A 72089-nucleotide genomic window follows, 5' to 3' on the forward strand; every position below is an offset into this window, starting at 1 on the left:
TCTTACAACCCTTGCAAACAACCCCAAAATTAAAAAATCACAAAAAATACTTTGGTATGATATAAAAAGATGTTAAGTATAGAGTTAGTAATATTTTATATTTTTCTTATAATAATTATCAAATTTTTAACCCCCTTTCAACCCTTGAAAACTACCCCTTGATAAAAAAAAATTGTTAAAATTTTTTTTTAATACAATGAAAAGTATTTAAATATTATTCCACACTCTCGAAAATGATTATCATAATTCTTAAGCTTTTCTACCCCCTTAAAACTACCCCTAAATTAAAGCAGTAAATATATATATGATTACATATTACTTAAAAATAATTTAATTTAGAGTAAAAATTGCCATTTATTGGATAAAATATTTACAAATTATACAAAATTTACTCAAATGTGTTATGTATACAATAAGAAAGTTGGTATGTATTCATGCCTACGTTTCCAAAGTATATGAGCCATATTATGTATATATATATACATATTACAATAGTTTTTGGGTCTCTATTATACTGCGTACTTTCACATTGCTCCAAATATTCACAGTCCGAAATTTTCAGTTACTAAGTAGAAAAAAATAAGATAAGTTTTTTGACCATTACTCCTTCAATTTTCATGCTATCAACAATTTATAAAAAACCATTGTAAAGGTAATTAAGAGAGCTACAACATCCTTTATTGCAATATATAGTAAAAAACCTTTTTCTCAAACGGTGAAGGGTTAAAGGGCTTAAGAGAGGCTGTGATTGCGCTGCCACGCGCTCTTTAAACAATCATATTTCCGTCAATTTTTGTTTTACAGAAAAAATAAAAAAATCCAAATTGTTTGTCAAAAAATATACCTACATTTTTATACCTACACTTTTATTCGTATATGTCGTCAATTTTTGAGATATTATGAAAAAAGGTGGTTTTATAAAAATTTTGAAATTTTTTTTTAATTGTGACTTTTTTTTAAAAATATGTGTCCTGATGCAGCCAAACTGATACAATCTATTAAAATCTTCATAATAAAGTTTATTCTAGGCGAAATACGATTAATTTTAATTTTGGTGGAAATGGCACTTATGAAACCCATTGATTTAAAAGAAAAAAACATTAGATGCTCCTCTTTATTTGCAATAGAGCTGACTTATTTTTACGTGCAAAAGACTTTTAATAGTGCTCATTTTAAAGCTTATTTCAAGCACTATAAAACTCTTTTTTATTAGAATGCCTAAAATGCATCTGCTCGCCGCTAGATGGCATTGACCACATCGATTAAATTTCAGACAAAATAAAAAACGGCTTTGATTTTTAATATCTAGCTTAATATTGCACTTAGAATACTTTATAAAAACTAAATTGTTCATTGTTTTACCTGCTACAATTGTGTTCTTTATAAAATTTTCGATAAAACGTATATTTTTGGAGATATTTGCAAAAAACCGATGAAAAACGTGAAACAATTGCTAATTTTTCAATTGCCAATAACTTGAAAAGTATTGGATTTTTTGAAAAACGTTATAGATGATTTTTTGCTTAAAATTAAGCCTTCTAATCGATATCCGAGGTTATTTTGAAAAAAATAAATTCACTCCCGAGAAGGGGTGGCAACCACCCCAGGGTGGTCGCGGAGTTCAAATCATTTTCACTTTTGAAGTTAAGGGTAAGATGAACCTAATTCCAAAATTTTATGCAATTCGGTTCACAGTAAAAAAATTCGGACCAACAATGCTTCAATGACTGCACTAGTATGGCTATTAAATAACGGGACTGATGCTGCAGTGGAACGAGTGCGCATGCGCCAACCAACAATGACCAACAGCTGTGTAGTTTGAGATTTCCTCTTCAGAATGCAGTTAGTCTCGTTTCTGTAAAGTATTGAAAACTGTTCGAAGGGCTATAAGTTTTTCTCTTTCATTCAAAAGTTGTTTAAATTAAAAAATTTTATTTTGGGAAAGTTTCGTACCGGTTTCATTAAATTAATACCCGGTTATACTAAAATAAGTAATGAGTTACCAATATATACTCAGAATTTTAACGAATCCTAGTTCCTATCTCGTACTTACAATTAGCCTATTAGTGATTAAATTCTATGAAACGGTAAAAATTTAATTTACTAGAACCTATCCAGTTAATAAGCTTAAGTTAATGAGCCATATTATTTATAGCCATACCTCGTATATTGGTTATACTGATAACTTACTTACATTAAAACATAAAACCAATATTTAATACTTTTTTTGTGATGTTTCTGAAGAAAATATCCTTGGTATCGAAATACCTCACGAAAAACTAAAAGTATTAAATATTAGTTTTATGTTTTAATTTAAGTAAAGACTATACTATAGTTCCCCAGCGTTGTACCTGATGTAATAGAGTAAGGGACTAACTGTACTCCATGAATCTCCCTTAGGGCAAGTTATCTTCCTAGCCCTAAGCCCATTAGTGTAGTAACATCATAGTCTTCACAATTTACGTGGAATACCACAGCACACTTGTTTTTATATACTGTAATTTAAAAGTACTTTTAACATAATCTTGTAAAATATAAATTATGCTTCGACTATATGATTTTAAAAGTAATAGTAAAAGTAATATTCAAAATCCCAACTTTGCTCAAAAACGATATTAGACTTTTCGGGATCATAATAACGAAACTTCAACTAACACACATTTATTTTACGTGGAAATACCTATAATATGCAATCGACCTATTACACACACACACACACACACACACACACACACACACACACACCACACACACACACACACACACACACACACACACACACACACACATTGTTTTGTTATGTTATTAACTCCACTTATAGGGTTTTATATATATATATATATATATATATATATATATATATATATATATATATATATATATATATTAATGTAATGAAAGTTACTAAAACCCTTTTTAAAAATACTTTTATTACATACACGTGTTTCGGTTTTTAACCATCATCAGTGTACATTAACCTCTATATAAATAAATAAATAAATAATAAACAATTAGATATACACATGTGGACCTTTTAAACATTTGTTAAATTTAACTGACACAGTTGTGATATTCTTATTAGTAATCTGTATTTAATATTTTAAGATTTTCAAAAGTTGGATTTGTCTTATTTTTCAGATTACTATTTAAAATGTTATGAGGTTCTTTATTATAATTTAGGTAGATATATATGTACAAAAACTAGATTGATACTTAGTTATAGTAGTACATCTTCAATAGCTGGTAAAAACCAACTGCTACTAGACTATGTAACAGTAATAATATTAGGTCAGGAGGAAGTGTTTTACCGAGGGAATGTCTTCGTACTATAATGGTAACTAGGGATGATGACTAGGGATACCGAACGTTCCTTAATATCGTAAATATAAATAAATAAGAAACAGGACCGGGAATTCATATAGTTAAAAGTATTGAAAACTGTTCGAAGGGCTATAAGTTTTTCTTTGTCATTCAAAAGTTGTTTAAATTATAAAGTTTTATTTTGGGAAAGTTTCATCCCGGTTTCATTAAATTAATACCCGGTTATACTAAAATAAGTAATGAGTTACCAAATATACTCAGAATTTTAACGAATTCTAGTTCCTATCTCGTACTGACAATTATTAGTGATTAAATTTTATGAAATGGTAAAACATTAATTGACTAGAACCTATCCAGTTAATAAGCTTAAGTTAATGAGATGCACAACGCTCGATAAAGTTTGATGTTACAAAATACTTTACGCAGCAATACCTTAGCAAATAATATGTTGGTAGATAGTTTTTCAAAGGAAATATGGATTATTTCAAATTTAAAACTTTGTTGTAACTTGAGTGAGGCTGTCGTTTTGGATGGAAAGAAAAGGTCCGCACGCTTGTTTATATACTATTTGATTTCACACACAATATAAGAAACAAAAAGAGTATGTCATTCTCATAATTTATTATTATTATATTATTATTATAATCATATTATTCACAGTAGTATACTTAAAAATACAAAATTCGAAAAATGTTAAGACAACACGATTCATATGACACCGTAAAGTATTTTCCTTACTCTCCAATATCTCTTGGGAATGTTGGGTTTGTGATATTGATAAACTTGTGTATCCACAGTCTCTGAGGCGTAGTTAGCCTAAGTGTGTTTAGTATCTGGGGATACATGCTAATGTGAAGAGAAGTCTCTACGGAGAATATCAATATATTCTTGTATTGTAATCCCTATAATACATTGGGTATTTGTATGTTAAGGTTGATTGAGGTATAGTTCAATGAAAAGTTTTAAATACAATTATGGTTAAAGGAATTTAGTAAAATAATATTTTATTCAGGTCATATACTATGTTTAAGGCAGCACAAACTTTACAGTGTATAAAATAAGTGTAACCATAGTTTTCAGTGAACTTAAAATATATCGAAAAAATGTTCCGTAGGCTCATTTAACATCTCAAAAATAATTCGTAATGCAAAAAATATACTTTTTGAAGATTTATAAATTCCTGGGTTAAATTATTAAAAGGGATTGCTATAAATAATGTACGATAACAACTGGAAACAAATGTTGCGCTTCGTACAAAAGAATTATTTATACAGTGCCAAGAAAATACAGAGAGAATTCACAGACAATTGTTGAAGCCTGATTCAACAAAGACGTTGAATTTCGTAATGAGCAAATAAAGCACAAAGTGTACACTAGCCCTATGTAACCATGGTAGTGAGATCTGTGTAGACATTTCCAAGATGGTTAAGAAAATTATTCTGCTGTAATAGCAAAGTATAGAAATGTATTTTTAATGTTAGAAAACGTAATGTCTGAAATATTAAGGTAGTTTATTTGGTCTACTCGTAAAGTATCCTTATGATAATATGCATATTTGTACATAGAAACGGTACATATTTTTAAAAAGGCCTTGAAAAAAGAAGGTGTTTATTCGTCCAGACAAATGAAAATTTTCCATGTACAGATATACAAGCATATAGTAGCCACACCTTTTGTTGTGGAACAGGCTTTGTCGAGGTTCAAGCAAAATTTCAACTCATACCTCACTTTGTAATAAAATTGCTTGCGAATAGTAAAAGCCAAAGTGTACAAACACAAAGTAAACAATAATATATAATATTCGCGTATTTTTATTACAGTAAAAAAAAGTTTTAAAGTTAAAGATACAGCAAAAAATAAACCCTATAATAATGAATGAAATATTGGTTGTACAATAGGCATGCACTTCTTTTCAATGAAATAAATTACACCAAGGCTGAATTTGAAGGTTTGTTGTATGTGTGAAAGAATAGCTTTTTAAAAATATTGATTTACTGACGTTTGCGATGCAATAGAAAACTGTGAAATTATATATGATTTGATTTAGAGTAAGATGTACATTTTTTTTTGTGCGAATGTTGACTTCAGCTCCATTCACTTTCCGATCAGTGCAGTGTCTGAAATCTGACGCTGTCACAGGCTTGACTCTTGGAATTTGGACTTGACTACAAAATCAAATACCATTTAGATGAATCGGTATTCTAATTGTCTCACCGGGTGCACAATGTTTCTCAAGCTGACCTGAAGTTTGGCGTGGGTTATATAATTATTCAAGATTGATTCTTAGGATCCACTTAGGATCTTAGGAACGTTGAGCGCGTCACGTAGAAAAACCAGGTGCTGTTTGTTTGGTATACAAGAACCTAAATTTTATCGATTTTTAGTTTGGAAAAGATATTTGATGTAAGATTCACAACTATTAAAATAATTTCGCTAAATACAGAAGCAGTAGAAGATATTTGTTGTCTCTTCTCGTAGGAGTACATGCATTTAGAGCCGACAATTTATGCCAGGTTTTAATTTGTATCAAATAAAATCGTTTCAAGATAAAATTTGAAATTTTTCAGCACGTACTTGAGATATAGCTTCAGACATCTTTTTAATTTTTTATTCACTAATGTCTTAAAATTAGACATTTTAAATAAAACTTACTTTAAGAATATGACACGTTTTCGAAGTTTCGCTAAGCAGTAACTGACTTTCAAAAAATATAATTACTGGAACATTGGGAAATTTAATGCTGCATTGTAGACACTGAAAATATACTTTAAAATATGTGTTGAATCATCGTTACCAAAAAACAAAAAGAAGTGCAAAAGGGAGAGACGCTGGAAAAAGCAAATTTAGGCGTAGCGTTGGTACCCGTGCTGATATTCCCAGTATTGCCAACATCACTGTAGTTGTATCTCACAGAACGCTGCTGCTTAGCTGGAAGAGTGCAGCGCCTGCAATTATGGTTTTAAACCACATTCACAGTTGACTTCTATGTGTTGTGTTGACATTAAAATCACGGCGTTTTCAAACGATGATCTGTCTGTCGTCTTGCTACTTAAATTGTCATTATGTTTTTTTTCTATTTCTAAAATTCACTATCACAATATTGATGTTGTTAACGTTATATAATGACGTTGTTTTTTACTTTTTAAATAGTGAGTATATAATCTTTATAGTATATAATATAATAAGAAACTGATTATTTGTTTGAGAACTTATTGTTATTTTCTAACTGTAGTTTTAGTTTTTTTATGATTTAGTTTTAGTTTGCTTAACACCACAGAATAAAATTCTTCCTGCCACCGTACAATGTTTAATGAGAAACGATAAAGTTGAAATAACAAATTTACCATAAATCATGAAGTGAATATAAATTTCCATTTATTACCATATATGTAGATTATATAATAAAATGGCTACGTGTTGCATGATTTTTACATACGCTCCTTGTACAAGACACGTATTGAGACAAAGTAAACAGTACAGGGTGTTATATAAAAGGAGTCTTAAATCAATACAGAGAAGACTTTCCACACAATGGTATAAAAACTTTAATAAATTTAAAGAATTGCCATACATTATTACAAATTTCGGAGACCATATATTTATATAAAAGCGATTTTACGCGTAATTGATCCTGTTGCCTAACAAAAAATGTGCTCTTTAATCTTATAAAACCAACATAAATGAAGACGGCTCTATGAAGTTTGAGTGTTTCGTGGATTTGCAAACTCTCGGCAACTTTAGTAAAACGTGAGTTTTGCTAGTGTACTGTGAAGACCTCCCTTTGAGATGTAACATTTATCGATGGTATAAGAGTTTGGAGATAATGTTAATTTGTTAAATATAAACAGGTTAGCCAAATAGGTATTGGGCGATAAATTTTGTGACACAACATTTAAAATAACAATGCAGTGATCAAAAATGTAGGTTCTGCAATGTACGTTTCAACACAATACCTAAGAAAACATGCTAGACGCTAATTATGGTTTAAGAACAACGAACTCACGCTCATATTGTTACCCTGTATTGCCAACCAAACCAACAAAATGTCAGATAATTTTGGATATGTGATATTGTAAGTCGGAACTGATGTTTATGACCCACTTACGCAATAGGAACACAATACTCGTTCAACAGGTAAACAGGTAGGTCCCCTTCAATTCATAATTTATGTGTATTCTGGACGATTTAATTGGAGACTGTTAATAATGCTACTTGAAATGTTTGATCTATTTTACTTTTAATATGTCCTTGTCTTTTGTACTATGAATTACATGGCTATGGTTAATATAAAAATATATTTAAACTCGTAGCAATACGTTGTTTTCTGATATTGATTTAATTTCTCACATGCTTTTCTAGTGTGCGCTGCGGTTTGCTAATCTTATCTTGCCTACTATCTGCAGTATAAATCGCCACAATGACGACATATGGGGTGCAAAGGTGGACCTCATGTTGCTGCAGGCACGACGTATGTAGTGGTGTTGTTGCCCGTATCATGCCTACTATCTGCAGTATAAATCGCCACCCTGACGTCATATGGGGTGCAAGGGTGTAACGCATGTTGCTGCAGGCACGATGAGGCGGACCACACGTATGTAGTGACGTTGTTGCCCGTATCCTGCCTACTATCTGCAGTATAAATCGCCACCATGACGTCATAGGGGGTGCAGTGGTGTACCGCGTGTTACTGTCACTGATACCGGGGTAGATTTATACACAATAAACTTCTGCACCACCAAACAGCAACTGGGTTTTTGTGTAACATATTCGTCGCTCGGAACCTTATGAACATGTTACATGTAATAAAAAATATATATATATTCTTACTTATTATTATATGCTTAAGAAATCATCAAATTAAAAGTTATTTGTTATAAAAATTTTTTATTTTAGTATGTAGTATTGATGTTTCTTTATTTACTTATATCTTACAGAAAACAATTTTTATTTAAACATAATTTATGAAAATGTCAATGAAAATTAAGTTTTATATTACTTTTTTATGATTAAAGACATAAATCTAGTACACTCATGCTAGTACTGTAAACATTTTATATTCAGCTGTTTTTATTATTGTACCTGATTAAAAAGGGGGCATGTCTTGCCTACTTTGAATGCTTATTTTTTTATTATTATTATTTAATAATTTCAAGTGGTGAGATCATAGAATTGTTTTCTTTTTTTTAATTCAGAGAAGTAATTTTAAAAGTGCTATAAACTTAACGTTAAATAATTTTCTGGACTCAAAATTGATTGCACAACTTTAAAGAAAGATTAAAGAAGTTATATACCCCATGATATAAATTTGTTCTAATTAATCTTGCAATACAATTGTAAAACATTGCATTTTAATTGCATAAACGTTGTACTTGTATCTTAATATTTTTATATTTATTTAGACGCCGTAGTAAATATTCTGACTCTCAATAATTAAAAATGTGGCTAATTTGATACATAAACAAAGTATGAACAAAATTATATTTAAATAAAGTATATTACATATTTATTCATTGGCTCACGTGTGTTTGAATAAGCGTATTCCTATATATTATGACTTTTCCAAAGTCCTAATAAATATTAGAATTTAGTATGCGTACAAAGTTTCATACATACCAAGTTTACACAAACATTATTTCATCCTTAATAGTTTTTTTTAATCTGAATATGCAATCTGTTTGAAATGTAAAACCCAATATCAGAAAACTTATGTTACCCTTGCACAGGAATTTCGGCTTTTGCAAGCAAATCAGAGAAAAGAGTTTGCATTTTTAGAAATTAATGAACGTACTAACTATATCATACAACAATAACGGTGTTTTAAAAACGCAACATTGTGTAACTGTTAGGCACAACAGACAATCTGATAACAGTTATGAATTACTCTTGCTAGGAAATGTTCCAATATGCGACTGAAGTCAGAGTAATGGGGTCATTCATAATCTGGTCACATCGTGGAACCAGCCGTATGGAGCCAAATAACCCGGGAATGTTTTCGATAAACTACCTGCACATGAATCACCTGATTGTTTAAAGCCAAATTGTAAGTATTCATTGATGTAACAATTTTTGTACTTCTTATATTTTACTGATACGTTGTCCTGATAAATGTTCAAGACTCTGTGTCACTTCGCTATCCTAGGAAAGAAGGTGGAGCTAGCAAGAAAATAGCAAATAGCAGACATACAGAAATGAGTTTTTTTTCAGTCACAAGCAAATAAAAACTGTATGTATAACAGTCTGCTTGCTCGAAATAAATATTAGGACATTGTTTTACAACTTAAAAAAACTTTTTATCTTTACTGAGGTGAATGTTCTTAGCTATATAAAGGTGAATATCCATTGTATTTGTTTAACCACCATATCTCACGAATAAACAAATGTATGCAAATTGCATAACTCGAAGTGCGTTCAAAATACACTAAAAGCTGTTGAGAGTACACAGCAGTCCAACAATTAGTGACCCCAATTATCGCAATTAATGGTAGTTAGCTTTGTTTCTAGATCAAATAAGTTCCACCCATTTTGAACAATAAATTTAAAGCTTTCCTTTCGCAGTATCGAATAATAGTATTGTTTATTACTACAATACTAGTAAGTCAGCCTTCTGATGAATATGCTTGAGCTAAATATTCGTGAGCCCATTACATAAATTAACATAAATTTACGTAAAAACACTCCATGAGTATATATCATTCACCGGAAAAGTGAAATATCCGGGTTCGAGTCCCGGCGGAGCAAGTACTACATATGAAATATTCAGTAGAATATGTTTTAAATAAACTATACAAACATGTGACAATAGCTAGGGTAGAGAAATTTACAAGGTGATTAAAAACCACCAATGGTCGGGCTGATCAGAATCCAAATTATTGATATCGTGTAACTATCCTTCGGTTTCAAGTTATATAAGTTTTTTAATCTATATATTAGTTCGTTCTCGATATATCGTGGGGACAAGCAGAGATTAGTGAAATCTTTTCGGAATGATAAAAAAATCTAAATATTTTTTCTTGAAGAAAATCTTAGCTAATGCTCAGCTAATTATCACCTATATATAATATACAAATTATTTTACTGTATGTTTATTCTTTTTATATACGTCTTTCTCTATAGTGTTATATACTATTTAGACGTATCAGAAGACAAACAAGGTTAACTTACCACTCTGTAATTAACAGTATCACCATTATTGCTTTTTAAACCAATAACCATTAAATAATCATCATAGACATTACGAATGTCCATAAACGAAATGAATCCAATGATCTAAAGTCGATAAGCCTAAAATGTGATCAAGTTAATTACATCCCTCTCTCTTCGACAACAACAATAAAGGGAGTGGATGAATAGCGCTATTCAATTATGGCGTCTTAAGAATTAGCAAGATTATAATCTTTTGTCGGCCGAGACAGTAAAATAACTCCAACGTTTCCTCTTGATCAGAGTTAATTATCAACTTAGGTATCGCTATTCAAAATGGTCCCTAATTTTTTCCCCTTGAACGATATATGTAATATAATAAAGTTGTATTGTATTGTGTATCTAGTATAAATGTATATAATTAAAATTTATTTTTAAAATAGTTTACAATATTGTAAAAGCTACCCAAAAATGGATCCTAATAAGAACATTTTTCAAATCCAGTAAAAAAGACTTCAAATTTAAATTATGCTTTGATTTTTTTAAAATAGAATGTTTGATACTAAATTTATTTTTGTTACCACGGAATATATTACATTTTCAGCTTAGTAGATACATTGGTTATCACAGGAATTAGTCCATCAATATCATTGTTGAAACTGAGGCAAATGAGAAATGGTAAGGCAAGGCATTCATCGGGAGTGATCCTGTATCCAAAACACCCACCCCTGTAAGTCATCCTACCTCCCTAGGAGGGGTATGGGGGGACGATTTTCGAGCTACCTGGCCCTTCAAATTTCCCAGGTACTGATAATCATCTTATTGCAGTTTAGGAAAATAAATTTTACATCTACCTTAGAATATTGTTTTGATTGTTATTAGACTCCTACATGTCATAATCCTACTACTACTTTTTTGTATTAACATATAAATAGTGCAAAATTGAAAACATAGCTCCAGCTCTATATTTTACACCCTCTAAGGCCAGACGGTGCAAAATATTGTGCCAAACGTTATAGATATTTCCATTACATAAATATTAAAAATTTATTTGCTTAAATTATACTTCTATATTTTACAATAAGAAAACATAAAACCTTTGTTTCAGTGAGTTTTCAAACGTCCTCCTCAAATGAAAGAACATTACCAAAATTTCACTGTTGCCATTAATGTAAAATACAAATATTATGCAAGATACGTCGCATTTGAAATCCTCTCGGAAGATTATGTCATATTTATATGACATTTCCACAGACTTTGTCGTCTAAACCGTCATACTTTAATTACATGGATCTATAGACACCATAAATAACATGACTAAATGTGAGAAAGTGTATAAATCAGTTAGTGATAAAATAACTTAATTGTTTCATGACAGTTAACTGTATTGTTATTGAAATATAAGTTTATTTTTTAATTTCATGCATTATAATATTTTTTATTTAGCTGTTTGATTGCATACAACGGTAACTTTTAAACTATAGGTTTTTTTTAATGGTTTCTTAAAAATTTCAGTAAAATGACTAAAATTTGATAAATATGCTGAATTTTCTGCTTTATAGGAGCAAAATATTGCTGTTTATAAAATTTTTAGTTTCTAACATTTTATTCAAAATTTTTATTTTGATGTTACTGGTATAGTGATTTAGAAATATAAAATTCTTGAGAATTAAGCGTTGGGTGTTTTGTTACAAAAGATAATTTATACATATTTTCAAATAAACGTGTTTAATTTGTAGGTAATATATTCTTGAAGGAAACAGGATTTTCCGGACATTTGCCATCATACCGTGATACGTTTCGAAATCTGCAATCTGATCTCTTCTTCAGGTAAATAACTAACTTAACACAGAATTAAAAACTAGGTTAAAAACAAATCATACTAGAGCGTTGTGACACGCGTAAAACCACCACGTGTGTAAACTTCAATAACTCTTAAACATGCACTTAATAAAAAACAAAACACAACACTAATAACTAAAACTGAACAACAGAATACAGATCACAATATATCTGCATTCGCCGACCAACCACCTACGACAGTCGTGGATTGAACTTGTATTGTTTTGTGTTTAGATATATTTATAAAAATAGCAACGTCACCCCAAAAACACTTGAAACACTGAAAAACTTATATAAAGTTAATATTTGAATAATGAACATTCGCGCTCAGTAAGTACCCATCAATGCTATGGAAGTCAGTTTCAAAGTATAAAAAGGTGATATAAGAAGACAAAGATAATGTGGAAGCAGTTTTCGAGATGTAGGAGGCCGTTATCTTGGCGCTAAGAGATCCCCGGGGGCCTGTTGTTGACACGTCAAAGCGCTGTAAAATGGAAGAGTGTGTCGTTAGTGACAAGTCGTCGTAATTTTCCTTAATCCAAAAATCCATTAAAGTTTATTTTAAACATAATACCCCAGTAACCCAACACCATTATTCCAATCTGAAATGTAATGTATTTATTTCTTAAATCTCTGATTTACTAAAACTTGAATTAATATATTTCATGTATCGGTAAAGAAAAACAGAAATATTTTTTAATCTTAATATAGCATATTTTCATAATTTAGCATATAACATAATTTAGAGATCCTTGCGTTATTTTAATATGTATTAAATTTCACTATTAAATATTTTCTAATTAAGAACGACAATCCTTTCTTCTAAACAGTAAAATTACAATCATTTTTATACTTTGACGAATAGGTAAGAGTATAATGTCTTGTCCATTTATTTCACGTCCAATAGACACTCCCACCTTAGGTATAAACAATTTGAATGAGGCACTATTTAATATTATAAACGGAAAGTGAATAGCTCGTAAAAGTGATAAAACAGGAAAGAGAATCTCTGGAATGCTTGGAGCTAAACACTTACAATGCAATTATTAGGCTTTAAGATTAAAAAGTAAATTTATCACCATCTCAGATATGCTAACCCGATTATGATACATAACCTAAAATTATATACCAATATTTAAAAGTGTCTTCGAAACCATTCCTAAAATGTAAAACAGAAACATTATTTGCACAAATGTCGGGTGACATGTAAGCATCACTGATATATTAGGCCATTGTAAGACTTACACACTTAAGAAACCTCTTCCTACTCATTTAATGTTAATGTTTTTTGAATTGAACCCTTGAAGCTGAAAACCAAAATAAGTTTTTAGGTTACATATAAAGCACTTGTAACGAACAATAATAATTCGTATAATTTCAGCTGTTAATTTTAATTAGTGACAAAATAAATATAAAATTCATACAAAATGTAACAAAACTCTAAGAATGGTATTTGTATTAACATAACAATATATTAGCACACTATAATAACATTTTAAGTGACCATGCTGAATAACTGACATATTACTTACCCTCAAGTAATTAACTTTTGTGATTATCTATAACTTTTGAAAATATACCGCCCCTATTCTACCTATTACTGTACTGTTATTTTTGGATTCAAATCTTTCCATTGATAAAGGTAAAACAATCATACTTGTAAAAAATTGTATTCGCTTGTCTAATTCTCCTGAACTTATCTTATCAATTCAGGTGATTTTTTTTATAATATCTATACTTTTGCACAGAAAAACGTTAGACATAAGACACTCCCCCGACTATGTTTACATCTCTGGCAATCCCGACTAAAAGAGCAAACAAAATACGTCAGTTGTCAGTTTCTCTTATTAAGGTTACAATAGGCCGAGGGCGAAACCTTACTTTCACCTCCGTGTAAGTAAGGTTAATTACTTCTCATAACGCTTTATAGTTATGTAACTTACAATATTGAATTGAAATAGCTTCAAATTGAGTCCAAGGCGTAGTAATATAAACATACGAGAACATACGTATAAAAACGATACATTGAATAAAGGATTATAATATTGTCACTTATTTTTAATCCAACAGATCTATGTTATAAGCATATAAATATGTTAGTAATGGGAAATAAAGTAATCTAATCAAATACTTGCATGAATTGGTATAAATTCCAGTAATGCTCTAAAGCAATAATTTGTGAATGAAGTGATAGTATGCTATCGATGAGGCCTTTATTCGAGTTCCAAAAAAAATGAAAGCAATAAACTCTAATCTACCTCCCCTAAATCAATCTTTAATTTAAAATCTCTTTATTAACGATGAGTTTGGAGGTAGGTTTCTTATGTGATTTGGAGTTAAAGTTCCCCACCCTGTGATAAGTGGATTAAAGATACTGTACTGTTACGTTATTTATAATGTTATTCTGGTATACATTTTATAGGAACAGAATAATTTTCCCTTCCGTTCATTATGTCTGAAATACACAAGTAAGGGAATGGATTTGTACTCATATGAAAAACGAAAACACGAATAAACATAATTTTACGGGCATACAGATCAATTGGTTAAAGTGCCGTACTAAACAGATTAAAATGTTTATTTTAAATATTTAATTAGTGTATATTTTCTAGGATCTAGGTAACTTAGTTCAATATAAAAATAAACAGTCAGTATTTTATTTTTATTTTCTGATTTTGCTTTAAAATAATGAAAATCATAATAATAAAACAATTATTGCTCATACATTACAGACGAACTTAATGGTCTAAGCAACGAGAGTCACTGTTAGGTACGGAAATATGCAATCTTAAACATCGGCCCATTAGCTCAGTTGGTTAGAGCGTCGTGCTAATAACGCGAAGGTCGCGGGTTCGATCCCCTCATGGGCCACTTACTTTTTGTTGACATCTAACCGGTTTCGTTTTCAACCATTCACAGATTATAAAAAATGTCGCAAGGATACACACGGTAGCGAACAGAGAAGAATGTTTGTCAATTTATTACTTTTGGTATTAATTTTTTAATTTTAATTAGGAGAATGGTTGTCATTTCAAATAATAGAAACAATCATTAAAAACTGATAAATAGTTTATTTTTTATTTGTAAACTGTTATAAATACTGAATGGTAGGCTTTTAATCCTTCAGTTTTATCCTATCACCTTATGTAGAGGAATCTATTCCATTGACGTAGCTCATTAAATCAACAATAATATTATAACTCCGTAAACAGTGAACAGTGACTGAGACACACAATATTGGCGGTATATTAAAGCGGGAATTTTATACCTTTTTGGTAGATACACCGGTTATGTTTGTGCGCGCTGTCTGTTGGAATACAGCAGCACTATTCGCTTACAGCACACGCCTGTGATTCACCAACACAGGCGGCAACCAAGGTTAAAGTTTCTAACACTGTACAGTATTATACTATATGTCTGGGTCAGCGGCAACTGAGATAAATGGGGTTTATTTAGTTTGTTTATTTCAATTCATGATCATGATACAGTGTTTTATTGCAACTTGGATCTAAACGTACGTAAAGTTATGAAATATTTTTTGTAATTCCATTAACTATCACGTAGGTATTAGTCACATAATTATAAATACTTATAAATAGGACTTATAGAACTATTTAGACATAGCAGGATTGATGTCCCAGACAAAAATGAAATTTTATTTGAGTTTTAATAAGTGATCATAACCAATTCTTAATTTATTCTTTCATCTTTGGTTTGGCAGTCTTAATGTACAATAATATTTCATCACTTCAAGGCAAAATAATACAATTTTAAAAATCATTTACACACATTAATACAACTAATGAAGTCGACATATTGATTGCTGTGACGTGTTTCTTTTATACCAACTTTGTTACAAGCCAGACGTGTAATAAAGTATAGGAATAAATAAATATTTATAACTATTTAAAAAAAAATTAGGTACCATATAGGCCTGTTTCTTTTACAAAACCTGAAAATTTATTTGAACGTATTAAACTTTTATTTGCACGTTTGAAGCAATGCAAACTATTTTAACGTAGCATTTACCTTAACTGATTACAGTAAATAATTATTTTTTAATTTAACATTTTCTTGCTGACAAAATATATCTGGCCAACAAACTAAAACATTCTTAGATGCAGCAGCATTTTACTTCTATATTTAAATTCCAGATTTTAACTCTGTTTAGGATTTCATTATATTTGTAAACCAATAAATCATATATGTTGCTATTTTAACCTGTTATTGCATTTTTTAAATTGCATATATATATATATATATATTATATATATATATATATATATATATATAATTAATGTGGTGTACACTAGACAGTATATTTTAGCCGGTGGTTCTAAATTTTGTCTTGTATAGTTAACTGGATGCATTCAATTCTCTCACAGTTGCAAATGCAAATTCTGACTCAGTTTTGAATTCTAGCGCATATTAATACATCACAGTTCTAAATAAAAATGTTTTGCCAAGTCTTGCAGTGGAATATGTTATAAGTTCCTTTCAAAATGAACTGTTGACAAAGTTTATGTATTACCTAAAAGTAGCCATTATGAAAATTAAAATGTTAATGCGTCCAACTTGCAATGTAATCAGCAGTATCGCTAGTTACAAATATGTACATACCAGAGGATTTCATTATCTTTCTCAGACCGAATCAGACGGTAGGATGAGAAAGCTCTCGGTCCCCAAATAGTTGGCTTAGATATTGAAACTGTTTATATTTAAATACATTTTCAGGTATTTGCTTTGCTCACATTAAAGTCAATATTTTATATTTGTATTTAGAAGATAGTTTAAAAATTAATTAATTAACAATAATAGGAAATTGTTTCTAAATTATACAAGAAGTGTTTTGGACTAAGCAAAACTGCAATGTATTTACATAAATATTTTTATCTTACATCGGCCCATTAGCTCAGTTGGTTAGAGCGTCGTGCTAATAACGCGAAGGTCGCGGGTTCGATCCCCTCATGGGCCACTACATTTTTGTTGACAATTTATAGTTCATATACAAAAAAAACAGATATAGTATAAAATGTCACAAGTTACTGTGAAAGGAATATAACATGGATGCAATTTTGATACCTTTTAACGTTTTTTTTTTTTTTTGTAATTTTTGTTTAAAATAAATTCGAATTTTACCAAATGTTTTACAAAATGTATGGTTATATTTTACAAAATTGGATATTTTTTTATTTTGTTACTTGTAAAATTTATAGATTTTACTGTACAGAAAGAAATATTTTAACATAAAATTGTAAAAATGTAAGAACAAAAGTTATTTTTGAGACGTTCATAACAGAATAGCCGAAAAAAAAAATAACATCTACACGTTAAAATTTAAATTATTGAACGACTCGCTTATGGCCTTCAGTTTTATGTCAATCGCCTTTAGGAGTATATTATAATTACTCCTACGTACAGAAGTGAAATGAGTATTTCAGGAATAAAATACTAACCAATGTAGCAGAGAACTGTTATTGGATTTATTGCTATATCGAAATATTTTTGAAGGACAATGTTTCACCCGAGAAAGAGGCACTTTACGTTTCAAGCTTACTCGTTGAATCGAGTCACGTGGTAATAGCTTGGCGCCAAGCCACCCACACTTGGCGGAAACGCGGGAATATCACAGCCGGTTGGCAGAAAACAGTTGTTAAGTCTGTGCGCGCTATCTTCTGGAAAACAACAACACCATTTTGCTTACATCACATCACTAGGGAGCACAAATACAAGTTATTTCAACAGTGAAACCGATAATGGAGTATCTAACGCGCTGCGGTTTTGATTTTACTCGGTCTTCGACATTTAAATTTATTACTATAAAGTTTAAACAATATTTTAGGAATAAATACATATCTGTTACATTAACATACCAGATATGCTTATTAGCGCTTTTTAGGTATGAGAAAAGATCTCTGTTCTTCAAATGGTTCTCCATAAGTGTTTTAAGTTTGGGAATTTTTGAGTTTGGGAAAGCCACTGACGCACACCAAAGTAGTGTACATCTTCCGTGCCACCCACTACCCAACAAAACTCTTTTTTACCTCTTCAGTACAAGACGCTAGTCTGATACCATTTGTCACATTATATCAGTCTAGGTCTATTGTTTTAGTCCTTTAGAGGGGCTCTATTAAGATTGAGGACCATGGACTCAAACCATTTCCTAAATAGCGTTAAACTTTACTCCATTAGTACCACCCTAATTTGACGTCATAATTTGTCCTTGTCATAGAGAAATTTTGTTATGATGATTTTCGTGACAGACCTCACACCATATTCCGTGAAACAGTTCTTGCACTGGTTTTGGTGGGCGTGTCTTGCCTTTCACAAGTAAATGTAGTGTGAAAGGTTTATCACTAATACATTTTCAGTGTTTCAACAAATGAATAACTACTTTCATTTTCACTTTTGAAAATTATTACCAAAAATTAATGAAGGAACTATCATCTAATAGAATGTAGTATAGATTAAGTACCATATTTATTTGGATAATTTCTATTGTTATTCATCAGTCCATCCTAAAAACATCGTTTAGTAAATTGTACATTTTGATTACAATTATTCAGACAAATATCAGTCGTGATGCACTGGTTTAATTCAACCATTTGCAACCAGGTATTTGGATTGACCAGGTTTGACTATGGTTTTTCTCATGTTGTCTATTCGTCCGTATATCTTCTTCATCGTATGTCCGAAATCTGGTTGGGTTTTTTATGATGTGTTATTGTAAGATATTACAAAACATTCTATTAGTTATATTTTTGTACTGCACCTAGGCAATGACCCCTAGTAATCCGGTACTAAACCAAATACTCCCCCCACCCCCCCCCCCCCCCACCCCCCCCCCCCCCCACCCCCCCCCCCCCCCACCCCCCCCCCCCCCCACCCCCCCCCCCCCCCACCCCCCCCCCCCCACTGTTTCTTTTTATTGGTGAATAGAATAATTTTGAGAAATAGTTTGTGTTTTTATAAAATGGTTTAAAAAAAAAGAGAGCTTGTCCATGGGTAGGGCCAGGTCAAACCCAATTGGTACGACGACTGTCGCGGCATTGAAATGTTGTGGTGTTTTGAATAACCCTTGTGTTCAGGGGAATATGTATATTTAAATTGTTGATTTGATTTGGATTGTGATTGTGATTTTGTTTTGATTTAATTTTGTTCTGATTTGGTTTTTATTTAAATCTTAATTCGTGATAGGGTGGAGCAATCGTATGTCGTCCCCAAACATCAAGTTTAGTGTAAAAACAAGAATCAGTCAAGTGCTGACAATCAGTTAGTGAGGTTCCCGAAGAAACCAGGACAACCCCCAAAGACATCTTGAGGAAGTAGGAACCGTAGCTGAAGTCGATTTAATTCCCCTACCTGGTAGTGATACAGGGAGCAGCCTTGGAGCACTGTCAGCCGAATATTAATCCACTATGCTATGTCCCTAGATACGCCGGTGATGCTGTGTCCGGATCACGTTGCCCTAGAAAAACATTTATGGGTGCGACCATACAAGAGCTGAGCTCACTATGTGTATTTTCATGTGTATCAGGTAACGTGCCACTTATCACCCAGATAGACGACTTCACCTAGGCTATGTACTAACCCATATTGTTGAGCATTTAGAGTTTGTGTGCAGATACACTTCGAACACTACAGTTAAGATAACAGAGCGTAAGAGCCTGGGTGCACTACACGTGAGAGTGCCGTGTGATTGTAGCTTAGTCGCTGACTACCACATTTTGGTTTCAGAAAGCTATCCGTGTAGACAGGAAGCGGATAAGTTAGCTGTGGCACACATACTTCCAGCTTCGTGGTCAAAAATTAAAAACTTTGAAAATCACCTCTAAAATTAATCATGTTTCCAGCACTTTCGAGACACTAGACGAATGCTTAGACAACGAATGGCCTAGTCAGCTGCCGCACTGGAATTTATCTTTTTCAGAACATAGAAAGTTAGAGAGCCCGACGCTTAAGGTTTTGTCAGTGGAGAGGGACATGTATACATCACTGTCAGCCGTGCTGCACTCCATTTTATTTTTGTTTACTAACCATAATTGTTGTGAGAAATCCCCATCTAGTAGGCTTAGGTATAGGAGCATTTTGTGAGAGCAGAAAATGAAATATTCTCCCCGAATCAGGAACAATTTATTGTGGATTTATTTTGTGGCATTATAATAATATTGGTTCTGATTGGTTGTCGGTACGTCGTGGGATTATGGGTAAACTGGAGATCCAAGGTATCGAGACGAAAAGGCGACGGCATAGCGATGACCGCCAAACGTGACGTCAGAGACGATGGCTTGCCAAAGAACTTACCTATCACGGAGGTCGATGGAAAGGAGCTGAGAATCACTCTTGAATGGTGGGACCAAGTTCGTGATCAGGTATAAAGGATACCAGGTAATCGTTGTAACCATAGGTAAACTTCGAGGTAAACTGTATAACTGTGAACGTTATAGTGTATGATTAATAAAATGTCTAAAATATATTATTTCAGGAGATTATTGTTATCATGAATTCGTAAACATGTAAGTCCAGTGTGTGAATGAAAATGTGGGGAGTGTGAAAGTTTGAATGAAAAAAAAAAACCGAGTGGCCACTCAGAGTGAAATGTGAGTGAATATGAGTATTAGCTAATATAAGAGTTTATATTCCAAAACTGTTTATTATGATTGACTAGGTGAAATACATGTTCTGTTTTCAGCGGTACGTATACATACGCCAATATCAGCGTGGAATGGTTAGAAGTTGATTTTGACTAATAATAATTAAATTGTAAACTCATAATTATTCTGTAAATACAGGGGACCCTGAAATAGTTTTTAGAATTCCTAGATTAGGTTAAGACTTAATGTTTAAGAGGATTGGTACGTCGCAATGACATAATAATTTGTTAGTAAAATATAATTGCCTATTGTATTATAACACTGATGTAAAACATTTAATAATAATTTATGTTGTCCTTCCAGTTGTCATTAACGTAATTATGAATTAAGCGTTGACAAGTTAGTTTCTAAGATTGTAAACACCGTATACGAAACCAAATGTTGTATATGGTTATGCTAACCAATGTTAAGAACTAAGTAATTACTTTTGTAATTTGTTTGTAATTTGGGGAATATAAATAATCAAGTATTAACTTGTCAATGCATACAAAGTAACTTATAAGTTGTTCGGGTATAGTTAGCTATTAACATATTCTTGTGTGGTATTGAGGTAGTTATGTTAAAAGATAGTTAGATGTATGTAAAGAATAAAATTTAAGAGATAAGAGCGTTTTTGAAAAACGAAGTCATTTCATGCTAAGTCTTAGAGCACCGGTGGGAAGTCCAGTAGCTCAGAGCCAGGCCGGTGACCCGAGAGGTCAGGTGACCAGAGAGGCCGGACGGCTACTGCTGACCACAGCTACTTTTGTCACGTAGACACTGCCGCTGTGCACAACTTCAGTTACAAAACTTTGTACCACCTCTTGCACTGTAAAATATCTGTATCCTGTAGTACATGGTTACGCTTATAAGGTCCTGCTATAGTTTGTTTCACTTGTCTATGTTAATGAGTAGGAAGATGTCAAATATCTAGAATAGCCTTGTCGTGGACTTATAATTACAATTATTTAGTTTGGGTCCCTATAATAATATCCACTTTGTAAGGTTATTATATATAAAAAAAGTGTTTTTGCAATAGTAAGTTTATAGTATGGGTAGATAATAAGGATTAATGTACTAGTTAGTAATTTGGTAAATAGTTCTAATAATAATATTATCATGTTTGAATTGGAATATCGTCATTGTACTAGATCATAAGAAAGGGCAATATAAAGGATTAATATATTTTGTTTTGTATGACTCGCACAGAACAGCTGAATGGTTCCGGAATGTGTCATGAACTCATTTATTCATATACAATTATAATTTCTCGCTTCAAGTAATTATAAAGACATGTAAAGTTGATTAATGTACTTTTAATATAAAATGTCGAATATACCTACACGTAAGGATAAATGTATAATATAAGGGAATGGACACCACCGCGGGTATTTAAGAGTAAGTTTCTATGAACTAATGTTTCTGTCAAATAAATGCGATTACACCAATAGCAAACATTGCTAACTAGAGTAGGTAGATAGGCTCTCGTAGGACAACATGTTTTTGTAGAAGGCAAACCTTTGTGAGGAACGATTCATTGCCTGTTGCTGGAATATCATTAAAATTAATAAACTTTCCCTGGAAATGTATTAGTGAAGCGGTTCCGATGGGAGCGAACGACTGAGGCTCGTGATCGGGCCGTCCCAACTTCAGAGACTTTATGTGTGATCGAGCCGTCCCAACTTCAGAGACTTTATGTGTGATCGAGCCGTCCCAACTTCAGAGACTTTATGTGTGATCGGGCCGTCCCAACGCCAGAGACTTTATGTGCCAGTGTAAATGACTGTCCCTGAGAAGTGGCTGCCGCAGTGTCGTTTTTTCCCCATGTGTTTCCTCCACATCTAAAGACAACTATTGACTGTTGGAGAACCCCGACCGCTAGCCACACTGTTAGCGATACGCGGTGAGGGTAGACGCCATGGTAACTTGTGCACGTGACCCAGCCGCCCAGCTGAACACAACCAAGGGACCAGCTGCCAGGGCCTGAAAGAATGAAGAAGACGAACTCCTAGAGGGCATCCACCCCAACAACCACCCTTAATTTGGCTGGGGGTGTGTGACGTCGGGGCCCATGTTCCCGCCGTCTGGAAGTACTGGAGGGGGAGGTCAGCAAGGTGAGCGCCCGAGGCGGTGTGTACGTGAGAGGACTCCGGCGCGAGCGGACGTCCGAGCTCCCTGAGGGCCGATCTAGTGTAGGGCTTAGCCTAGTGATGCTCGTGACGCGTGGTGTCCATGGGTTCGGAAGTGTTGTCGTTTAAATAAAGTTGCTGTAATCTGAGCTGCGTTTGATTCCTGAGTACACCCCCTTCGCCCCAGCTGAGCAGGAGGCGTGACAATATATAAACGACTGCCTAAGCAAAGATCAAAGAATAAATTTAGAAAACGTTATGATCAGCTATTAAATTATCATTTATACCATTTTGGATTTGAATAAAAATTTCATTTTCGGCTGTGACACCAATCAGATTAAATCCTGTATTAAGCCTCAACAAAATCACTCATTTGGGCATTTTGAAGTTCCACCTCTATGACTACTTTAAATTACTTTTATTAGTACTTTAAATAGTTCTTTACAGTACTATTTTAAGTACTTTTAATTTTGAGTGACTAATAACTACGTGATATTCAATGCACTTACGAAAAACATTTCAGAACTTTACGTACGCTTAGATCCAAATTGCAATAAAACACTGTATCTTGTTCATGAACTGAAATAAACATCAAGATTCCTAAATAAACCCCATTCATCTCAGTTGCCGCTGACCTTGATAGATTAATAGTGTGCAGTGTTACGTAGTTTAACCTTGGTTGCCGCCCGCAATAAATAACCTGGTGAATCACAAGCGGGGGCGCACAAACGGTCCAAGGGACAAGCGATCCAATTTTTCTATTGGAAAACACTAAGTACAAATCAGAGGGCAGAATGGCGGTGGGGGCGTGGTTTACCCAGTGGTTTACGCAACCTCCAAAGTAATACAAGCAAAGAGTATCAGGCGCACAGAGGTTGGCAAGAGAATTGGATGATGCTACCCTCACAGCTGCTTAGGAAGAGGGCGATGAGAGCCCACCGTACTCACGACGGATGTATTAGATAAGACAATGAAATTGCAGCCGCATTTTAGTTATCTCTATACACATAAGTTTGTTGTATTTCTTGATCACATATTACATCATATTTTTGCAGTTCAAAAACTGCTTTTATCTATTACCAGCCCAATTCTATGCAGCTTTAGTATAGACTGCTTTTCTAAAGAAGATCAGTTTTGTGTTTTTAATTTTAAGCGCTCTCTACTTTAACCAATTAACAAGAAAATATTGACAATAAAAATATCTTATTCAGAAATTGTAAGAGACATCTCTTGGGATATTTAGGAGTATATTGTTTTAAAATTCTAAATTAATGATATAGCAACGATATCCATAATTGGAAGTAAGAAAATCAATAATTACGTCATGTGACTGCCGTAAGAATTTGTCATCATTCAGCACAAGCGTATATTGCGTAATTCGGCAGCCGTGTATGTGTATTTAGCGGCGAACAGTGTTTCTAGATTTTATTTATGAATATCAAGTACAATCACATAGCGGCTATGAATATTGTGCCTGTGTCAGGCCTGTCCCGGAGCTGTGAATTACAGAGTCCTGTCACGCTCACCGCGTACAGGCGTAGGTTAAACGGTTAAAATTTATTGTATTTTTAAAAGAATGTTCCACCGCGGCGCCTCAATCGATCGCCAGTTTGTGATGGAATCGGTGATCGCCAAGGTTCTGCTACCTGAACCTCTATCCATCTCTGCGCGCCTGATACTCAGTTACAGGTGGAAACATTGAAAACGCTGCCTTTATCTTGGCTCAATTTCTATTGGTTAGTTAAAAATTCATAACTCTGTTCTTAAATGGCTATATTTTTGTTATGGGCGGAGCTGGATCGGTATATTTTTGTTATGGGCGGAGCTGGATCGGTTGTTTTCCTTGGACCGTTTGGGTGAACCCCCTTTTTGAGGTTGCGTAAACCACGCCCCCACCCGCCATTCTGCCCTCTGATTTGTACTTAGTGTTTTCCAATAGAAAAATTGGATCGCTTGTTCCTTGGACCGTTTGGGTGGACCCCATCACAAGCGTGTGCTGTAAGCGAATAGTGCTGCTGTATTCCAACAGACAGCGCGCACAAACATAACCGGTGTATCTACCAAAAAGGTATAAAATTCCCGCTTTACCACCAATATTTGTGTGTCAATACAGTGACTGCACTGTTCACTGTTTACGGAGTTATAATATTATTGTTGATTTAATGAGCTACGTCAATCGAATAGAGTACTCTACATAAGGTAATAGGATAAAACTGAAGGACATAAAGCCTACCATTCAGTATTTATAATAGTTAAAAAAATAATAAAACTATTTATAAGTTTTTAATGATTGTTTATATTATTTGAAATGACAACAATTCTCCTAATTAAAATAAAAATTAATACTAAAAGTAATAAATTAATTTATGAAAATTCTTCTCTGTTAACTACTATATGAATACTTACGAGATTTCTTATAATCTGGGAATGGTTTATCGAAACCTTTTAGGTGTCAACAAAAATTAAGTGGCCCATGAGGGGATCGAACCCGCGACCTTCGCGTTATTAGCACGACGCTCTAACCAACTGAGCTAATGGGCCGATGGGTAAGAATGCACATTTCCGTACCTAACAGTGACTTTCGTTGCTTAGACCATTAAGTTTCTTGTGTAATGTATGAGCAATAATTATTACGATTTTAATTATTTCAAAGTATATTCTGAAATTAAAAATAAAGTATTGAGTGTTTATATTTATATTTGAACTAAGTTACCTAGATCCTAGAAAATATACATTAAATCTGTAAATATAAACATTTTAATCTGTTTAGAACGCCACTTTAACCAATTGAGCTGTATGCTCGTAAAAGTTATGTTTATTAGTGTTTTCGTTTTTTAAATCAATATTTACTTTTCATATGAGTACAAATCCGTTCCCTTACTTCTGTATTTTAGAGATAATGAACGGAAGGGAAGTAGTATTTTGTTTCTATAATATGAATACCAGAATAACATTATAAATAACGTAACAGTACAGTAACTTTAATCCGCTTATCAGAGGGTGGGGAACTTTAACTCCAAATCACATAAGAAACCTACCTCCAAACTCATCGTTAATAAAGATATTTTAAATAAAATATTGATTTAGGTGAGTTAGATTATAGTTTATTGCTTTCATTGATGTTTTAGAACTCGAATAAAGGGCTCATAGGCAGCATACTATATTTCATTCATAAACTATTCCTGTAAAGCAATAATAGATTTTATACCAATACGTACCATTATTTGAATATATTACTTTATTTTCCATTACTAACGTATTTATACGCTGTAATATAAATCTGTAGGATTAAAATTAAGTGACAATATTATAAGGCATTATTCAATGTTAGATTGGTCAACACGTCTCATATGCTTATATTACCACGCCTGGGACTCAAATTGAACGTATTTTAATTCAACATAGTCAATTACATAACTACATAGCGTTGTGGGAAGTAATTAACCTTACTTACACAGAGGTGTAAGTAAGGTTTGACCTTCGGCCTATTGATATATTGATAAGAGAAACTGACCACTGACCTAGTTTGCCCTTTCAGTCAGGATTGTCAGAGCTGTAAACATAGTCGGGGGACTGTCTAATGTCTAAAGTTTTTCTTCGCAAAAGTATAGATATTATAAAAAATTTACCTGAATTAATAAGAAAAGTTCAGGAGAATTAGGCAAGCAAATAAAATTTTTCCAAGAATGTTTTTTTTACCTTTATTAATGGAACGATTTAAATAAAAAAATAACAGTACAGTAATAGGTAAAATAGGGGCGGTTGATTTTCAAAAGTTATAGGTAATCACAAAAGTTAATTGAGGGAAAGTAATATGTCAGTTATTCAGCATGGCCACTTAAAATGTTATTAGAGTGTGCTAATATTTTTTTGGTTATGTTAATACAAATATAATTCTTAGAGTTTTGTTGCACCTCATTTAATAAGATAAGTTCAGGAGAATTAGACAAGTGAATACAATTTTTCCAAGTATGTTTTTTTACCTTTATCAATGGAGCGATTTGAATAAAACAATAACAGTACAGTAATAGGTAGAATAGGGGCGGTTGATTTTCAAAAGTTATCGATAATCACAAAAGTTAATTGAGGGATGTAATATGTCAGTTATTCAGCATGGCCACTTAAAATGTTACTAGAGTATGCTAATATTTTGTTATGTTAATACAAATATCATTCTTAGAGTTTTGTTACATGTTGTATGAATTTTATAATTATTTTATCAGTAATTAAAATTAACTGCTGAAATTATACGAATTATTAATGTTCGTTACAAGTGCTTTTATACCTAACCTAAAAACTTATTTTGGTTTTCAGCTTGAAGGGTTCAATTCAAAAACATTAACATTAAATGAGTAGGAAGAGGTTTCTAATGTGTGTAAGTCTCATAATGGCCTAATATATCAGTGATGCTTACATGTCACCCAACATTTGTGCAAATAATGTTTCTGTTTTACATGTTAGGAATGGTTTCGAAGACACTTTTTAAATATTGTTATATAATTTTAGGTTATGTATCATAATCGGGTTAGCATATCTGAGATGGTGATAAATTTACTTTTTAATCTTAAAGCCTAATAATTGCATTGTAAGTGTTTAGCTCCAAGCATTCCAGAGATTCTCTTTCCTGTTTTATCACTTTTACGAGCTATTCACTTTCCGTTTATAATATTAAATAGTGCCTCATTCAAATTGTTCATACCTAAGGTGGGAGTGTCTATTGGACGTGAAATAAATGGACAAGACATCATACTCTTACCTATTCGTCAAAGTATAAAAATGATTGTAATTTCACTGTTTAGAAGAAAGGATTGTCGTTCTTAATTAGAAAATATTTAATAGTGAAATTTAATACGTATGAAACTAACGCAAGGTTCTCTAAATTATGTTTGCTATATTAAGATTAAAAAATATTTTTTTTGTTTCTTTACCGATACAAGAAATATATTAATTCAAGTTTTAGTAAATCAGAGATTTAAAAAAAATGCATTACATTTCCGATTGGAATAATGATGTTGAATTAATGGGATATTATGTTTAAAATAAACTTTAATGGATTTTTGGATCGAGGAAAATTACGACGACTTGTCACTAACGACATACTCTTCCATTTTACAGCGCTTTGACGTGTCAACAACAGGCCCCCGGGGATCTCTTAGCGCCAAGATAACGGCCTCCTACATCTCGAAAACTGCTTCCACATTATCTTTGTCTTCTTATATCACCTTTTTATACTTTTGAAACTGACTTCAATAGAATTGATGGGTACCTACTGAGGGCGAATGTTCATTATTCAAATATTAACTTTATATAAGTTTTTCAGTGTTTCAAGTGTTTTTGGGGTGACGTTGCTATTTTTATCAATATATCTAAACACAAAACCATACACGTTCAATCCACGACTGTCGTAGGTGGTTGGTCGGCGAATGCAGATATATTGTGATCTGTATTCTGTTGTTCAGTTTTAGTTATTAGTGTTGTGTTTTGTTTTTTATTAAGTGCATGTTTAAGAGTTATTGAAGTTTACACACGTGGTGGTTTTAAGCGTGTCACAACGCTCTGGTATGATTTGTTTTTAACCTAGTTTTTAATTCTGTGTTAAGTTAGTTATTTACCTGAAGAAGAGATCAGATTGCAGATTTCGAAACGTATCACGGTATGATGGCAAATGTCCGGAAAATCCTGTTTCCTTCAAGAATATATTACCTACAAATTAAACACGTTTATTTGAAAATATGTATAAAGTATCTTTTGTGACAAAACACCCAACGCTTAATTCTCAAGAATTTTATATTTCTAAATCACTATACCAGTAACAGTAAAATAAAAATTTTCAATAAAATGTTAGAAACTAAAAATTTTATAAACAGCAATATTTTGCTCCTATAAAGCAGAAAATTCAGCATATTTGTCAAATTTTAGTCATTTTACTGAAATTTTTAAGAAACCATTAAAAAAAAACCTATAGTTTAAAAGTTACCGTTGTATGCAATCAAACAGCTAAATAAAAAATATTATAATGCATGAAATTAAAAAATAAACTTATATTTCAATAACAAAACAGTTAACTGTCATGAAACAATTAAGTTATTTTATCACTAACTGATTTATACACTTTCTCACATTTAGTCATGTTATTTATGGTGTCTATAGATCCATGTAATTAAAATATGACGGTTTAGACCACAAAGTCTGTGGAAATGTCATATAAATATGACATAATCTTCCGAGAGGATTTCAAAAGCGACGTATCTTGCATAATATTTGTATTTTACATTAATGGCAACAGTGAAATTTTGGTAATGTTCTTTCATTTGAGGAGGATGTTTGAAAACTCACTGAAACAAAGGTTTTATGTTTTCTTATTGTAAAATATAGAAGTATACTTTAAGCAAATAAATTTTTAATATTAATGTAATGGAAATATCTATAACGTTTGGCACAATATTTTGCACCGTCTGGCCTTAGAGGGTGTAAAATATAGAGCTGGAGCTATGTTTTCAATTTTGCACTATTTATATGTTAATACAAAATAGTAGTAGTAGGAGTATGACATGTAGGAGTCTAATAACAATCAAAACAATATTCTAAGGTAGATGTAAAATTTATTTTCCTAAACTGCAATAAGATGATTATCAGTACCTGGGAAATTTGAAGGGCAGGGTAGCTCGAAAATCGTCCCCCCATACCCCTCCTAGGGAGGTAGGATGACTTACAGGGGTGGGTGTTTTGGATACAGGAACACTCCCGATGAATGCCTTGCCTTACCGTTTCTCATTTGCCTCAGTTTCAACAATGATATTGATGGACTAATTCCTGTGAGAACCAATGTATCTACTAAGCTGAAAATGTAATATATTCCGTGGTAACAAAAAATAAATTTAATATTAAACATTCTATTTAAAAAATCATAGCATAATTTAAATTTCAAGTCTTTTTACTGGATTTGAAAAATGTTCTTATTAGGATCCATTTTTGGGTAGCTTTTACAATATTGTAAACTATTTTAAAAATAAATTTTAATTATATACATTTATACTAGATACACAATACAATACAACTTACATTGCATATATCGCTCGAGTGGAAAATTAGGGAACATTTTGAATAGCGATACCTAAGTTGATAATTAACTCTGATCAAGAGGAAATGCTGGAGTTATTTTACTGTCTCGGCCGACAAAAGATTATAATCTTGCTAATTCTTAAGACGCCATAATTGAATAGCGCTATTCATCCACTCCCTTTATTGTTGTTGTCGAAGAGAGAGGGATGTAATTAACTTAATCACATTTAGGCTTATCGACTTTATATCATTGGATTCATTTCGTTTATAGACATTCTTAATGTCTATGATGATTATTTAACGGTTATTAGTTTTAAAAGCAATAATGGTGATACTGTTTATTACAGAGTGATAAGTTAACCTTGTTTGTCTTCTGATACGTTTAAATATATTACGCTATAGAGAAAGACTTATAAATAGTATAAAAATACAGTATAATAATTTTTATATTATATATAGGTGATAATTAGATGAGCATTATCTAAGTAAGATTTTCTTCAAGAAAAAATATTTTGATTTTTTTATAATTTTATCAAAGATTTCACTTATGTCTGCTTGTCCGTACGACAGGCTATATCGAGAACTAACTAATCTACAGATTTAAAACTTATATAACTTGAAACCGAATGATAGCTACACGATATCAATAATTAGGATTCTGATCAGCCCGACCATCGGTGGTTTTAATCACCTTGTAAATTTCTCTACCCTAGCTATTATCACATGTTTGTATAGTTTATTTAAAACATATTCTACTGAATATGTCATATATAGCACTTGCTCCGTCGGGACTCGAACCCGGATATCTCACTTGCCGGGTGAATAATATGTATTGACGGACTCTTTTCACGAAAATTTATGTTAATTTATGTAATGGGCTCACGAATATTTAGCTCAAGCATATTCATCAGAAGGCTGACTTACTAGTATTGTAGTAATAAACAATACTATTATTCGATACTGCGAAAGTAAAGCTTTAAATGTATTGTTCAAAATGGGTGGAACTTATTTGATCTAGAAACAAAGCTAACTACCATTAATAGCGGTAATTGGGGTCACTAATTGTTGGACTGCTGTGTACTCTCAACAGCTTTTAGTGTATTTTGAACGCACTTCGAGTTATGCAATTTGCATACATTTGTTTATTCGTGAGATTTGGTGGTTAAACAAATACAATGGATATTCACCTTTATATAGCTAAGAACATTCACCTCAGTAAAGATAAAAAGTTTTTTTAAGTTGTAAAACAATGTCCTAATATTTATTTCGAGCAAGCAGACTGTTATACATACAGTTTTTATTTGCTTGTGACTGAAAAAAACTCATTTCTGTATGTCTGCTATTTGCTATTTTCTTGCTAGCTCCACCTTCTTTCCTAGGATAGCGAAGTGACACAGAGTCTTGAACATTTATCAGGACAACGTATCAGTAAAATATAAGAAGTACAAAAATTGTTACATCAATGAATACTTACAATTTGGGTTTAAACAATCAGGTGATTCATGTGCAGGTAGTTTATCGAAAACATTCCCGGGTTATTTGGCTCCATACGGCTGGTTCCACGATGTGACCAGATTATGAATGACCCCATTACTCTGACTTTAGTCGCATATTGGAACATTTCCTAGCAAGAGTCATTCATAACTGTTATCAGATTGTCTGTTGTGCCTAACAGTTTATTCACAGTAGTTTACTTAAAAATACACAATTCGAAAAATGTTAAGACAACACGATTCATATTTCTGTCGATGACACCGTAAAGTATTTTTCCTTCTCTCCAATACCTCGTGGGAATGTTGGGTCTGTGCTATTGATAAACTTATGTATCCACAGTCTCTGAGGCGTAGTTAGCCTAGTGTGTTTAGTGTCTGGGGATACATGCTAATGTGAAGGGAAGTCTCTACGGAGAATATCAATATATTCTTGTATTGTAATTCACTACAATACATTGGGTATTTGTAGGTTAAGGTTGATTGAGGTGTAGTTCAATGAAATGTTTTAATTAAAATTATGGTTAAAGGAATTTAGTAAAATAATATTTTATGCAGGCCATAAAATATGTTTAAGGCAGCACACACTTTACAGTGTATAGTATAAAGTATAATCGTAGTTTTCAAGGAACTTAAGATATATCGACAAAAAAATGTTCCGTAGGCTCATTTAACATCTCAAAAATAATTTGTAATGCAAAAAATATACTTTTTGAAGATTTATAAATTCCTGGGTAAAATTATTAAAAGGAATTTCTATACATAATATATGATAACAACTGGAAAGAAATGTTGCGCTTCGTACAAAAGAAATATGTATACTGCAAAGAAAAAACAGAGATAAATCACGGACAATTGTTGAAGCCTGATTCAACAAAGACGCTGAATACCTTAATGAGCAAACAAAGCACAAAGTGTACACTAGCCCTATGTAACCATGGTAGTGAGATCTGTGTAGACACTTCCAAGATGGGTAAGAAATTATTCTGCTGTAAGAGCAAAGTGTAGAATTGTACGTTTAATGTTAGAAAACGTAATGTCTTAAATATTAAGGTAGTTTATTTGATCTACTCGTGGAGTATCTTTATAATAATATGCATATTTTTACATATATACAGTACGTACTTTTTAAAAGGCCTTGAAAAAGGAAGGTGTTTAATTCTTCCAGACAATTGAAAATTTTCCATGTACAGATATACAAGGATATAGTAGCCACACCTTTTGTTGTGGAACAGGCTTTGTCGAGGTTCATGCAAAATTTCAACTATACACTTCATTTTATAATAGAATTGCTTGCGAATAGTAAAAGTCAAAGTGTGCAAACAGAAAGTAAACAATAATGTATAATATTCTCGTATTTTTATTACAGGAAAAAAATTTTAAAAGTTAATGATACAGCAAAAATATAAACCTTATAATAATTATTGAATTATGAGTTGTACAATAGGCATGCACTTCTTTTCAATGAAATAAATTACACCAAGGCTGAATTTGAAGGTTAGATGTATGTGTGAATGAATACCTTTTTAAAAATATTGATTTACTGACGTTTGCAGTGCAATATGAAACCGTGAAATAATATATGATAAAATATGATTTGATTTAGAGTAAGATCAAAATTGTATGTGCGAATGTTGACTTCAGCTCCATTCACTTTCCGTTTAGTGCGTCTAAAATCTGACTCTGTCACAGGCTTGACTCTTGGAATTTGGACCTTGACTACAAAATCAAATACTATTTAGATGAATCGGTATTCTAATAGTCTCACCGGGTGCACAATGTTTCTCAAGCTGACCTGAAGTTTGGCGTGGGTTATATAACAATTATTCAAGATTGATTCTTAGGATCTACGTAGGATCTTAGGAACGTTGAGGGCGTCACGTAGAAAAACCAGGTGCTGTTTTTTTGGTATACAAGAACCTAAATTTTATCGATTTTTAGTTTAGAAAAGATATTTGATGTAAGATTCACAACTATTAAAATAATTTCGCTAAATACAGAAGCAGTAGAAGATATTTGTTGTCTCTTCTCGCAGGAATACATGCATTTAGAGCAGACAATTTATGCCAGGTTTTAATTTGTATCAAATAAAATCGTTTCAAGATAAAATTTGAATTTTTTCAGCACGTACTTGAGATATAGCTTCAGACAACTTTTTAATTTTTTATTCACTAATGTCTTAAAATTAGACATTTTAAATAAAACTTATTTTAAGAAAATGACACGTTTTCGAAGTTTCGCTAAGCAGTAACTGACTTTCAAAAAATATAATTACTGGAACATTGGAAAATTTAATGCTGCATTGTAGACACTGAAAATAATTTAAAATATGTGTTGAATCATCGTTACCAAAAAACAAAAAGAAGTGCAAAGGGAGAGACGCTGGAAAAAGCAAATTTAGGCGTAGCGTTGGTACCCGTGCTGATATTCCCAGTATTGCCAACATCACCGTAGTTGTAACTCGCAGAACGCTGCTGCTTAGCTGGAAGAGTGCAGCGCCTGCAATTAAGGTTTCACCGCATTCACACTTGACTGCTATGTGTTGTAACGACATTAAGATCACGGCGTTTTCTAAATTTATATGATCTGTCTGTTGTCCTGCTACTTAAATTGTCATTATGTTTTTTTTATTTCTAAAATTCACTATCACTATACTGATTTTGTTAACGTTATATAATGACGTTATTTTTGACTTTTTAAATAGTCATTATATTATCTTATTAATAATTAGTTACTTATTATTTTTTTGAGAACTTATTGTTATTTTCTAACTGTAGTTTTGGTTTTAGTTTGCTTAACACCACAGAATAAAATTCTTCCTGCCACCCTACCGTGTTTAATGAGAAACGATAAAGTTGAAATAACAAATTGACCTTTAATCATGAAGTGAATATCAATCTCCATTTATTACCCTGTATGTAGATTATATAATAACATGGCTACGTGTTGGATGATTTTTACATACGCTCTGTGTACAAGACACTTATTGAGACAAAGTAAACAGTACAGGGTATTATATAAAAGGAGTATTAATTCAATACAGAGAAAACTTTCCATACAATGGTATAGAAACTGTAATAGATTAAAAGTATTGCCATACATTATTACAAATTTCGGAGACCATATATTTATAAAAGCGGTTTTAATTGATTCTGTTGCCTAATAAAAAATGTGCTCCATAATTTTATAAAACCAACAAAAATGAAGACGGCACTATGAAGTTTGAGTGTTTCGTGGCTTTGCAAACTCTCGGCAACTTTAGTGAAACGTGAGCTTTGCTAGTGTACTGTGAAGATCTCCCTTTGAGATGTAACATTTATCGATAGTATAAGGGTTTGGAGTTAATATTAATTTCTTAAATATAAACAGGTTAGCCAAATTGGTATTGGGCGTTAAATTTCGCGAATCTACATTTAAAATAACAAGGCAGTAATGAAAAATGTAGGTTCTGTTATCTACGTTTCAAAACAATACCTAAGAGAACATGCTAGACGCTAATTATGGTTAAATAACAACGACGTAACACTCATATTCTTACCTTGTATTGCCAACCAAACCAAAAAGATTTCAGATAATTTTTGATATATGATATTCTAAGTCGGAACTGATGTTTACGACCCACTTACACAATAGGAACAAAATACTCGTGTATTCTGAACGATTTAATTAGAGACTGTTAATGATGCTTATTATAGAAATGTTTGGTCTATTTTACTTTTAATATGCCCTTGTCTTTTGTACTATGAAATACATGGCTATGGTTAATATAAAAATATATTTAAACTCGTAGCAATACGTTGTTTTCTTATATTGATTAATTTCTCACATGCTTTTCTAGTGTGCACTGCGGCTGATAATCTTATCTTGCCTACTATCTGCAGTATAAATCGCCACAATGACGTCATATGGGGGTGCAAGGGTGTACCGCATGTTGCTGCAGGCACGATGAGGCGGACTACACGTATGTAGTGATGTTGCTGCCCGTATCCTGCCTACTATCTGCAGTATAAATCGCCACAATGACGTCATATGGGGTGCAAGGGTGTACCGCATGTTGCTGCAGGCACGATGAGGCGGACCACACGTATGTAGTGATGTTGCTGTCCGTATCCTGCCTACTATCTGCAGTATAAATCGCCACCATGACGTCATAGGGGGTGCAGTGGTGTACCGCGTGTTACTGTCACTGATACCGGGGTAGATTTATACACAATAAACTTCTGCACCACCAAACAGCAACTGGGTTTTTGTGTAACATATTCGTCGCTCTGAACCTTATGAACATCATCAATACAATAAATAATATACATTATCACTTTTTATTACATGCTTAAGAAACCATCAAATTACAAGTTGTTTATTATAAAATCCTTTTTAATTAAGTATGTAGTTTTGATGTTTCTTTATTTATTTATATCTTACAGAAAACCATTTTTATTTACACATAATTAAAGAAAATGTCAATAAAGATTAAGTTTTATATTACTTTTTTATAATTAAATACATAAATCTACCTGACGCTCATGCTAGTACTGTAAACATTTTATATTCAGCTGTTTTTATTTGTACGTGATTAAAAAAGGCACATGTATTGCCTACTTTGAAGGCTTATTTTTTGTTTGGATTATTATTGAATAATTTCAAGTGGTGTAATCATAACATTATTTTCTTTCTTCAATTCAGAGAAGTAATTTTAAAAGTTTTATAAACTTAACGTAAAATAATTTTCTGGAAGGTTAAGGAAGTTGTATACCCCATGATATAAATTTGTTCTAATTGATCTTGCAATACAAATGTAAAACATTGCATTTTAATTGCATAAACCTTGTACTTGTATCGTAATATTTATTTATTTATTTTAGACGCTGTAGTAAATATTCTGACTCTCAATAATTAAAAATGTGCTTAATTTTATACATAAACAAAGTATGAATAAAATTATATTTAAATAATGTATATTATATAATTATTCTTTGGCTTACGTGTGTTTAAATAATCGTATTCCTATATATTATGAATTTTTCAAAGTCCTGATAAATATTAGAATTTAGTATGCGTACAAAGTTTCATATACTTCAGGTATACTAAGTTTACAACTAAAATTATTTCATCCTTAATAGTTTTTTGACTCTGAACAACAAACTGTTTGAATTATAAAACCGAATGTCAGAAAACTGGCCCGTTCCTATGTTACCCTTGCACAGGAATTTCGGCTTTTGCTAGAAACTCAGAGAAAAGAGTTTGCATTTTTAGAAATTAACGAACGTACTAACTATATCACACAACAATAACGGTGTTTAAACGTAACATTGTGTAACTGTTAGGCACAACAGACAATCTGATAACAGTTATGAATGACTCTTGCTAGGAAATGTTCCAATATGCGACTAAAGTCAGAGTAATGGGGTCATTCATAATCTGGTCACATCGTGGAACCAGCCGTATGGAGCCAAATAACCCGGGAATGTTTTCGATAAACTACCTGCACATGAATCACCTGATTGTTTAAACCCAAATTGTAAGTATTCATTGATGTAACAATTTTTGTACTTCTTATATTTTACTGATACGTTGTCCTGATAAATGTTCAAGACTCTGTGTCACTTCGCTATCCTAGGAAAGAAGGTGGAGCTAGCAAGAAAATAGCAAATAGCAGACATACAGAAATGAGTTTTTTTCAGTCACAAGCAAATAAAAACTGTATGTATAACAGTCTGCTTGCTCGAAATAAATATTAGGACATTGTTTTACAACTTAAAAAAACTTTTTATCTTTACTGAGGTGAATGTTCTTAGCTATATAAAGGTGAATATCCATTGTATTTGTTTAACCACCAAATCTCACGAATAAACAAATGTATGCAAATTGCATAACTCGAAGTGCGTTCAAAATACACTAAAAGCTGTTGAGAGTACACAGCAGTCCAACAATTAGTGACCCCAATTACCGCTATTAATGGTAGTTAGCTTTGTTTCTAGATCAAATAAGTTCCACCCATTTTGAACAATACATTTAAAGCTTTACTTTCGCAGTATCGAATAATAGTATTGTTTATTACTACAATACTAGTAAGTCAGCCTTCTGATGAATATGCTTGAGCTAAATATTCGTGAGCCCATTACATAAATTAACATAAATTTTCGTGAAAACAGTCCGTCAATACATATTATTCACCCGGCAAGTGAGATATCCGGCGGAGCAAGTACTATATATGAAATATTCAGTAGAATATGTTTTAAATAAACTATACAAACATGTGATAATAGCTAGGGTAGAGAAATTTACAAGGTGATTAAAACCACCGATGGTCGGGCTGATCAGAATCCTTATTATTGATATCGTGTAGCTATCATTCGGTTTCAAGTTATATAAGTTTTAAATCTGTAGATTAGTTAGTTCTCGATATAGCCTGTCGTGCGGACAAGCAGACATAAGTGAAATCTGTGATAAAATTATAAAAAAATCAAAATATTTTTTCTTGAAGAAAATCTTACTTAGATAATGCTCATCTAATTATCACCTATATATAATATAAAAATTATTTTACTGTATTTTTATACTATTTATACGTCTTTCTTTATAGCGTAATATATTTAAACGTATCAGAAGACAAACAAGGTTAACTTATCACTTTGTAATAAACAGTATCACCATTATTGCTTTTAAAACCAATAATCATGAAATAATCATCATAGACATTAAGAATGTCTATAAACGAAATGAATCCAATGATCTAAAGTCGATAAGCCTAAATGTGATTAAGTTAATTACATCCCTCTCTCTTCGACAACAACAATAAAGGGAGTGGATGAATAGCGCTATTCAATTATGGCGTCTTAAGAATTAGCAAGATTATAATCTTTTGTCGGCCGAGACAGTAAAACAACTCCAACATTTCCTCTTGATCAGAGTTAATTATCAACTTAGGTATCGCTATTCAAAATGTTCCCTAATTTTCCACTCGAGCGATATATGCAATATAATAAAGTTGTATTGTATTGTGTATCTAGTATAAATGTATATAATTAAAATTTATTTTTAAAATAGTTTACAATATTGTAAAAGCTACCCGAAAATGGATCCTAATAAGAACATTTTTCAAATCCAGTAAAAAGACTTCAAATTTAAATTATGCTTTGATTTTTTAAATAGAATGTTTAATATTAAATTTATTTTTAGTTACCACGGAATATATTAAATTTGCAGCTTATTAGATACATTGGTTATCACAGGAATTAGTCCATCAACATCATTGTTCAAATTGAGGCAAATGAGAAATGGCAAGGCAAGGAATTCATCGGGAGTGTGCCTGTATCCAAAACACCTACCCCTGTAAGTCATCATATGTCCCTAGGAGGGGTAAGGGCTGACGATGGGCGAGCTACCTGGCCTATCAAAGTTCCCACGTACTGATAATCATCTTATTGCAGTTTAGGAAAAAATGTTTACATCTACCTTAGATTTTTTTTTATGTTATTAGACTCCTACATGTCATACTCCTACTACTACCTTTTTATTAAGATATAAATAGCGTAAAATTGAAAACATAGCTCCAACTCTATATTTTACACCCTCTAAGGCCAGACAGTGCTAAATATTTTGCTAAACGTTATATATATATTTCCATACCATTAATATTAAAAGTTTATTTCCTTAAATTATACTTCCATATTATACAATAAGAAAACATAAAACCTTTGTTTCAGTGAGTTTTCAAACATCCTCCTCAAATGAAAGAACATTACCAAAATTTCACTGTTGCCATTAATGTAAAATACAATATTATGCAAGATACTTCGCTTTTGAAAACCTCTCGGAAGATTATGTCATATTTATATGACATTTCCACAGACTTTGTGGTCTAAACCGTCATATTTTAATTACATGGATCTATAGACACCATAAATAACATGACTAAATGTGAGAAAGTGTATAAATCAGTTAGTGATAAAATAACTTAATTGTTTCATAACAGTTAACTGTTTTGTTATTGAAATATAAGTTTCAGTTTATTTTTTAATTGCATGCGTTATAATATTTTTATTTAGCTGTTTGATTGCATACAACGGTAACTTTTAAACTATAGGTCTTTCTTAATGGTTTCTTAACAATTTCAGTCAAATGACTAAAATTTTATAAATATGCTGAATTTTTCTGCTTTATACGAGAAAAATATTGCTGTTTATAACATTTTTAGTTTCTAAGGTTTTATTGAAAATTTTTATTTTACTGTTACTGGTATAGTGATTTAGAAATATAAAATTCTTGAGAATTAAGCGTTGGGTGTTTTTTCACAAAAGAAAATTTATACATATTTTAAACTAAACGTGTTTAATTTGTAGGTAATATATTCTTGAAGGAAACAGGATTTTCCGGACATTTGCCATCATACCGTGATACGTTTCGAAATCTGCAATCTGATCTCTTCTTCAGGTAAATAACTAACTTAACACAGAATTAAAAACTAGTTTAAAAACAAATCATACCAGAGCGTTTTGACACGCGTAAAACTACCACGTGTGTGTGTAAACTTCAATAACTCTTAAACATGCACTTTATAAAAAACAAAACACAACACTAATAACTGAAACTGAACAACAGAATACAGATCATAATATATCTGCATTCGCCGACCAACCACCTACGACAGTTGTGGATTGAACTTGTATTGTTTTGTGTTTAGATATATTGATAAAAATAGCAACGTCACCCCAAAAACACTTGAAACACTGAAAAACTTATATAAAGTTAATATTTGAATAATGAACATTCGCCCTCAGTAAGTACCCATCAATGCTATTGAAGTCAGTTTCAAAGTATAAAAAGGTGATATAAGAAGACAAAGATAATGTGGAAGCAGTTTTCGAGATGTAGGAGGCCGTTATCTTGGCGCTAAGAGATCCCCGGGGGCCTGTTGTTGACACGTCAAAGCGCTGTAAAATGGAAGAGTGTGTCGTTAGTGACAAGTCGTCGTAATTTTCCTTAATCCAACATTCCATTAAAGTTTATTTTAAACATAATATCCCAGTAATTGAACTTATAATTCCAATCTGAAATTGAATGTATTTATTTCTTAAATCTCTGATTTGCTAAAACTTGAATTAATATATTTCATGTATCGGTAAAGAAACAAAAAAAAATATTTTTTAATCCTAATATAGCAAATATAATTTAGAGAACCTTGCGTTAGTTTAATATGTATTAAATTTCACTATTAAGTATTTTCTAATTAAGAACGACAATACTTTCTTCTAAACAGTAAAATTACAATCATGTTTATACTTTGACGAATAGGTAAGAGTATAATGTCTTGTCCATTTATTTCACGTCCAATAGACACTCCCACCTTAGGTATAAACAATTTCAATGAGGCACTATTTAATATTATAAACGGAAAGTGAATAGCTCGTAAAAGTGATAAAACAGGAAAGAGAATCTCTGGAATGCTCGGAGCTAAACACTTACAATGCAATTATTAGGCTTTAAGATTAAAAAGTAAATTTATCACCATCTCAGATATGCTAACTCGAATATGATACATAACCTCAAATTATATAATAATATTTAAAAGTGTCTCTGAACCCATTCCTAAAAAGTAAAACAGAAACATTATTTGCACAAATGTTGGATGACATGTAAGCATCACTGATATATTAGGCCACTGGAAGACTTACCCACTTTAGAAATCCCTTCCTACTCATTTAAGGTTGATGTTTTTGAGTGGAAGCCTTAAAGCTGAAAACCAAAATAAATTTTTAGGTTACATATAAAAGTAACTTTAACGAACATATTATATAATTCGTATAATTTCAGCAGTTAATTTTAATTAACGACACAATAATTTTTAAATTCATACAACATGTTACAAAACTCTAAGAATGATATTTTTATTTACGTAACAAACATAACACACGCTAATAACATTTTAAGTTATTCTGGTATAAATTTTATAGAAACAGGCTAATATTTCCCTTCCGTTCTTTATATCTGAAATACAGAAGTAAGGGAACGGATTTGTACTCATATGAAACGTAAATATTGATTTAAAAAACGAAAACAAGAATAAACATAATTTTACGGGCATACAGCTCAATTGGTTAAAGTACCGTACTAAACAGATTAAAATGTTTATTTTAAATATTTAATTAGTGTATATTTTCTAGGATCTAGGTAACTTAGTTCAATATAAAAATAAACAGTCAGTATTTTATTTTTATTTTCTGAATATGTTTAAAAATAATTAAAATCATAATAATAAACAATTATTGCTCATACATTACACACGAAACTTAATGGTCTAAACAACGAGAGTCACTGTTAGGTACGGGTATGTACAATTTTACCCATCGTGCAATATTCAATGCTATAGGTTAGTTCCACCCCGATACAGGTAAACAGAAATTACATTTTCTTGTCCCACGGGTGATAAGCTTCGCATTGCCTATTAACTTAATTGCAAAAATGTAATGCAAGGATCCAAGTATTTAAAGGATCTCCTGGCACTTTAAATTATGAGATAACATTTTGTTATAAATGGCAATTTATTTAAACATTCGAGTAATGTCCGTGAAAAAATAAATAAACTAATTAACTATACATGTTTAAAATTATTAAGTGCAACAATCTATCTGTTGTTCTATGTATATTAGTTTTAAATTACTTGCAAGAAAATATGAAATCCAAGAAAGCAATAGATTAGGCTAATTTGTGTTCGCCACTTAATTCAAAGCGATTTCACGCTTCACTTTCATCATATCGATTAATAACTCGCTTTCTTTCCTCCAGGACAGGTCATTTGTTATTGCGATTTTCATAAAGTAACAAGGGCATTGAAAAGTTGTTTCTGCTTTCTAATTAATAAAACGCTAAATTGCCAAAAACAAAATCCTGCAGGCATAAACAACATTTGAATGTTATTATTGTAAATACTGTTTAAGACAACAGTATTATTATATTATTAATTAATATATTTAATAATAATAAAATATAAGAATGACATACTCTTTTTGTTTCTTATATTGTGTGTGAAATCAAATAGTATATAAAAAAGCGTGCGGACCTTTTCTTTCCATCCAAAACGACAGCCTCACTCAAGTTACAACAAAGTTTTAAATTTGAAAGAATCCATATTTCCGTTGAGAAACTATCTAGCAACATATAATTTGCTAAAGTATTGCTGCGTAAAGTATTTGGAAAATATCAAACTTTATCGACTGTTGTTCATTAATTTAACTTTATTAACTGGATAGGTTCTAGTAAATTAATATTTTACCGTTTCATACAATTTAATCACTAATAATTGTAAGTACGAGATAGGAACCAGAATTCGTTAGAATTCTGAGTAAATTTATTAACTTATTACTTATTTTAGTATAACTGAAAATTAATTTAATGAAACCGGAACGAAAATTTCCCAAAATAAAAATTTTAATTTAAACAACCTTTGAATGATAGAGAAAACGTTATAGTCCTTCGAGAAGTTTTCAATACTTTTAACTATATTGGTTCTCTGGCCTGTTTCTTATTTATTTATATTTACGATATTAAGGAACGTTCGGTATATCTAGTCACCATCCCTAGTTACCATTATAGTAGGAAGAAATTCCTTCGATACACACTTCCTCCTGACCTAATATTATTATTGTTACATAGTCTAGTAGCAGTTGCTTTTTACCAGCTCTTGAACATGTACTACTATAACTAAGTATCAATCTAGTTTTAGTAGTCAATTTGTTAGTTAGTATTCTTTGCTATATATATACGTGAACCAATATTAATTATAAATCTCATAATTATATGTAAGTGTTTACTGGCTCTACCATTAAAAATACAGAAATAAAACGTGGGAGATATATAGCTTCTTATAAAAACATTTATATATGTATATATATATATATATATATATATATATATATATATATATATATACACACACACACACACACACATATATATATATATATATATATATATATATATATATATATATATACGTAAAACATGGCTGTTAAAAAATGTAATTATCAAAATAAAATTTTTATAAGAAATTAATCTAGTCGGAACTGACTAGGAGGTAAAAATGGTTTAATTTTTTTATTAGAAAGCTGGTAATATACTTAAAGAGTGTATTACCTTACATTTGTTCTTATTTATTTGTCTTAAACAGTATTATACAATAATAACATTAAAATTTTGTTTATGCCTACAGAATGTAGTTTTTTGCACTTATTTTAACTCAGCTCTAGAAACACGACGAGCGTTTTATTAATTAGAAAGCAGAAAAACTTTTCAATGCCCTTGTTACTTTATGAAAATCCCAATAACAAATGACCTGTCCTGGAGGAAAGAAAGCGAGTTATTAATCGATGTGCTGAAAGTGAAGTGTGAAATCGCTTTGGATTAAGTGGCAAACACAAATTAGCCTAATCTACTGCTTTTTTGGATTTCAGATTTTCTTGCAAGTAATTTAAAACTAATATACAGAGAACAACAGGCAGAATGTAACACTTAATAAGTTTTTAACATGTATAGTTAATTAGTTTATTTATTTATTTACGAACGTTGCTCGAATGTTTAAATAAATTGCCATTTATAACAAAATGTTATCTCATAATTTAAAGTGCCAGGAGAATTTAAATACTTGGATCCTTACAATACATTTTTCCAATTAAGTTAATAGGCAATGCGAAGCTTATCACCCGTGAGACGGGAAAATGTAATTTCTGTTTACCTGTATCGGGGTGGAACTAACCTATAGCATTGAATATTGCATGAAGCTTAATTTATATATAGGCAGCACTGAGTTCAATGACAATGACGAACACTTTACTCCATGGAATGTGGTTAAGCTTAGTGAATAGTTTTATGTTATTATAATAGGTAAGAATTATGACAACGGGAAAAATTCAGAAAAAATAAATTTGTAAACCAACTGAGTACTATTATATGACATGTTTTATTGCGTGACACAGTTGGTCATGTAGTCCAATAAAGTAAGCTATTGACTTGAAATGTTTCCAAAACCTGTTACACAACACCTGGCGTGGTGTACTGCCTTGTATTGCTGTTGAACAAATAGTCATGTCTTATAAGTATATAAGTATTTTCTAACAGGTGAGATTTTTTTATTGTGGATAGAGATTAATCAAAATAGGATATATTTATTAAGTGCTTGATTCCGAAGTCCAGCTTACAAATATAATAACATGTATTTATATCACCTTAATATGTAATGCAGCCGTAGTTTTGTTCACTAATTAATACTGAAAAATGATGTTAATTTTAATGTTAGAATCTAGTGAGATCATATTTTTTAAGTGTGAGACCATGATGAATGTTGCTCTATACGCGACATATTTTAAATGAATAAGTAGATTTTAAAAATAATGCAATATAATTTAATAATTTGTCATAACATCAAAAAATTTAACATAAATTACAATTATTTATTGAGTTATTATTATTAGTAGAACGGAAAAATATAATATATGTCCCTCTTTAGATATCAAACCTGGTATACTTACATGAATACTTAAGCTATTGCGGCTCCTAAACCTTAATTTGTAAAGTAAGTGGTATTTGTACTGAATGGATTGGCTGCAAGGACAATGTATCCAAGAAAAACCAGTTTATGTAATGCGAGAATGGGTATGTAAACACCTAAAATTTATACATTGTATAAGGTATTGAAAGTAATGTAATATGATAAGGATTTAAACTAAAACTTACATTTAATGTTTAACGTTGGTAATAACTGTTTAAGGCTATATAAAATTATCTAAGCACAAATTGATCTTCATTAAAGGTGATCGGGAGTAAACACCTAATGGAGTCAGTAACAACATATTGCAATAATTGAAAATTATCTTCTATTATCAACTACTAGCTGTAATGAAACCATAAGTAATTGTGTAATTATTTCTGGAAATAAAATTTCCACTGAATTACCAATCGTCAGCTAACAATATCTTTATAAATACATCCTTAAAGTACTAATTTTTAGTCTCAATTTAGTTATCTGATAGCGAAACCTGTATGCCAGAGATATCATCAGAGAAACGAAATTAAACTATCATATTTTTAACTTTTCAATTACATCCCAAGAAAACCACCACCAGAAATAATGTAGCTAACTATCGATTTCATAGATGGAAAAGTCTCGGTTTTAAACAAAACAAGGTTGAGTGCTTATACAATGCACATTGAATCACGGCTCTTAAATTATAATGTTTGACAACTTTTCAGATTGAAATAATGATAGTTTATTTCGGAATATTGAGTACATCATACAAAATTATGTTGCTTAACAAGACAGATATTGAACACTATAATGTTTTATTAGGTCTTTCATATAATTCACATATTTAGAGTACGTATAAGCTGATGAAGTAAAGTAAGCTAAAACTTTTAGAATAAGGTTAAATTACATTGATATAATAACATATTTTAATATATTAATAAATATTGATATAATAGGTCAACAGGATTGGATGTTATAGGTATGTTCACGTAAAAGAAGTGTAGAAGTTTCGTTGTTATGATCCAGAAAAGATTAATAATGTTTTAGGCCAAAGTTAGGATTTTAATATTTCTTTAAAAATTATATAATAGAAGTATAATTTATTTTTGTAAGATTATGTACAAGAACTTTTAAATAGCAGTATATAAAAAACAAGTGTGCTGTGGTACTCTACATGAAGTGTGAAGACTATGATGTTACTACACTAATAGGCTTAGAGCTAAGAAGATAACTTGCCCTAAGGGAGATAGATGAAGTACAGTTAGTCCCTTACTCTATTACATCAGGTACAACACTGCGGAACTATAGTATAGTATGTTTTCACATAAATACAAATGTATTGTGCAAGATATATAAAGTGTCCAGACCATGATGCTACTATACTAATAGCTTATGGCTAAGGAGATAACTTTCCCTAAGATAGACAAATGAAATACAGTTAGTCCCTTACTCTATTACATTGGTTACAACAATGAACATTTGACTATAGTATATTATGTTTTACCATAAATACAAATGTGTTGTGCAAGATATATAAAGTGTCCAGAACACGATGCTACTATACTAATGGCTTATGGCTAAGGAGATAACTTTACCTAAGGGAGACAAATGAAGTACAGTTAGTCCCTTACTCTATTACATTGGTTACATCAATGAACATGAAACTATAGTATAATATGTTTTCACATAAATACAAGTGTATTGTGCAATACAAATTGGTATATATCTACTAAATTTTGAAATCAGTAATGATCTGTATAAACCAAAATTGCTCATTATATTTTTGGATTATGTTGTTCTAACATTAAATTAATAGTTGTGTTAGTCCTACATATTAACGACAGTTAATAGTCGTACTAAAACTATGCACTTTGTTTATATAAAGTCCGGAGTAAGTTTTAGAGCTATTCTCTCCCTTCTGGTTCAAGAGACACTTAATAACTTTTACGATTAGCATAATACAATTCTGCAGATAATCGCAGTACCCACTTGGGTTGATTATTATTCACAAGTACCCTAGGCAGTTGAGTTAGGAAACCGCACAGACATCAAAAGGTGTTCGATATCAATCTTTGGTCAGTGTATGCTCCATGGCACCTTACTCGTATTGTCTGAGCGTTAATGAAGTCTATCACTCGAGGGGCTAGAAAGATGACATTTTGGTAATCTCTACGTTATCTCGAGAAAGAATTGATATATAAACTTCATACTAGGTATAAAGTTCATTTCTATACGGATCATCGAATTCGGTTATGGTGCAAGTCACTCAGTGAGATATGGCTGAGCGTTAACGAATATTTTAACATTATTGTACGTACTTGGTAACTTCAATGGTAAAATAAAAATCAGAGAATAGATATATTTTTAAACAATATAAATACAAACATAAGACACTTTAACATAAGTGATAGTAGTATAAATACAATAACATAAGACCAAGTAAGGTTGAAATTTTGTTTACGAGTAAGATTTTATATGTGTTAGCAACTTTATTAATAGATAAAAATAAGCTCTCTTAACTTAATGTTCTACATTTTGTACAAATTTGTTGATTAATATTACAATTTTGGTTTTTTCCTTCTATAAACATATTCCGTTTTATAATAATTGATATTCTCCTAACTAAATTTGGCATCGGCATGTTTATGAATTATATTTATGCAATATATTTATTTAAGTGTACTAATGTTACTTTATGTTTTACCCTATTGCGCGTGTTTATGTGATAGGTTTTCAATTAAGTAAAACTTAAAACATATCAAGTTCCATCTATTTAAATTAGTTTTCAAAAGTAAAGCCATATATCATATCATCCATATATCATCAGCCATATAACATTGTAACCAGAATTCATATGCGACAGAAATGAATGAGTGAACTACATTATTCAAACTCAGGAGATGAAGTAACACGGAGCCAGGTGTTACATGTGACATGAGTGAGGAGACTTTACACAAGATGGAGACACAAACTTTTTCAGCTGTGAAACATCAATGATTTATTTTCAACTTTTATTGATCAAGAGAAGAAATTCTAACTTGTTCTTATAGAATAAAGAGGCCGGACTATCCACATATAAAATTTCATCATTTCATTCCAAGAACAAATGGCGTTCTTTAAGTAATCTCCTAAACATACTGAGTTTACAAGTCGTAGATGGTTGAAATTTATCGTAGACTTTGAGACAGGAGCGACTGTTAAGTTATGTTTTAAATTTGCGAAATCAATGCACTCTAGTCCACAGCAAAGGGCATATATATCTTTTTTATTAATTTACATATTTTCGAAAACTAAATGAATGCAGAAAATCTCAACATGTGTTTGTATTCAAAAATAGGTAATAAGAAAATAATTATATAAAATGCTCATCTTTTAAGATCGTAAATTATTTTTATGCTGCTTGTTGTCCTTATGTATTAAAATTATATAGCAAATTAGAATTTTGTAGGCAAAGTAGGACCTAGTAATATTTAAAACAAACAAGTAAGATATGAAAGATATGGTATTATACCTTGTCAAGACCGTTTCAAATGGTCTACGTGCCTACCACATATTTTAGAACAACATTTTCATCATGAGAGGGTAAAACATGATATTGCTACACATAGTTTGTCAAAAGTAAAAAATAAAAATAACATGTACACCAAAAAAAAGAATAGGAAAAAAAAGAAACATTAAGACCTACCATCATGTAAATTTTGACGAGATGTTGCAGCAAATTTTAGCTCTTTATACAGTTCAGTGGATTTGGACCGTGGGAACTATAGTAAGAACTGTGGACATATATTCCTAAAGGAAATATATTTAATTTCAAAGGGAGCCTATTTAATTTTATACTTTCAGACAAATATGAAATAATAATTGTACAGTTGCGTGGAAAGGCATAATGTACTTTCAAATGCATAATGAAATTTGGAATGAGAAAGTAATACTGTGTCTGTTAATCGATTACGAATAATAACCGGAATAAACTAATAACAGAACGAAGATAACCTCAATTTCTAGGAAGACCTCAAGAGACGCAAAGCTCGGTTGCAATCATTGTGACAAAGCAATATCCGAGCTGAAGCGAGCTGGTCTCTTTCTGTATCAGACACCCGTCACACTGAGCCACCTTCCGGGTATTACTGAACAATCGGTATCACCTCTGGGTTTCCGTTGTTAAGTTCACTAACAATTATATTTTAGGCTCATCTAACTTTTTTTTGAAAACTCATTATAAATTTATTACATTAATTTGATAGATAGCAGGATATCAGAAATTAGCAACAGTTGCACTTTAAAAAACTGAAACACTGGTGAACGTCTCGTGTACTACGTAACTAAGCAAGAACATATATTGTTAAAGTTTTAGGAATTTTAACTGTTTAATATAAAACATATACCTTTGTATTCGTGTATATTAGAGGGTTTTATATATGAGATGGGTTATTAGTGATAAATCTTAACTATTATTAACATGATAAGCCCCTACAACTGTACAGTATTAATAAAAAACCCGTATCAACTCTAGGTTTATACTGCTAAGTGCAGTATATGTGATACTTAGATGCTAAAACAAGTCATGACGATTGACAGCACACATACATGCTCAGTCTGATACAAAATCATAACACAAGAAGTTAAAAAATTAGGTTTCTTTCTATATTCATCTAACCTTGCATTTAAAACTAACTTTTTCAGGGTTTATTGGATATACATTTTTTGAAAACATAACAGAATTTAGAATATTTTCCAGTGTCTCAATTTATACAAACTAAAAAATACGGTTCATGTACTTTAAACACCCTCTTTTTGTATGTGTAAATCCAAAAACTTATTTTACATTCTAGTATTAAAAAAAAACTAAACTTCTATTAACTATGGTAACCTTTGCAATCACATTTGCACAACTTTCAGCTATAAATATTACCTTTTATATGATAAAACCTTAAAACAGTACATATTAAAGAGCGCAAGTACTTAAAAATATTATTTTAATTGTAAATTACACAGATTGGAAACATTCAAAAGATTATTTATGGTTAAACAAAACATTTTAATGAATAAATTACTGTTGTTTCCATAGTGTATTTGTACGCATTCTTGTAACGCTAACGACCTACAAGATTTCGTAACGACTCAGTGGTAAGGCCCCGCTGCAATTACCGGATACAAGAGTTCTAGACGGAAATGACGTCATCAAGAGGCCACTGAACGATGCTCATTACACAGAGTGGCCAAGGCCATGTTCACTTGAATGTTAATTTTATGTGTTTAATTACAATTTTATAAAAGCTACTCATGTCAAAATTATGCATCCAACTAAGTTTAAAATTTTCTTGTAATCTATACGTTTTTTTTTATATTTAAAAATTAAGTAAAAGAAGTTTGTCATAATTAACAGAATAACTAATAAATACATTGAAATATCTAAAACAAAACTAATGAATGCATATTAATTATGTAAACCTCTCATAATTTGTGATTAAAAATAAGGTAAAATTCTATTAAGTGTAACATTTTTCTTATTGGACTTAAACGAAGATGGATGTTAGTACAACTAGATCTTAACTAGAGCAGCTCGCATCAATATAATCCAAATAAGTGTTGCCAAATCGCTGCTGCCCACCAGCTGTTTCCACTATGAAGGTGCTATGATCATATACTGTCTTTTATTTTCACGTGTAGTATGCAATAATGATGAATGAAATGAAATGTAAGTATTTTTATTTATAGTAACGGCTCGTAATGGTGTTTATAGCAAAGTATTTTGGGACGGATCAGTAATTGTCCATGCACATAAAACTGGCAGCAGTGCTAAACACGGGGTGTAGAGCAAGGATTCAAATTCACAGTCACCATCGTGTGAGATCTTCTAGTGCTTTTTATAACAGCACGAAATTACCATCACATTGTGAGCATACCTGTAATCAAGGTTACAAAAAAGTATAGTTAGTACTCTAACTTTTAAGATTGAATTCCGTTAAAACATTATCCTAGTTTATTTTATTTATTACATCTTTTTAATACATTTTCTTTATCCACGTTCTTAAGTCACTTCAAATCTTTAATATATGCCCAAAGCACATTATTTATTGAAATATTAATAGCATTCGTACAAAAAAAACTTGAAGTCACAGCGGTGTTTCATTTGGAATATCGCGCTTTAAATGAAGTAATTCTGAAACTGGAAACAGGTACTTGTATCGTTCTTGGTTTTCAGCTGATGATATGTGCCATGTGGTTAAAGAATATTTCAAATTGATCGACCAACATTCCATAATCACAAATAGGAACTTAGTTCATATGGTTTAGTTCTCTTAGTTCTCTTTAATTTTTTTGTATTCAGAATACTGAGGTTTATTTTATTTTTATGATCTCGGAGTGTAGCAAATAAATATTTGGCATAAAATAATGTATTTGTTCAGAATACAAGATGTGTGCGAATACGATATAATATGTAAAATATTAGCATTGTTTACCTCTAGTGATATACTTTATTTACCTAATTGCTGATAGTGACTATTTATTTAATATAAATGAATAAATATATACATACATATACATATGCATATATATATATATATATATATATATATATATATATACATAAATTTGTGTGTGTACTTCATTTATTTTAGTTTAGGGTCACATCAAATATTGAATACTATGTTCTGTTTCCTTTAAGTTATACTTATAAATATTATTTTCCTTCACTTCATTTTTGACAAAAAGCAACGGAGTTACACCGTTGAGTGACTAACATTTACAGTGATCCTACTTGAAAGTGATAGGCTATAATTCAGCTATGGCTAAGAATGCTGCGAGTTAATTAACTGAAGGGAGTCGTCTTGCAGATCCTTGTTGGAGCTTTGTGGTGTGTGACTGAACGACCAACTTTAGTGTTCCAAGTTTCATTGTCCTCGATTGCTAGAAATAAGCTCGTACAACTGTTACTTTTATTTAAGGAGATGTAAGGTCTATTCTTGCTTACTGGTAGCAACACGTGTCATTTATTCAGAAAAAGATTTACTCATGTTTAAAATATTAAGTAAGAAATTACTTTATAAAAATAATATATTTTGCTGTCCCGAAGACATTTCTTTGATGTTTCGTGATATTTCCTGATATGTGTTAGCGTATAAAGATTCCTTTCGCCCGTATTCTGGCGGACTGTACTCACGATAACTGGCGAACCAGAACAATAGAATAAATAATTTATATTTACAGTGAAACTCTATATATATTACAAAGTGACGTTTTTATGGGGAACTAATTTAATTTGGTAATGAGATAAAAATTTAACAGTTTACCTAGGTCTTGGTACAGGAATGTTACTTTAATTTCCTAATCACACTTTATATCCATTACCTGTATTTGTTTCATAACCTCATCTCATATAAGATATTATTACAACTCTGTACAAATGAATAGAGGGAAGAGGCAATATTCTCATAGAGCCAAACAAAGATAAGATGTACATTAACAGAACAAAATGCTTTTGTAAAACTACTACCAAGATCAATATTATTCTATAAGCTCTCATGCCCCCACCTTCCCCCAATAAACAGTCCCATATTTTTACAAACAATTCACAAGAGCAAAATATAAAAAGCAAATTAGTTTTCCAGGACTTCCTATTATACAATGCTATATATTAAACAATGCATATTGTTCTTGTAATTAATTTTACTTGTGTAATTCACGTTGTGGTAGAGAAAATATTTAATGTCCAACTGAGAGGAAATAATACCAATAAAACAAGCGAATAATTTGTATACAATTGTCGGAAATTGTATTCATCACCGACAAAGGAAAGAGCGATATTATCAAAGACTCTGAATGGAGACTGTAATAGAGTTGGGGATTCAGGGGTTTCCCTTTGTATTCAAGTAATGGATTGCTTTTAAACATTGTGTTTCTCAATTAATTGAAAAACATCATTTTGATGTCATTGTTTTAATGTCTTAATAAACTTTAAGTTAAGTGTGATGAGCACACGTTGTTTCTGTACGAAGTGTCCATCTATGTGAGCACTTATACGTACTAAATCATTTTCTATTGTTTAATATTGACTGGGATAATATAATTCAATATAGGCATTCTTGTATTGCTTCTCAAACGGAAATAATATTGAAGCAAATTTGTATAACCTTTATATATCTATAAAGGACACAATAATATCAACATGTATTTCGGAGTTCAAAATTTAGTGAAATAAAGGTGTTTAAAGAAGGGTTTATACACCTTTGGTATTTTAATCGGTTATAATAAAGCGGAAGACGGCACAAATAATTAGCAAGTTTTGATTGACGTCCCTAAGAATCGAACCAGCGAACCCTCGGTTAAAGAGCAACATCCTTGCTCGTACACAATAAAGAAGATCAAATGTTAAAAAGTACACAATAATATAAACTTATCAATGATTAAAAAACGTTAAAGTGAAAATGGGCAGTAAAAAAATAAGATATAGAGTTAAAATTTTTAAGCAGTAGACATATATTTTATTCAGTTCAACGATTAAAAATAGTATTTTAATTCAGAATATATATGCATTTGCATTCAAAGTATATAAAACCAGTGTTATATACTATATATGCATTTGCATTCAAAGTATATAAAACCAGTGTTATATACTATATATGCATTTGCATAAAAAGTATATAAAACCAGTGTTATATAACATCAAAGTCATGTGGGAATCCTTTAAAGGCGAGTATGCTAAAATAAAGGCAACTGCTACTATTTACACACCCTGAAGAGTACATCCTCGGAGAAGAGTATCAAGGAGGTTTCGTTACTTACAACGAGGCAAATCATTGTTCACACACTTACATTCTTTAATATTTCTTCCTCAGAGTGAGGCGTTCAACACATGTTAGTATGAAACTACCATCAATATATATATATATATATATATATATATATATATATATATATATATATATGTATATATATATCCGCCTGTGCAGGTTAGTTAAAGAGGGAGGAACTGTATCGGGATTGTCTAAAGTTTAGCCAACTAACAACCAAAATTATGACGACAATTATCAAAACAAATTATTTATCAATAGTTAATAGATTTTTCCTGTTTTCGTCTATTTTCTTTATTAAATTTATTTCCAACTGTATTACTATTATGGAATGTAATAGATAATACAATATTCAATAGCAAAATTGAAACGGAAAAGGGTATGACTAATAAGTGATAGCAACATAGCCTACATGATGATTTCTTATGTCACTATGAAAGACGTTCATGCTATAACAGATATAAATACTTTGCAATAACAACAGTTATTGTATAAACTCAATAGGAAAATGTACCGACGTAGGATTGCGCCACAACATGTGCAACGTAGAAGGCTTTGCTAACCTTCAATTTGAGCTCTTCTAACTCGCCTTAGATAGGGGAAGTATAATCATAACCTCTTGAAGTAGGGTGAAAATTAAAACATCTGAAAAGTGAGCTTTTTTCTATATTTCAACTAACTTCACGCAATAGATGGTAATTTTGGTCTCTTTCACCCTTTGTGTAATAGAAGGCGCAGATCAGCAAGGAAAACTTACAATCATAAAAATCTATATAAATAAAAATGAATTTCCGTTCGTTAGTCTCGCTAAAACTCGAGAACGGCTGAACCGATTTGGCTAATTTTGGTCTTGAAATGTTCATGGAAGTCAAGGGAAGGTTTAAACGATGAATATATAACACAATTGCAAGGAAAATACTAAAAACGACAATTTGATTTTCCCATACAAACTGTTCTTACCTGTCAAACGTTTGATTGATGTTCATGTTAAACTTAATTTAATTTAACAGCTGTAACAAATACAAATGACGAAGTGTCTCAGTATCATATGTTTACTTACTACTGCATGCAACTTTTGGTAAAACAGCTGTCGCCATTATAGGTTAACCTTATTAGTGAAAAAAAAAACATTAATATCAGATACTGTTTACAATGCCGAGAAGAAAACGACCTAACATAGGTCGTCGAAGTAGATCGAATGTGCGGCGAGCTACTTCACGCGCTAATCGCACTGATGACCAGCAAGAGACTGAGAATGATAACAGTCGTATTGGTATGGCACATTTGCGTTCTACAGTAAATCAGAATGAAGTGGATAGACAAAGAATTGCAACGAGTTCGGGCACATCGATCACAACAGCAGCGAGTCCGGGAAAAGGAAATTGACCGATTCCGCAAACGCAATGCTCCTGTAAACCTGGAACGAGCAGCATTCTCCTACGATCCAGAAATCGATTATAGTGCCGACAAATCAAATTAAACATATATTGATCAACATTTATGGTAAGAAACATATTTTCTTAAATTTCTCGGCACTTGAATCGTTAAACAATATAACTTTCGAATGATAAGGGTTAAAATTAAATGTTAAACTTCACCTCTATATCTAAATTATTTATAAAGCCGGCTTGCTAATGATGACTTCACTTTGCTCGCTAGGACCTGACGGCGTGGCGGGAGGCCTCGGTGACTTGGACAAGTCTGGCACAGCCAGAATATTGCTGATGTGCTCTTGACTTTCTCCTATTTCATCCAACGAGATTGACGGCGCGGCGTGGCGGGAGGCTTCGGTAACTCGGACAAGTTTGGCACAGCCAGAATATTGCCGATGTTGTGCTCCTGATTTTCTTCTATCTCATCCAAATATTTTAATTCTTCACCAGTTAAATTAAGTTCTAAAAATGTTATTCCTTTAGATGATGATGATGATAGCATTGTTGAGACGAACTTCGGTTTTGATAACAATTGTTGTTTCACTTGATTTTTTTATTCCTTGGCCCTGTTAATTCTTATTATGCGGCTCAAATTGTGACCACACTTGATACAAAAGTTGAAAGTATCAGCGGTTATTGTTAAACATTCGTCGCATCTTAACAATGTTTTAGTGCAACTGGGACAGGTAGTTGTTTTATTTTGCCGTTCTATCCACTTTTTGCAAAAGGGACAATGCATTGTAAAAGTTCTTCTTCTATATAAACAAATCAATCAATCAGTTTAAATGAAAGTGACTATCATGTTACAAACGAATTCAGCCAATTATAAAAACAAAGCGATCTGACACTTGATCTGACAGAAATTTAAAACACCTTTTTAAAGACACCTTTATGTTTTTTTTTTATTAATTATTTTGGTACTGTTCAACACCTGCGGTGTAGAAGGCGCTGTATTAATTGAATTTTGAACAGTTCTAAGATGCCATAGCATGGCCTATACTATGATTATTATGATACCTTTATAAAGTTACCGGTTCTGCAATACATTATTAGGGTTTAAATTAATATGGTTTATGTTAAGAGGTAAGTGAAACGAAGTTCACCGGGTCATCTAGTATTGTATAAATGTTAAATATCAAAACCGTAATTAACATAAACGCATTTCTACTGTAAATATATGATCACCTGTATATAGTTACGCTTCAATTGTGTGACTATTATATATATATATATATATATATATATATATATATATATATATATATATGTTCACGTACAGGCCTGTTCAAGTCATCTAATCACTTCACAAGGAGGTTCTGCATAGACATGACCTTACCGGTCTGTTCAAGATAAAGCCAAGTTTATCTCTCAATCTCCCTTGAGGACGTGCTGAGATCAATTAGCTCTGTCCACACAAAGGGAGTCAACTACAACAGTCCATTAGGTGTCCCTTATAGGCTCTGAGCTCGTCAATATTTGACAAAGAAACGATGGTGGTTGAATCAGAGATGCAATTTAATATAAACATTATATTTTAATATTAAATTTATATAAAAAATTTTAACATATTTAATTATATTATTTTTAATTTTTCTATCACTTTTTTTAATTTAACATTCTGTAACTTATGATGTAATAATTTGTGTACGATAATTTGACAAAATATTTTCTCTTTGTTATAAGAAATCTAGACTTTAAAGGGTTTTTTGCATATAAGTTTTCTTGTAAAGAGCTAAACCATAAGTTTCATTAAGTGTATTAAATTGTTAAATATTTTGTTTTGTATTTTTATATAGCATATTTAATATATAATATCAATTTGTTGAACAGGCAATTTAATTCAATCGGAGATATACTTTGATACCAGTTGTATAGGAATAAATAATGTAGTATTTTATTAATTGTTCTCCACAACAAAACATTAAAATTAAATTTCATTAAAACTTACATCAATTCGAAACTACCCAGAAAGGCATCAAGCACTATCCAACTTGTAAGTAGAACAAAACTTGACCTAAATCATCATTTTAAATATACTCGTGCCATCCTTTCACTAATATGAAACTGTGACAAAATTTTATATATATATATATATATATATATATATATATATATATATATATATATATATATATATATAAGTAGATATGAATATGAGGGTTCTAGCGCACTTTTGGGACAGTCAGAAAATCAACGTAAAATACTGTTTAAAGGATAATAAACTAATCTGTAAATCACGAATGTTAAATAACCGAATCTTTAGCTGTTTTACTGTTCAATGTAGGCTTCTAATTTCTTAGCTGTTTTAATGAAAAAATCCAGAAATCTTAATGAAAAATCTATAAACGGAAAAAATGAAATTTGCTAACAATCACTCGAGAAGTCGGGGAGAATCTGAGTAAAACCGCATTCTTTTCACGAGGTTCTTCATTTACTTTCTCCAAATGTACTATAAAATCATCAAAGATTTCAGGTTTAAAATCGTAGTCAAATTCAATGTCTAAATAGTGAAAGATTATAGGTAAAATCTTCTCATAATAAACGTGTGTATTTAAACCTACAAACCTAATGTATTCTTTGAAAAGGAAAATAATTTTGTCAACGGTTCCAAGAGATAAGTAAAAATTTTTGTTCTTTTTTCTAAATTCTGAGACAAATTTTGTTTGCTTCTTATCTCCATATTGTAATTTTCTAAGCAGATTATTCAAATGTGTTAGCTTATTTCGAAATTTCTTAGGTTTAGGTCTTTCATACAAAATTAAATTACAATCTCTACAAACTAATCTTTTATCAATAATTTCTCCTCTATTATAACACTTGTAACAGTTGGCATTATACTCTTCCATTTTTACAAAAAGAATAAATGGAAGCTATGGAACTAAGTCTGCCGAGATATAAATTTTTCAACGCAAATGTTTATGTTTATATTTCAACTACCGAGATAAAAAGAAATGATTTTATTTTATTATTCAACTATTTAGGATATTTTGTCTATGATTACAAAGATTATTACGGAAGAAATCGAGATTTTTCATCAGCGAAAGAGTATATTTTTAAAGTTTTAGAAGGAATGAAAGAGAACAATATGAACATCATTAACTACTGAATTTCTCTAATATCGTTCTTAATCACATCATAGGCTAAAAATTTCTCAGAAACCACAACCACATAACAAATCGCGTTTGTAACAGCATTTTGAAAATCCATATTGATAATTATATCGTTCTTTGAACCAGAAATATTTGTCAAACTCTTTGTTGTATCAATGACATAAATAGGTCTATTCGCTAAAAATTCTTTAGGATTGTAATACATTTCCATATTTTTGTAGTAAACTTTCTTAAAATCTTGATACATCTGATACATGATTCTGAAAAGACCACCGGAAATGTTTAAATTTTGTAATTCATCTGGATAATAAGAACCATTCAATTTTACTCTGATATTTTTTACATCCAAACTATCAAACTTTGAAGGATTTTTTTCTTGATTATTCTGTCTATCTGTTTGAAAACCTATAATAACGAACTTGGGATTGAAGATATTTCTATAAATATTTGTGATATCGAACGAATAAGTTGTTCCGGAAATACCTTTTTGTTCAATACATTGCCAATCTAGAAAATTAAACATAATGTTTTGACTTTTTGTAATTTCATCAATCAACCTAATTTTACTCGTGGTTTTATAATCAATCATTGGAACTCTAATAAAAAAATCTGTAATTGTTATTTTTCCATCAACAGGCATAACATTTCCAGTTGCAGTCTTCAGAATCACATCATCGTCTTCTGCTCTTATAAAACTTAGATAAAATCCTCCTTTATAGATCGGAATAGTAACATTTTCAAAAAATCCTAATCCAAAATGAGATAAATTTCCAGCTGCTTCAAAAACACCAAATTTAAAATCTGATTCAAAGCCATTAGAAGTTTGAGAAATAACATCACTTTTTGAATACGAAATAGTTCCTTTAATTGTGCTTAATTGGCCACAGTTTTCGACTTCTTCTATCAATTTATTGTGTTTTCTTACTTCAATCTTAGAAAATAAAAACGGTATAAAATTATCGATTAATCTAACATTATCAGTTCCAAGATATGCTTGACCATCTTGTTTTGTTAAAGTTCCAGAAATATAAAACTGGAAGTTAGACGAGCAAAAGTTATCTCCAAAATCAATATTAAACTCAGTTCTTTTATTCGGTTCATTCAAATGTTGTTTACTAATTGGATAGAAATTTTTAAACTCCGCCCTTTCAATATCGCCTGAATACTTTTTGTAGTCCACCATTTAATAGGAGAAAATTTCAAAATTCTTTTACGAAAATTTTAGTCATGTATAAGTGGATAAGAAAAGATAAAACTCAAACTATTATCTACATTTTGAATAATTTGTGTACCAAATACGTCAAAAATATTTTGTGAATCCATATTTATTAAGCAATAATTTGTTAACAACTTCTTTAAAATCTTTACCAGTACTCAGTTCATTCAAAACAAAAACACATAAATGACCACAAATTGGGGGATCTTTATAGTCTTGAATCTGAGAATCATTGTAGTAGACGCTTGATTTTTTCAAATATTTAATCAATTCTATAGGTGGTTTGTCCTCAATTCTTCCATACGAATCAAAATAAGATGTATTCTTATCATTTTTATAATAACAAACCCAATGCGTTCCACTCCCCAAAATCGAGTCTAAATTCACAATTCCACATTCGAATTTCTTAACTTTTTCAGGTAATGTATCTCTCATGAAAATTCCTCTAAAATGTTTAATGTTTTTGCAGAGTTCTTCCAATTCACCGAATGTTAATGGTTCAAATTTTTTTTAATGTTTGTTTTCACGTAATTCAAAGTTTTTTCATCTAATCCAGATCCTGTAACATCTTCCAACTCTTTATCTAACCAATTTAAAATGTTTCGAACAATAGGAATCACATCTTTTTTAACGATTGGAGCAGCTTTACGAACATAAGGAACAACATTTTTAACAACTGGAATATTTTCTCCAAAATCTAATAAATCTTTCAAAAGTCCACCATTTTTAAGTTCTTTCAACTGATTATAAGAAAATTCTATTCTGGTTCCTTTATTGTTTTTCTTATGTTTTTCGAGTTTATTGTATTGTCTATTTGTTAAAAATATCTTATCTTCGCCATTTTTTAGTTGATCTATTTTAAATTGAATACTAACGGGTATTTTTTTCTTAAAAGCGGATTTTATTTTTTCTTTCTGATTTTTGCTGAAATTTACGTTCACCTCCATTTATATAGTTAAAATTTCAAGTTCTCTTCAATTCCCATTCCTAGTTTTCTCTTCAAAAACATTGCTCCAACTGTTGGAAGTGCAACAAATCTTTCACCTAAACTAGCATCTTTTGATAAAAATCTATCCATTGCCTTATCTTGCAAAACTTTATCCGCAATATGTCTGGAATTTGTGTCTCTATGTTTTGCATAAAAAATATCGTGTTCCATAGCAGCTTGATCTAATTTATTTATACCAGGATCTCCTCTTTGTAGTCTTTTTTCGAGTTTTGTGCCAGGCCCCAGATACTGATAAGTTGGTACGTGTAATTCAAAAGGTAAATTGTTGATAAAATCATTCAAAAAGTCCGCTACCTTCAATCATAGATGAACTTATTGCTGGCAAAACTCGCTTTAAATATTTAATTCCATCAGGTTTTTCAATCAATTCATCAAGTTTGTTCGAAATAAAATCTTTAATCGCTTTCTTTTCGTTCAAAAAATTGTTGTTTCCAGCCTTCTCTTGAGCATAAATATAATTAATAATTCCATCGAGTTTTGTCAAATCGTCGATATATCTGTACTCAATCTTATTATCATTGTATTTTCTTACACCTGATCCTTCGATTCGTTTTTCCCAAATTGGTTTAATCAAATTGATATATTTTTTACCTCTACTTGACTTAGGCTTCTTAGTAGATGGATCATTATTTTTGTAAATTGAGTCAGATTCCCATAAAATTTCTGTATACTTTTTCAAATCTTCTTCAGAATATAAATTATCTTTTGGAGCGTCATAGTCTGTTAATAATCTCCATAAACCTTGAGTTCCTTCATATGTTTTTTCATTAATAATGATATCATTATGTTCAAAATTCACGGGCAAATTTCCAATCATAAAACTTTTCTTTTTTTTATCCCAATACAAACCAAATTTATCATCTTTTACTCTAGGAAGGAATTTTTTACCAATTTCACCAATTATTATATCCGTTGTTCCAGGACTTATTGGTTCAACTATGGTAGAGTCTTCAATGATTCGAGGTCTAAATGGTGTTGAAGATGGTAATTTTGGCAATTCAAACTCTTCTACTTCAGATTCTGGAATCGAAATATCGGCAAATTGTCGTACAACTGGAACCAAATTCATTAAATTTTGATTATCGCTTAAAACATTTTCAATTTTGCCCTCAACATTTTTTATTGCAGAAGTTACAGGTTGATTAATTTTTTGAATAAGTTCTTGTTCTTCTTCATCAATTCGAATCTGTTCTTTAAATTCTTTGATTAATTTCTTTTCGATTTGATCAAGTTTTTTCGCTTCTTCAGAAGTTACGTTCACCATTTATTTAGGAAAATTTTGAAACGTGGAACACGAAACGTGGAACGTAAAAACGTGAACGTGGAACGTAAAAACGTGAACAGATTTACCGTTTTTCAGTTGTTTTCATAATGTAAATAAAAAGTAAAGATAATGTAAAAATAATTGTAACAAATATTTTATCAAGTAGATTTGCCAGACCACTGAGCAGCATTTATATTAGAAAATTTATTCAAATATTTACCAATTTTAGGCTTCAAAGTTAAATTAATAGTTAAAAATCCATAGTCTTCTTTCCAAATTTTATCACATAATTCATTAAAGTGGTTAAAACTCATATCAGATCCCACATAATTGTTGTAAATCTTTCTCGAATAGTGATCGTCTTGCTTAAAAACACACAACATATTCAAATTATTTCTAATAACTTGTTTATCAACCTTTGAAAAGCATTGGGAAAGATAGATACAAGAGATATTTTTGTGACGAGACATTACGAAATATTCCTTAATAACGTCTTGATTTTCTAAAATACAGTCATCGAAAACGATTAACGATAAGTTCTCCTTATTGTATAGGATTTAGTGAGAAGAACATAACAAAATATTATGGTTTAAACAAAGGATATTATACTTTCGATCAAATAAAAAATTCCCTTAAAAATTATCTGAAAACATTCAAACAATCAGATAAATCTTTAAACTTTGACGAAAACAAGTTTGAAATGCAAAAAAATTATCTCTCTAATAAAATTCAAATAAAATCACCAGTAAGAATAATGTTTTCAGCAATTATTGTAGATTTGTTAGGGTTTGTTCAAGAAACTATTGAGCCAAATCAGGTATATTTAGGAAATAAAACCCCAAAATTTAGACCTTTCGATGTAATTGAAGTGCACTGCTATCTCGTTGAACCTAGTTTTGAAAATCATACCGAACATTTACACAAAGAATCTGAAATTTTGTACACTTTTTTCCCAAATGTTGCTTATGGATCAAAAATCAGTGAAAAACCGAATGAAATCGATTATATTCCAATTAGAAAAAATATTAAAAGAATTCAAAAAATCGTTCTAACTATACAAGACTCTGAGGGAAATTTAATAAATAATGAGAGTAAAACAACAATATATTTAAGATTGTCGAAAGAATGATGAATCAAGGGGGGAACGAATCGTTCTTACCTTCAAACTTTCAAAACGAGTTGATAATGATGATAAATACCAATACTTTTATCTAAAAGATAAGGTAGCCCTCGAGGGCCACCTCACAAATATTCACAAAAAATACGAATAAAGACAATGTTAAAGAAAAATACAAAAAAAGCTTTGAAAACATAGATTCTGACAAGGGCGTCGATTCGACGCTCTTACAAAAATTTTAGAATATGAAAACACGAGACAAGCAATAATATTAAACGTTGATGATGATAAATCAATGTTTAAAGACATAAATCAAGGGGGTCTATTGAATAGACTACCTTTAAACTTTCAAAATAACACTGTTTTCGTTAATGAATCTGGACTTTATACTCAAAATAAAAAATTGCTTGTTAAATTTTTTCTATCTAAATGGAGTCAGTTGTAGACCTACTCAATAATCAACTTATATTCAATAACAAACATATCTTTACGATTGTTGACGAAAACAATGTGATCTGGTTTAAGGCTAAAGACGTAGCAAAAATTCTAGAATATGAAAATACTATGCAAACGATCAGAATAAACGTTGACGAAGATGATAAAAACTTCTATTTTAATCTAAATATAAGGGGGGCTATAAATAGCTTACCTTCAAACTTCCAAAATAACACTGTTTTCGTTAATGAATCTGGACTTTATTCTTTAATTTTGAGATCGCATAAACCAGAAGCGAAATTGTTTAAAAATTGGGTTACGAAAGAAGTATTACCTTCCATTAGAAAATATGGTGAGTACAAACTCAAAAACGAAAATAAGCAGTTAAAAGATGAAATAAAACAGTTACAAATTAAAGATGAAATGAAATCATTGAAAATAGAGAATCAAGAATTGCGAATGGAGTTAATGAAACCAGATCTTGTTTGTAAAGATTTTGATAAGAAAAAACACCATGTTTTTGTGTTAATTAAGAAGAATCACATGTGGGAATATCCTTATTACGTTATCAGAGCTCAGAAACGAGAAATACCAAACCGATTAAAACATCTAAAAATAAATTATCCTGAATTAGAGATTTTGTTCATTGATGACGAACCAAATTCTATCAATCTGTATAACCAAATGAAAGAATCTTTGAATATCTTATACAACGGAAATCATTTTACCACAAATATGACTGAATCTCGACTGATTTATAGAATATCTAAATTACACGATGAAAATGTTACTCAATTTTACTAAAAACTCTTGAATTATGATATTTTGTTTGTAAATGTTTTTGATAATTATTTAACCATTTTATAGTTCTTCCACATTCACATTGAGTATCTTCATAATATAATCTATGGTGATTCTTCTTTACACAATCTTTACAATATGAGTCTTTCTTATCTCTACTATAGTGATGACTATTAAACTCTGAAATTTTTTTAGTTTCTTTACATTTAAGACATTCTTTCTCTTCCAAAGTTAATTTTTCTATTTTATCATACAGCTCTTTATGATACTTCCTATAACAATCTTTACAATTATAAATAATTCCATCTTTTCTACTTTTATCTTTATAAAAAGCTTCAAAACCTTTTATTTCTTTGCACATTGAACATTTCTTTTGAGCCTCCATTTATATAGAAAAAATCTTTGACTTTCTCAATTCATATTCATAAAACTTTCCGGTTATTTCTTCATTATTTAAATCTTTTATACTATAAGTTACAGGATCTGTGTTATTAATTTGATAAATCACAAAGATTTCTCTTGACCAATTGTTCTTATATTTGTTCGAAAATGTTTGTTTTTTACTAACAATTCTTACATGATCATTGACTTTAAATTTAGTTTTCGTGTGAATTTCAGGTGGAACATACTTGAAAACTGTCTCTAATAACTCCTTTTCTGCATCTTTATCTACGACTTTGGGCTTCATTTTGATTGTGCTGTGAACTGTATCGTTATAATTGTTTACGATTTTTTGAAGAATATCGATCCATTTAAAGTTTTTATTAATCTCAAAAATTACTTTCATTCTCTCATTTTGAGTTCTGTTATATCTCTCTACAATACTTGATTTCTCTTCGTTTTCAGTATGATAAATCTTGATGTCGTATTTTCTCAAAACATCATTAAATTCTTTATTTTTAAACTCTAAACCCTTATCTGTATGAAGTAGGTTTGGAGGTTTGTGATTGATCCTTATGGCATCTTTTACTATATCTTCGAAAGCTTTTGAAATATCCTTGCCGTTTTTTCTTTTGATAGCTCTTGACCAAGCATATTTTGAGAAAGTATCAATAACATTTAACATATACTTGAATCCATCATTTTGATCCGAATAGTTAGACATTATAACTAAATCTGCTGCCCATAAATCGTCAATTCCTAAAGTTATAATTTTTCTCTTTTTAAACTTTTTTCGTACTGGTGCATGAATTTCTCTAGCTTCAATCTCGATTTCTTCCTTATTCTTAGATTCTTTCTTTACTTGTTTTTCATTTGGATTCTTTATAAATTTACTCTTGTTTGTCTTACATTTTGAACATTTTGCAGCAATTCTATACAATCCGTTTTGAGTTTGAACGATTTTTGAATCTATATTTTTCGTTTTTTTCTTGCATTTGTGGCAGTGAATCAAATCATCTTCCATTTACATGTCAAAGTTTCCAAGTTTATTTAACTCATCTAATATATTAGATTTTGCTTCGCCTTTATATCCATACGGTACTGTATCGATCTTATTTTCTAGGACATTTCTCTTATCATCTTTAGCGTTCAGTGCCAGCTTGTTTATGGTGATGGTATACAAATCATGTTTATAGCTTTTGATTACTGTCATCTCTCTAAATTCTTCTTTATCTTCAAACAAACATCTCTTCAAGTTTTCGATATTTATTGTTTTATTTACAACGCTTCTCTTAATTCCTTTACACCTAACTGGATTTTTGTCTAGATATTTGTACGAGTACATCTTTGACCTCAAACCACAAAATTCTTCTAAGATTTCCCCATTTAGTTCGTCTTTGAATTTCCCTATTACCTTCTTGTTTTTAGTAGCGAAACATTCGTGATCTTTTGGATAATCGCTCGTATCGAAATCATCTATATTTTCTTTAATAATTTTGTAAGGATCACGTTTCAATTCTAGGAAGTAACTGTCTGTGTCCATGTAACACAGATTCAAATCTGGATCAAACTTCTTTAATTTGTTGTAATAAAACTCGTACATTAACAATTTTGAAAGGTCAAGAACTGAAAAACCTATGTAGATTGGCTTGTTAAATTTAACTTTCTGCTTGTACATGTGACTCGCTATACAGTTGTCGTCAAAGATGTTAAAGCATTTGAAATTTGTTTTCTTAGCTTGTTTCATTGAAAATTCTTCATTTCCTAGTCTAATATCACATCTGTTTCTCACATTTTCCATAGATTTTCCAAAAACAGAGTTGTTCATCAGCTTGTAAAAATCTTTCTCAAAGTCGCTTGTAGCTTTGGTTCTCATACTAGTATTAAAATCAATGTAATCTTTCATAAAAGGCTTCTGATCGAATGCAATAACTCTATTCACATGTTTTAACACCATTCCTTGTTCCAGATAGAATTTAAAATTTCTCGAATGAACAACATATTCAGTTTTATCCAGTAGAGTTGTGCAAAGTTTGTTGTTATAATGTTCTGGAGCAAGAGGCAAATCTTTATGATTTTCATGTAAATTCTTCGGATATTCTAGATCGACTTCGAGAATATAGCCATAATCTTCGTCGCCAGTGAGTTCCAAAATTGTTTCTCTCCATTCTGCAGTAGTGTAAGTTTTTGGATCCATCCACTTGATATCGTTGAATGGTAAATTTTGCATCAGACCATAGCCATAAAGGTTGTTTGCATCGACGTACAACAAATAGTTTTCGGGCTTTGTCTTATCAAAATCTTTTAAATATTTGTTATTTGCTTTCACATATCGTTTAATACACTGAGAAATGCCTCCGCGAATACCTTTTTCGATCATCAAATACATGTTATAATCACTAATTAATTGTAATTCTATCTGCGTTAATTTTAACATAGCATCCCAAGCAAGACTGGGAGCTGTTAGATAGTGTGCTGGATCAAGCTTATAGCAATTCAAACAAATGTTTCTGAAATTTTCAAAGATATCAGCGAGCAATAGAACATCTTGAATGTTATAGAGATCGGAGTAATTTCCTAGATTTTTTACTTTTAATTTGTTCCATACATTTAAGTAGTGTTGAAAATCTTTCTCAGATATGCTCTCGTCTGTCAAAAGTGAATAGAAATCTTGAATTCTCAATTCTTCTGTGTAATCAAGTTTTTCAATACTATCGATAAATTCATAGGGAAATATGCCTTTTCCAGATAGAATTTTAAAGATTTCTTCTTCGTCATTTGGTTGTCTATCTAGAATTGCGTTCAGACCATCTTGTATAAAATGATTTGTATGCTTGAAATCATCTTTTTTGAGGTTTTTAGCTAACTTTTCTATAGACGATGCCATAAATCTGAACGTGTCTACGAAAGAAAACTTGATGAACTTTCTTGGTTTATCATCTTCAAACTCATACCCATATCCTGAATTTACTGAATAATTTATGTATTTCTCATCGGTGTTTGCAATCAAATCAACATTACCGTACTGTTTTGCCAATTCTTTTACGTACAAATGCGTATCATAACTTGACATATTGTGACAGAAAACTGGAATATTCTGAGGAAATTTGAGATTCAAGTTACAAGATAAATGAGCTGAACCTCTAAATTTACCTGTTAAATGACAATGATCTCGTACTTTTTTTCTTGTTTGATTATCAAAACCCTCACATTCACAAATATGACAAAGACTACAATTTTGGTACGCAAATTCTTCTTCTTCGGTCAATTTCATAGGTATTTTATTCTTAGAATTATACTTTTTAGCTATGTATTTCGATAATTTATTAAGTTCTTCAAACAATTTTGCAGGAACATTTGGCAAATCTTCTTCATTTTTTGCTCGATAACATATCGGCTTGTACATACGATTGGTCACATTAGACACTAAGTATAGAGTAAAACCATATGGAATGTGCTTCTGAATCTTGGTTGTGATCGATTTTTGCGGATTGTTTTTGCATGTGGGAATCTTCTCTAATATGCTTTCAAAATCCATATAAATAACGTACGGATGGCTAAACTTCTTTTGATAATTAGTAAATTTAGTTGTTTGACCTGGAAATGGCATAATTGGCTTACAAACTTCATGTTGCTTACAAATTTCTAAATGGTCTGTTAAATCTCCAGATTTGTAGAAATGGCTTAAACATCTTCTGCATAGAAATTTTTTATTTTTACACTTAGATAACTGAGAAAATACAAGTTTGTTTAAATCTGTTATCAAAACATAATGAGATTTTTCATCTTGTTTTACATACAATAAATTGATTTCTAATTTGGCGTCATAAACTTCTGAAATTTGCAACGGAACAATATTGAGTTTTTCATCAAAACTATAGACATTTACAGACATTTTCGGATAATTATACTTTGCTTTACTGCTTCGTTTTTCAAATAATTGTATATCTTTTAAAGACATTGGATACTCGAAACCTGAAAATATCTCGTCATTTACAAATTTTTCATATTGTTTTGATCTTTCGCAGTCTCTTTCGGGTTTTTCAATAGCACATCGGATAGAATAAATAAAGCAATAATCATCTTTATTTTTGATATTTATACAAGCTTTCTTATCTTTGATTTTCTTTGGTAAATCGATATATGATCCTGCGTTCATAAATTCGTGTTTATTAAGGCTCAAAATCAGTTGTTTACAGCGTTTTAATGTCCATCCAGAACCTCGATTTGGATGATTTGTCTGTTCTCGATGTGTTAATTTATTAAATTGTTTAGTAATAAAGTCGTTTATGTCAAAGATTTCGTCTGCTTTTATAGTAAAGTACATTGGACACGTTTGTGTTTCACCGTTCACTAAAGTTCTTTCGTATTCACATTCCAAAGAGATATAACCTTTCATATTTTTAACATTTTCTTGAAATTTTTCGATTAAACTTTTAATTTCTGGCCTCATAATTGATAGGTATTTGTAAATTGACATGGAATTATCGTTTAAATTTGTTAAAATGTATTGCTTGAAAAGACCGTATATTGAGGATAAAACTTCTACATCAATGATATTTTCAGGTTTCTCATTAAGAGTTTTGTCAATTTCTTCGATCATTTCAGACTTAGTTTTATCGTTTGTTTCAATGGACAATTTCTCAGCGATTGATTGAATTTTTTCATCTTTAAATAGATTGAGATCTTTTTTACTTTCCTTAAAATTTTTCTTTAGTTCTCGCAATTTTTCTATATTATACATGTTTTGGTGATCGGCAATTTGATTTTCTTTAGCCCAAGTCCTCAAATAATTTAGTTCTTTTTCATAAATGTCTTTGTTTTTTAGATGATTTTTCGACTTATAATGTCGGGTAAAATGATGTTCGAAAATGTCTTTTTTGCAGTACGGGCAGGATATCTTTTTCCTCTCCATTTAAATAGGGAAAATTTCTTAACTATGAATTTGAAAAAGTAATGATTTTTACTTGAATTTGACAGAAATCAGCACAATTTCTGGTGAAACAGCTGTAGATTCTTCTATTTATTATAGAAAAATCTGTAAACTAAGACTTAAAATTTTTTTAAAAATAGTATAATTATAGGACAAAATAGTACTTTTATTACTATATTGGTTTGTAGGGGGCAATTTAAATTCTTTATACTATTTTTTCAATAATTTTTTCTTTAACTTTTCCAAGATTTTTCATTAAGATTTTAATATATTTACAACAGAAATTTCGTAGATTCGAAGCAGATATGAGATTGATTCGAAGCATATTTCACTAAGTTTCAGCTTAAGAAAGTAGAATCAAACAGCTATAGATTCGTTTATTTTTAGTTCATGATTTATAGATTCGTTTATGGTTCAATGAACAGTATTTTACATAGATTTTCTGACTGTCCCAAAAGTGCGCTAGAACCCTCATATTCATATCTACTTATATATATATATATATATATATATATATATATATATATATATATATATTATGTAAGCTTTCGGAAATAAAGCTCCTTCTACTGGAATAAAAAAGATTAGTTTTGGTTTCTATTTGGATTAAAATTAAAAACAAAAACATGAGATATCCTGAATATTTTAATTAAGGTCTCGTTACGTTTAAAACACGACATGAAACTGTTTTCGTTTTAACGTGTTTGTGTATTGGGGAGTGAGCAACAAGTCGGTGGTGTTTTGTAGCACAAGTATATTTCGCCTGGGGTACCAGTTTAGCTTTCGCCGTCATTAGGAAGGAAGATTTTATTCATTGAATTGTTTGAATATTTGATCTAGGCATCTTTTGTTTTTGAATTAACAGAGGAAACATAACATTGTTATAGTTATAACGTTATACTAATTTTGCTTGTTGAAGTTTGAAGTGAACTCATGCGAATAAAAATGTAAGATCCTCAATAAAATATGTCCCATCGCCCAATCATTTAAAAATCAGCATCGAAAAATTTCAAGGCATTAGATTATTAATATTAACAATTATTTTCTTGTAATTTTAAAAATAAACCGTTTTAGCCATTCAAATAGTTAGTTGATTAAAAAAAGTTAGTGATATAAAACACTACTTAATAAAGTTTTCGTGATTGACCAATAAATAATGTTCTTGAGGCGTAAAGAAACTTTAAATATTGCCTTTACATATTTAGCTAGAATTTCCTGTTCTAAAATATTATTTCCTCACACTTTTACTACAATTTGAACAGGGCAAGTCTTTGAGTGTCTTTCTATTCTCAGATTGCCTTACTTAATCAGATTAATAACAACGTAGGTGTACATCACAGCGTAGTAACACTTATTTAGATGCATGAAATATCTGTAGAATTTCCGGTAAAATTTAATTATAAAAACTTTAATGTTATATTAAAATAACATTTAACGTAAATAAACATAAGAATTAAATAATATTCCAAAAAAATCAATTTGCAGGTCCAAAATTTATCATCAATAAAATATATATTTATTGGTTTTCCAAAAATATAATTTCTATAAATAATGTAAGTCACATATTTTTTTAATTTGCAAAATTTTTTACTTTTTTAATACATGCAAAACATTTTTTAGAAATAAATAATTATTTTGCTCTCCACAGTACTGTTATTTTCAGTACATACAAGTTAAACAGTTAAAAACACATAGGGTATCAATATCTTAGGTCTATCAATACATTTAGACAATAAAGAATATTAATTTTAGTACCTGCTCTAAAAACTACTATATTAAAGAAAGCACTACGTTGCTTAATAATTATGTAACAAACATTCAAAACATTATATATGCTTCATTATTTGAAGTGATTTGACATGATTCTCTCATTTAATTCAGTGAGTGTTTTGTAATAAATAATTATACGAAAATTAGAAATAAATTGTTGTCATTATTAACCATGCAGATTAAGGTAAACATCATAAAGTAAACAGAAAACCGCAGAACAATAAAAATGAAATATGTATTACAGTCCGACATTGGCGTGCATCATCGGATACCGTAAACAACACAATTTGTCACTGTTTTCTCTGATAGAACACAATACCCGCTCCTAATTTGTATTTATTGTTGTCTTTTGTTGGAAGTAAATATTTTCTAGGCTACATTGCTTTCTGTTTATTATTGGTTCTAAAGAGTTATTTATTAAGACTGTAGCTCATACATATCCTGAAAAATAAGACGTAAGTTCATTATAATTTGAGAATAGATACATTAATGAAAAAGGATTTTATTGAAAGGGTAGGTTAAGACTAAAGTCCTTAACCCCATAACCTCAAAACACTAGTTATAAAAAACACATTAAATAACATAAAATTGTAAATAATTAAATATTATAATCTTTTAGATAAATTAATTATATATTATAATTAAAACTCATTATTATTTTAGTGTAATGGGAAATATTTAATAGTCAG

At 30.8% G+C, this 72089-nt stretch overlaps 3 non-coding genes across 3 annotated transcripts; 2 read left to right on the forward strand and 1 right to left on the reverse strand.

Annotated features, from left to right (window-relative positions):
* The first annotated feature begins 15100 nt into the window (after positions 1-15100).
* Trnai-aau lies at positions 15101-15174 on the forward strand. Its single transcript has one exon. It is a non-coding gene; the product is annotated as a tRNA-Ile (tRNA).
* A 2030-nt stretch (positions 15175-17204) lies between these two features.
* Trnai-aau lies at positions 17205-17278 on the forward strand. Its single transcript has one exon. It is a non-coding gene; the product is annotated as a tRNA-Ile (tRNA).
* An 8254-nt stretch (positions 17279-25532) lies between these two features.
* On the reverse strand, positions 25533-25606 carry Trnai-aau. The gene has a single exon. It is a non-coding gene; the product is annotated as a tRNA-Ile (tRNA).
* Between the last annotated feature and the right edge of the window lie 46483 nt (positions 25607-72089).

This window comes from Homalodisca vitripennis, chromosome 1, assembly GCF_021130785.1.
Source record: "Homalodisca vitripennis isolate AUS2020 chromosome 1, UT_GWSS_2.1, whole genome shotgun sequence".
Taxonomy (NCBI): domain Eukaryota; kingdom Metazoa; phylum Arthropoda; class Insecta; order Hemiptera; family Cicadellidae; genus Homalodisca; species Homalodisca vitripennis.